Source organism: Vigna unguiculata, chromosome 3 (assembly GCF_004118075.2).
Source record: "Vigna unguiculata cultivar IT97K-499-35 chromosome 3, ASM411807v1, whole genome shotgun sequence".
NCBI lineage: Eukaryota > Viridiplantae > Streptophyta > Magnoliopsida > Fabales > Fabaceae > Vigna > Vigna unguiculata.
The window spans coordinates 28,255,630-28,327,718 of NC_040281.1; the positions used below are offsets into that span (position 1 = coordinate 28,255,630).

General features: G+C 34.4%; 2 protein-coding genes across 2 annotated transcripts; both read right to left on the reverse strand.

The window, feature by feature from the left end:
• Positions 1-2,210: 2,210 nt before the first annotated feature.
• On the reverse strand, positions 2,211-11,628 carry LOC114175263 (glucan endo-1,3-beta-glucosidase-like). Its single transcript, XM_028060045.1, has 5 exons — positions 10,581-11,628; positions 9,709-10,065; positions 9,492-9,584; positions 8,207-8,354; positions 2,211-2,439 (listed from the first exon to the last, which is right to left on the reverse strand). The coding sequence occupies exons 1-5, from the start codon at positions 11,626-11,628 to the stop codon at positions 2,211-2,213; spliced, it is 1,875 nt and encodes a 624-aa protein (XP_027915846.1).
• A 14,124-nt stretch (positions 11,629-25,752) lies between these two features.
• Positions 25,753-27,168, reverse strand: LOC114175264 (glucan endo-1,3-beta-glucosidase-like). Its single transcript, XM_028060046.1, has 2 exons — positions 26,110-27,168; positions 25,753-25,860 (listed from the first exon to the last, which is right to left on the reverse strand). The coding sequence occupies exons 1-2, from the start codon at positions 27,166-27,168 to the stop codon at positions 25,753-25,755; spliced, it is 1,167 nt and encodes a 388-aa protein (XP_027915847.1).
• Positions 27,169-72,089: the final 44,921 nt, after the last annotated feature.

A 72,089-nucleotide genomic window follows, 5' to 3' on the forward strand; every position in this document is an offset into this window, starting at 1 on the left:
TCTTCGCATGAGCCACTATCATATAGCATGTAGCTCCAGCCTCAATCTCCCTCACTGCCTGGTTAGACGAGATAAGTTCCAACCCTGTTATATCTGGGAACACTACCCTGCGCCATCCACAATCGATGACAACATGGTTACTCGTCAGCCAGTCCATGCCCAAAATCACGTCCAAACCCTCCATCGGCAGGAAAATAAGATTCAGCTTGAACCTACGGTCTGCCACCTCCATGGGGCACCCCACACATACAGAAGTGGTGGATACCTCTCCAGATGTTGGAGTCGCGACTATCAATTCGCACTCCAACTCTCGCATCGCAAGTCCGAGCCTCCTCACGCATTCATTAGACACGAATGAATGAGTGGCTCCCGAGTCAAACAACATCATCACCTCGTGGTCACACAACAAACACAAAAACTGTAAGAGGTTACCTGACTGTTTTGCCTCTGTGGTCATCAAGGCGAACACACGCCCCGGTGCTCTGGGTCGGTCTCCCGCAGGTCTCTTGGCTGGTGCACCCCCAACTGGTTTTCTGTTAGGACACTAACGTGCAAAGTGTCCCGTCTGCTCACATATGTAGCACTTACCAATGTTACTGCCTCCTCCTGTACTGCTGGCAGGTCTAGTACAGTCTCTCCTCAGATGCTCCCCGCCACAGTTATAGCACTGTAGCCTCCTGGAAGTAGTTGGTGGCCTGCTATATGGTTTCTTCTACTGACGTGTGTCTGTCATAGCCTTCTGTGATCGTGCTGCTCGGCTGGGCCCATCTCCAACAGCTCAACTGTTTTGGCCTGCTCGACCAAAACTGGGAACTCTCTGATCCTGAGAGGTACCAAGAATCTGCGCAACTCATGTTTTAGTCCACCCTCGAACTTCCTGCACTTCCACTCCTTAGTGACCACTAGAGTGTATAAACGTGCAAGGTACTCGAACCTCTCGATGTAAGCCTCCACAGTCATAGTTCCCTGCTGCAATGTGAGGAACTCTGCTTCCCGCTCGTGCCTCGCACTGTTCGGAAAATATTTCTCCAGGAATCTCGTCCTGAAGGTGATAAAGGATTGATCCCTACCAAGGATGATGGCCCATGGCACATGCTTAGAAGAAAGGGAATTCCTTGATCCCTTCCTTTGCTTTTATTTGCTTTAGTTTAAAAGTCCATTAAGTTGGGTTGGTTGACTATTTTTAAGTTGACTTGTTGACCTTGACTTTGGGTTGACTTGTTGACTCAAAAGATTAGCTTAACCTTAAACCAACATGCTAATAAATTCCTTAATTTGCTTTTTGTAGGAATAAGAAAGGAGGAGGACTACATGGGAGACACTTGGCATCCTAAGGAAGAGAGAGAAGGAACAAGACTTTCTAGAAGCATCTAGAAAGGGGAGGCCCACATGTCATGGACACCAAGTCTTCTAGAATGTTCTAGAGCCCTCCTTTGGGAGCCTTGACCATGAAGACTTACCACCTAGGAGGCTTGGACGAAATTTCTCCCATGTGCACCCTATGTTGACCTACTTTCTAGAACATGGTAGGTTTCTTTTGTAACCTTCTACTTTGTTGTTTTGCTAAGGGGCCCCTAGACTTGTCTATTTAAGGGGACCTCTAACACTTGTAGAGGGGTTGAACATTTTAGAGAATTTATATACTTTGCATTTCAACCTTTTGTGAGAGTATTCCTCCTTAGGGAGTGGAGTTCTTTCAAGCCTTATCTTGCCTTGGCAAGTGGCGGCATACACCACTCATCTTCAAGGTTGCCATGGCTTCTTCTAGCCTAGCCTTGCAGTGGCGTGAATCCTCCATTCCTCCCCTTTCCCTTGCTTTTCATTTTATGTTTCTTTACTCATCTTGGTTTATATTTTTTCTATTATATGTTTTTCCTTTTGGTTTCTTACTCTCTATCAATCCATCCTCCTCCTCTCTAGAACCTTGGAAAGGAACCTTCACATCTAGATAACTTGCTATCTTAATGTCCAGTGGGGATTTTCTTGGTTTTCTTAATCTATCATCACCATATTCATTAATCTTCTAAAAGGAACAAGATAATCCTACATCAGAAGGTATCCCAAGTCACCTCCTCCCCACGGGTCTGCATCAGCCGTTGCATCCCCTGCCACCAATACTCTGCATCTGCCACTAGAAGAAAGGTGATAAACAGTAACCTTTGAGCATCTGTGCATTCCAGCACCCCGCAGATCTTCTCGCACTCCCTCATCTAGGCATCTGCCTCATCAGGAGATGCCTTGCTAGAGAACTTGGTCGGCCTATGCTTCATGAAATCCTCCATAGTTACCGGCCTGGTAGGTGCCACTATAGCTCTGGGTGGCGCTGATATGGGCTGCATCGCGTCCACCATGAGATGTATCGCCTGAGCTATGTCATCAGCTCCAACGGTGTTCCTTCTCCTTCTGTTACCCATAGCTTGCGCGCGCCACATATTACAGCTGTTCACACACACAACTTAAATTAGGATTTCATATCCAAAATAAAATAACAACACAAGCAATTAGTCACGCAAGCGTAACACGGTAAGCTCACTCCCTATACACCCCAAAAATCACTTTTGGAAACCATTGCTCTGATACCAAATGTAACATCCCGTCAGGATATTATGAGTTTATAATAAAATAAAGAAAATAAATAAATAACAAAGCATTTAATAATACCTCCCTTTTCCAAACGCGGGAAAAGTGAAACTTTCATATAGATATATAATAGAAACTGAACTTTAACATGTGCCAAATGTCATAATCCATAATAAAAATCTCAAATGAGTTTACATTTCGTTTACAAAAATAGAAAATACAAGTATATAAAATGCCCCGGATATCTCCTCTCCGTAGCTAAGCTTCACCTGAGCCACCTGCATCCACAACATCTGCTCCCGTGTACCGCGTACACGATCATCGCCAAACACACGCAAATAGGGTGAGCTTAACAGATAAAACATATACATAAAGCTTACAGATATATAAGCATATAACCACATGTAACTATACATAACTTTAACATCTCACATTGTTCCATTTTTTAATTCCTACCATCTGACCCCCAATCAGATTATTCGTGTTCTATATCGTCTAATGAATTACTTCAAGGTGACTTGCTGCCATACCTATCGGCCACAACCGATAGAGCACGTGCGGAAAACATGCTACGGATCATACACCGTAACGGCAGATAGAGTGCCCATATACGAACATAGTCCGTATCGTCCCAAGACTACCAAACTTGCCAGTCAACAACTGAGGAGGGCAATCTAACTGGACCCATCCGTACTGGCCACAACCAGCACACTCACACCAGCAACACTCGCCAACCCGAGCCACAACTCAAGGGTTCCTCGTGTTCATCCGCCATCCCGAGCCACAACTCAAGAGATGCTATTCCGAGCCACAACTCAAGGAATACCACGTGCTTAACCCCTATCCCGAGGCACAACTCAAGGGATACGTTCCGAGCCACAACTCAAGGAACACCAGCAATCCCACCTTTAAAGCACCACTAGTCACGTTGTAGATCACAAGTACAAAACTGCAATTCCAAGCTGTAGCAGTACAAATCGCCTAGCGTGGAACACGTGCCGCTGGGTGCTGCCAGCTCCCAGACCGCTAGGCACACAGCGCCTCAAAAATTCTCCTCACTGCAGGTACCGCCTGGCAGTATTACTCTCATCGCCAGGTGCCTACGTAGTAGTGGCTAACTATTGCACCTATATCGCCTGGCGCCACAGACCGACCGCCAGGCGCTGCGCTATCAAGTTCTCTCTGGTTTCCCCCTCTATCGCCTGGCGGAGTCGTTCTCTCTCGCTAGGCGCTATACCAAAACAGCTTGTTTCTGGTTTAACATATTTTTAGTACCTCTAATGATCCTTCATTCCCTTTCACGGACCTCTCCATCCCTTACTCCACCCCTAAGTTTAATACTAAGGTAAATATTACCTATCATCATCATAGTTAACCCACTCCTACCCACACAAAACAGAAAATTTATACCTAATAAATATACCATTGGTCCTATTGACATGTGATTAACCATCTCAATCAATTATCCTATACTCGGACTGGCTCAGGTTCATACCCATCCAACTTTAGTTGTGCCTTATACTTCATTACTATTTAAAGCCTATTTTCCAACCTCACGACCCACTCAGGATTCTCCATTCTTTATCCTTCATGACTTGTTATCCCACTCAAAATATATCCAAGAGAAACATTTTTATTGAATTACCCTTTATTATTTCATGACCAGATTATCATCGCATCTAACCCGAATCAAACGCACTCCAAACTTTCCCACAAGCCTTTGATTTCCTCGCTGTCGCCTGGCGGTATCCTTTAGTCCGCCAGACGGTACACCAGACCTGGAAAAATCCAGGTTCTGTCACGGCCTATCACATTCTCCATTCTCTTGCTGTGTTTCCTGTTAAATCTTCTCTTAATTCACACTCCCACTCACTCGCATATAAACCCATGTGTAATCCTCCCCTCAATTTATACCACTTTCTCCCTTACGATTTCAACATCAACTGGTTTAATAGCAAGGTCTCCTTTACCTCCAACCCTAACACTGTTCCATTACTTATACAGATCATTCAAGCCAAAAATCAAACAAAACACCACCTCAATTATCTTATAACTACCAATCCCCACATTTGTCCCCGATTAGAATTCTCCCAGAAAGCACAGAACTAGAAAAATTGAGTCGACAGACTCGCGTCGCCTGGCGGAAATTCATCACCGCTAGGCAGATCATAAAAATAAGCCCAGAATCTAATCATCCAATTATGCCGCCTGGCGATACAGGGTTCCACCGCCAGGCGCTACCCCCAGAAACACCCCAAACACACACAATTGGCATGAACTGCCTGGCAGCTATGAATAGCCCGCCAGGCGGTTTCTGGAAAATTTCCAGAAATCAGAATTTCAGAATCAGAACAAGAATCATGCATTCATATCATCATATAGTTCATGGAATTTAATAAAACAATAAAGTAAACGGAGTCCAACTCCCCCAACCTGATCTCCTTTGCTACACTTGAAATCCTCAAGCTCTTTTCTTTGGTCACCAATGGCCACTCTTGAATTTCCTCAACCTAGCCTCAAAATTCACTCACGCCAGTCCCCTCACAGTCACTTTTCGTCTCTGTTTTCTAGGTCTATGTTCAGCCTTGCAAAACCTTGCCTAAACCCTCACTCTTGCCTTTTAAACTAGTGTTTTAGGCTAACCTAAGAATCAAAAACGAAAATGCACCTTATTATCTTTTAATGACCATTCATTTCTCATTATGAATGGTGATTACAACCACCCTTGTTCCAGTAGGTTTCTTTTACCCCTTCCAATTCCTTCCAAAGTTAACATTAGCAAAAGAAAAATAAAGTTTAATTTGAGTTTCCTAAGACTTGAACCCATACCCATGCAATTGCCAAACCAATATCAAACCATCATGCCAATTCATATTTCATGCTAACACTCATAATTCAATTATCATATCATTCCATAGCATGACTTCACAGATTTAAATAATAAAACAATAACAAAAGTTAACATACATAGGACTTGATCCCAAGTCCTCCCACACAATTAAAGTACTCTCAACCATATAAGCTAGCACTCTTCCACGTCATACCAACCATAATTTAATGTCATAATTATTTCCCCACCCGTAATTTATTAATTAATTATTTTTTTAATTAATTAAATCCTACGGGTCTTACAGAGCACAGGTTGATGGCTAAAAGAACGTAATGTGAAGAAAGAGGAACCAATTGCTCCTTTTTGAAAACACAAACTATTTTGTATTATCAACAATAATTTGACATATATAGTTAGAAGGAGTAGTATGAATAGTATAATCAAATGAATTTGTCTAACCTGTGTAATTGTATAATCAAAAAATTAGTCTTTTCACCCACTTGATTCAAGACTAAGGATTTGTTCGACATAAGATCAATCCAACCTATATAGTTGGGTATATTTCAATATGTCTCAAACTAACTTAGTATGATATGAAATTGAAAACGATCTTCCTATAGTAATGTTCATAATATGCAAAATTATTTTTATTAAATTAGTATGTGAAATTCACTTATTTCTTCTTTGAATATTTTTTTACATAATTGATTTTCTTATTGTAGTGTTATGGCTCAACTCCAATCCTATTCACCTAATTAGTCTTTATTAATTAATGTTAATATGATCAGTCTATACCTGATCAATACTTTATTCATGTGACACTGATATACATTTAATGACCATATTATGATATCGACATTAAATCATTTAAATTACTCTTAATGATACTAAAATAATATTTTTAATAATAAATACAATGAATATAGATAATTAAGAGAAAATATTCATTAAATAAGGGTGACAAAAAAAAAGAAAATGGAGAACACACTTAATGTTTAAAGGTTTCTATATTTCTTGGCTAGAACATTTTGATACACACCATGGGGCACATAAAATTATTCTTGTGCCACACTTATTTTTTATATTTTTATGTATTTTTTTTATTGGAAGGTATTATCTTAAGGAATGAAAGCAACTAGAAGTTTGCAATCACAAGAAGAAGGAGATGAAGCAAATTTGATGATTCAACAAGTTATCAAAAAGATGGACAAGTTCTTATTTAGTACTTGGAGTTTTGGGAATCAAGACTTATCGATTATAGTTGCTTGATGAAAGATCCATCCCAAGAACCTTTAATATGGAATATTATTAATTTTCATTTTTAGTATAGTTTATTAAATTGTGTTTTTATCCATGTGTGTATTCTTTTCCTTACAAAATTTTGGAGAAAGGTTTTTAGTGAGGAATTTAAGTTACATATTTGATGTATTCCCAAAGTTTTCTAAGAGGCGATCCTAATCTTTCGATCACAATCTTCATTGTTGATCAAAGTAGAAGAAATCCACAAGAGGCGATTAATATCGTCCGATCACGATCTCAATCATTGATTGAAATCGACATTGGTGATTAATATCGTCAAATCTTGATGTTTATCATTGGTCAAAATAGACACGTGGCAATTAATATCATTCAATCATGGTCTCTATTGTTGATCAAACTTGAAACAAGAATATCAATATTGTCTGATCACGATGTTTATTGTTGATCAAAATCGACCCAAAACGATCAATATCATCCAGTCATGATCTATTTCAACACAAGTCAATCAATATTGTCCGGTCATGATCTTTATCATTGATCGAAATCGATATGAGATGATCATACTAATCCAACTAGTCCAATCAATCTTAACACACTTGAAGCAGAAGCAATTGACAAGAAATAATCATAACAAGTAAGCACCTATTACTGTTTGATTTTGGCTAATATACTTATTTTTCCAAGGGATCATTGAAAGTCCATCTTAAACCTTAAACTTATATTACCATAGAGTAAAAAGGTTGGAAACAAATTTTATGTCTAGCCTTTGGACTCAAGAGTTTGAGGTTGGGGGGCTACGTTATATTAGGGCTCAAATCGTATCCTATCACTTTATCAATTTACATCTGATCAATTTTCATTTGGTTGGTCTATACCTAATTTTTAATTTATTCATGTGATAATAATATGCAAGTTTGAATGCTATTTTGGTCTCTATTTTGGTTCAGTTTGTTCAATTTGGTCCTTTTTTTACATGTTCAATTTGGTCCTTATTTTGCTAAATTATTTTAATTTAGTCATTTTCCTTGACATCGTTTAAATTGATAAGGGACATTGTACAAGGTGGCATTGTTTGTGTTACATGGATCGTTTTTATTATGTGGCCATGTAATGCGTTGCAATGTTTATTGTATTTTGAAATGAAATTGGGGATAAAAGAGGAAATAGGGTATAGGAGATAAAATGGTATGGGTTTTGTAATGGCATTATTTAAATGAAGTAGTTGGCTACTGTCATGGACCTTTAGAGGTGGAGATAATAGTCATGTTGGTTGTGTTCTAGAAGTTGACAAAAAGGGTGATAAGGGCGACAAAGTAGAGGTTCAAGGGGTGACGAAGTGGAGGTTCAAGGGGTGACAAAGTGGATCAGGGGTGATGAGGAATAAATTGAACATTACTTAAATAAAATGGGAACTAAATTGAATAAAACATAAAAACTCATATTTTCATTTAATCATTCCTTGGTACACATTATAAACTATACTTCAACCAACCACCCTACATAACGCAACCTTAACACATCAACGTAGACACATACAAATCATTACAATGTTCATTGCACCAACAATTTAAACCACTCCTACTAACAATTGGATCCTTTTTTTTGTAAACTCTCAGTGATTTCTCCACATCATAAATCTTTCTCCTTTGCTTAGCAATGATGGCATCCTTCTCATCATCATTTTCTTCACACAACCATTTGAAATAGTTACAGCAACACATCAGACGAACCAATCTATTATTCAAGACCATAATAACATAGACAATGTCTATTACCTATAAATCTTTCTATTACAATAAAATACATGTGCTATATTAATCTAACATTGTATTCAGAACAACTCCAAAATTGCCTACCAACATTCTTTTAGCACTGGTATCTCCAACAATTGCAAACAGGGATTAATCTCATTCCCTTTGAACCACCACCATGTGAGGAACGACAAATTCTTTGCCCCAACTATAACAACATTAGGAAGAAGATTGACAACCAGACATACCAGACGAACATTCAAGCAACAAACATAATCACTTTTCATGCCATGATAAAACCCATACTAGTTTATCTCCCAAATCCTATTTCCCCTTTTATCCCTGATTTCATTTAAACATATAATAAACATGGCAATGATTACATTCATTACATGGCCACATAATGAAAAATGATTCACGTAACACAAATAATGTCATCATGTACAATGTCCCATTATCAATTTAAACGACGTCAAGGAAAAAGACCAAATTGAACACAATTTAGCAAAATAGAGACCAAATTAAACATGAAAAAAAAAGACCGAATTGCACAAAGCGGACGAAAACAAAGACCAAAATAGTATTTAAACCTAATATATTTTTAAACTCAAAGATGAGGAAGGAAAATATGGATCAAGATGATTATAAATACTTTATTTTGTACAAATAAATCTTTAAAAAATCAACTTTTACTCTCTTTAACTATCCTTTGCATGTTTTAGACTTCTTTTAACTTATTTTTCAGCATTCCAATAATTAACAAATAAAAATTATAATAATTAGATCATACTAAATTACGTTTTTCTCTGTCATAAATAAATATTAAAAGAGAATAGAAAATAAACACTAGGCTTGAAGTATTCTACCCACTTTATTCTTCAATTTATTTCTTAGTATCACAGTAATCAAGGAACAAAGAATAGTATGCAAAATTCATGGTAATGTAACTAATGTGTGTGCAACTAAAACCTAAACAAAGAAAAGATACACACATTAATAACATGGACATAGACAATAACATTAGAAAAAAGTGAAACAAATTAGAATTGAAATACTAATAAAGAAGAGACTATTGTGAAAGGCTCGTGTTAGTGAGCCAGCTGTGTCGGGTTTTGTGGCCTTCAACCAAGTAGCGGCATCTGGATACGTACAATCCTGGGAACCTGCCACCCACAGACAACATTTTTTCTCATTCCAACAAAACAAAGGACTATAGTAAAACACACACATAACAATTGAACACAACACTATGAATGTCCAAGTCCAATGTTGAATAACAAAACTTACTAGGGTCGGTGTAAGTGATGCGTCCAGTGTTGCCAAAATCGCAGTCCAAATCATTACCACCAGATGCTTGGTAATATGCGTTCATGGCGTATGTCGCGTGAGACCTAATTGTGTTGGGTTCGAAGCATTGCCCACCATCATTAATGGGCCCACACTCTATTCCACTGCTTTTACAAACAAAGTCAATGTTAGCCTGCAAATCTGTTTCACTCGCATCCTCTTTTGGCACGCACCATTTCTTTTTCAAAGACGATGAAGAAGAAGAGGGTGCCTCTAATGGTGTTAATGTTGTGGGACCATATGCGAGTCGAGATGTCGGTCCAAATGTGGGTGCAAATGTGGGACTAGATCTAGATGCACGTTCAGATATGGGACTGGGTCCAGATACGAGTGCATATGTGGGACTAGGTCCAAATTTACGTCCATATATGACACTAGGTCCAGAGGCAGGTGCATATGTGGGACTGGGTCTAGATATAGGTTCAAATATAGGACTAGGTCCTGATGTACGTCCAGATGTAGGTGCAGATATGGGATTAGATCCAGATGTAGGTCGAGATGTGGGTCCGGATGTAGGATTATATGTGGGACTAGATCCGGATGTGGGCACAAATTCCTGCATTAGATCAATCATAAGTTTCTTCAATATGCATTTTCCCTAACTATTAGTATCTCTTCCATCAATTCATTATTTCCATCATTAACAAGAAAAATGAACTAAAAAATGTTTACTTTTATACTACAAACATGTTAAAAATGCATTAAAATTGTACTACAAAATGTCATTTTTGTACATAATAGAAAAGTTGTATGCATTGAATGAAAAGTTGACACTTTTTTGTAAAAGTGAAAAAAATGTACCTCGTTGGCAATGAAAACGCCGACGTCATAAACGGGGGTAAGATCAGGATAAAACAAGCCATAATTACGCTCAGAAACTGTGGGCTTCAGATTCTCATTGAACAGAGAGAAGATGAAAGTCTCAAAAGTCCGACCAGGCATAAGAGGGGTCCCTTTGCCAGAGTTAACGTGCTTGATGAGATTCCCGTTATACGATGCCGCATTGTCAAAACTCACACCCCCTTCGTTCAACTCACCAACAGAGGGCCAACCCGTTTCGGCCACCACTAATTCCACATCATCATAGCCTAGTTTCTTCATTGCCGTGAAAACCGCATCCATTTGCGCGTCGAACATGTTCGTATAGTTCACCGATGTGCCCTCATCCCAAACTCCGCTGTTTGGTCTAAAGAGCGCGTAGTTCACAGTCTCGGGTACAGTTGGGGCAATACCAAAGAAAGGATAGGGGTTCACCATGAAGGGGGACTTGGTTCGTCGAAGGAAGTCCAACATTGGTGCAAAGATGGCTTTGTCGTGGCTAGGAAGGAACGAGGCAGCGCTGGGAGGCTCCGACGATGCTAGAATCCCAAGCGAGTGAGGAGTGGAGACTTGGACAGTGGTGTGGTTGGCAAGTGAGAGAGCCTCGTGGAGGGATTTCATAGCTGGAAGAATGTTGATGATTAATGTTTTGTCGTTGCTTTCCACGACCTCGTTCCCGACGGAGATACGCGTCACGGCAGTGTCCGGAAGGAATGGTAAGATGTTTTGGGAGAGCCAAGCTTGCGCACCAGGAAGCGTTGAGAGAGAGGGGATGGCGGCATTCGCTACCGTGACGGTTACGGAGATTCCGGTGCCTGCAAAGGCGTGGAGGATGTCAGTGTTGGCATCAAAGATTTTGACGTGATCGATGGTGGTTTTAGATTTGAGGAAGGTGGCCACCGTTGAGGGCGGTGGGAGGTTGTCTGCCACCGTGCCATAGTTGATTCCGATTTTAGTGTTGGATGCGTAAAGTTGTTGGAAAAGGGTGCATGCTAAGAGAAGCAGAAAGGAGTGACGTGAAGATGGTTGAGTTTCAGCCATGAAAGGGAGAGTTCGTGGGAACGATGTGTGTGTATGCGTTGTTTCAGTCGATTAATTGTGGAATTGTAACATTGGGTGGGTCCCATTTCTAGGTTCCAACAAAACATCGTTCTAAGATTTGACTTTCACAACATTCAACACGTGCCTTCTATTGGTTGAATTTTGTAGATTAAATGTTTTTTTATTAATCTTAATCATAATTAGACCTTGTCCTTTTAATGACATTTTATATAAGAGATTTTGTGTTTTTCTTACTATGTTGAAGAACTTTTATATTTTAATTAAGCACCGTGTTTGGATTTGACATTTGTAGTAGATATATTTTGAATTGAGAAATTCAATTATTTTTTAAAAATAACAATAAATTTTAAATAAATTTTGAAATAACTTTTAGTAATATGAATTTTAAACAAATTTTAAACTTTATGAATTGTGAAAATATTCTCCTTATCTAAACTTTCATAATTTTAAACTTCACTTAAAGTATAAAGTTTGAAATATTATATATATATATATATATATATATATATATATTTATCTCACATTTATATTTTTTTTCTGTATTTTTTTCTTTATTTGATTACTGTGGATAAAGTTTCGGTCTATCTTAACTTATTGGCCGACTTTATTGGACATCGTTGAAGTATTGTCCACTTATTTATTTTTTTAGTATTGTTGACAAATTCTTTTGGATTAAATTAATTGTAATTATTTTCTATCAAATTATTTGTGTTATTTTAATAACCATTATTTCATATCGATTAAATATATTGCTACAAATATTTTTGTTTTTGTTAATTTATTTTAACCATTATAAGTGTTTTATATTAACTATAATCTTTTTATAATATCACAGTTGTTTAGTTCACTCCATCTTTTTCACTTTCTAGTTCTCACTCTTCTCTTATTTCTAGTTCTCACTATAAATGTGATTTTTACTCTCACTTTCAGTATCATTCTTATTCTTAATCTCATTGTCATTCACATTATTACTATCTCACTCAAAGGAAGGCTTTCTTCTGGATTTTATCTAGGTTCCAAATCGTTGAAGGTAAATCGTTTAAGGTAGTGGTGATGAACCTGGATCTTGGTCAATCTCTTATCTCAATCTTCAGCAATGAGATGTCCAAGTGGAAATCACTATAGCATTGATTTCTTTCAACAACGACCACCGCCTTCTAGTCGAGGAATTCATTGTTATGGTGTTAGGTTAGACAAATTTGGTGGAGTTGCAAAATTTTAATTAAGGATGCACTGATGCAAAAAGGGTTTATAATGTCACTAGTTTCACGTCGCATATATAACAAAATTCATCGTTAAAAATACGTGGTGACATTTTTGTAAACATTTTGTCAAAATTTATGTTGGACACCCCATACTAGACGTCAAAATTTGTCAAAAAGTCTTTTTTGTGTTGGTGATGAGTCACCATAAGAGGGTTGTTGGTGGTGACACAATTGGTAGGGATTAACATCTTATTTATGATAAACAAACATTCTAGTGTAGCACTGCAATATGGAATTGATAAAGACTTCTTGAACGAGTATTCAGGTGCATTCTAGATCTTACATAAATTGTTTATCATACTTCACTTTTATGGTGATCGTCAATTTTACTTGTGGAAATGAACTCTCTATTTATGGCACAGGTTGCATACATTTTAACCTTCTCCACACTCCTTAATGGTGGAGTCTTTGTGCACATACCTTCTTTTATATATTCAATTGCTACTTTATTTTTTAATTTAGTTTTAGAATTGGCATGACATTTGTGCTTACCTATATATGTTTTATCTAGTAATTCTAAAGTGATTTAATTGCTTTATTCAGTCCTCTGGCAATATATTTTATCTAGTAATTCTAAAGTGATTTAGTTCCTTATTCAGCCATCTGGCAATGCAAGTTTAAAGTATTGGATTTATTTTTTTAATCAATAGGCTAGTAGGATATCTCTTATATACCCTTCCCTATCCTTTGATTTTTATGTATTTCTCTTAAATAGATAAGAAAAAAAAATGATTGGCTTATGGACTTGGTAAGATACTTGTACCAGTTATTTAGGAAGCACAAAGATATAGATGGATGTGAGGTTATGTCCTAGTTTTGTGTCATACTTGATGGAGAAAACAAAGGTCTTAATAAAGGGAATATGTTGAAACTGATGGATATAAGAATTTGTTTGGTTTAATGAAATAGAGGTTTACGCGTTTTCAAGAAATAGAATGTAAGCGTTAGATTGTACATTTTTTCATGTTCACAAAAAAATGTCTATTGTTGGTAAAGTATCTTATAAGCTACATTTCTTGTAGACAGTAAAGAGTTGGAGCATTTTCAAGCTCTTGCTGAAGCTCAATATCGAAAGGTGATAACAAATGTCTGAATTGTTCATTTTAGCTTAATTTATTAGGTATGTTGGTCTTAACTAATACATCCAAATACAGTTTATGGTAATTGTTTGTGCAAACACTAGAATATGCCCCTCGAGGTAATTATGGTAATTCCATCCTTGAGATGCCTTTATGATACGTAACATTGCCAATCTTGTACCTTTCGTAAAGGTAATAACATAATTGCTACCATTTTTTTCTTTCCTAATTAACTAATGGGAGCTTTAAACACATGTTACTTCCTATTTTTCTCTCATCATTTTTCTTTTATGTTTTCTTATGTTGCACAAAATGGACTATCAAAATGTATCAAAATTAGAGATGGCAAATAACTCGTTCCCGTGGGTATTGTCCAAACTCGTCCTCAGTTTAACAGGGAATCCCCGCATTGACTGGGTATGGGTTTGGGTATGGGGAATCCTCGACTTTTTTAATTGGGTATGGGGATGGGTATGGGGATGTATATATCCCCGCCATAATACTTGTCCCCGCCATATCTCCATCCCCATTTAAATTATTAAAATCTTCGTAATTAATTAAGTAACTATATATATATATATATATATATACTTTATATTTTTTATTTCTTCTAATTATTTGGTTTGTATGAAACTCATTCGTATCCAATACACTTTTCATCTTATCATAAATCTTTATGTAATTATGTTAAAATGATGTATGTAATTAAAATTTTTGGTTTAGTTATGCCTTTGGCCCCCATTTTGGAGTCAAAATCTCAAAATGGTACCCAAATTTTTAAAAGTCTCAAGTTGGTCCCTTTTTTTGTTAAAACATCTCACGTTTTCCCTTTCCGTTAAGTCAAGGTTGACGCCGTTAGAGGGAGTGCCACGTGTCAGTTCCTCGATTTTTTAAATTTTTTATTATTTCTTTTGAATTTTTTTTTTAAAAATCAAAAAATTGCCACTTGTCAAACTGTCATCATGCCACGTGGCAGTGACAGAGTGATGTGGCAGTGACAATGACATGTGTCAGTATTACGCCAGGTGTCATTTCCTTAGTCTCAATTTGGTCCCTTTATTTTAATTTGTCTCAATTTAGTCCCAATTTTTGTAAAAATTAGCAATTTTGTCGCTCTCCAACTTGAAATCAAATTTAATTTTTATATAAATGTACACAAATATTTCCATCAATTGATGGTTTTGTTTTTAGAGAAATTTATTAAATGAAGATTATGTAAGTGTGACCTAAGTTTAATTTGTATAAGAAATTTATACTACTTTTAACCAAATTTTTAAAGCATGGATTTACATTGAACTTTATTTAAAATGGTTTAAAAGTTGTTAATAGAAAATAATGTTAATAGAAAAAAAAATCATAAATTAACTAGTTCATGTAACAATAAAACACATAAATTTGAAATTTGAAAACAATTTGAAGTAAAGTTGAATGTGAAACATAATTTTAAATAAACTTAGCTATGTTAAAAATATATAATAAAAATATTAATTTGAATAAAAATATCAAATTTAATAAAAATATTTGTATAACATTTATATAAAATTAATTTTTGTTTCAATTTGAAGAGGGACAAAATTGCTAATTTTTGAGAAAATTGGGACTAAATTGAGACAAATTAAAATAAAGGGACCAAATTGAGACTAAGTAAATGACACCTGGCATAATACTGACATGTGTCACTGTCACTGCCACGTCACTCTGTCACTACCATGTGGCACAATGACAGCTTGACACGTGGCAATTTTTTTTATTATTTTAAAAATATTCAAAAAAAAATAAAAAATAAAAAAAATTCAAAAAAATAATAATAAAAAATTCAAAAAATCGAGGAACTGACACGTGACACTCCCTCTAACGGCGTCAACCTTGACTTAACGGAAAGGGCAAACGTGAGACGTTTTAACAAAAAATGGGACCAACTTGAGACTTTTAAAAATTTGGGTACCATTTTGAGATTTTGACTCCAAAATGGGGACCAAAGGCATAATTAAACCAAAATTTTTTGTCTCACATTTGAATATTTATATTATTTTTTAATATTTTTATTTATTGTATATTTTCCTTTCACATGAGAATGTTTAATACTCTCAATTTAAGTGTTTAATAGCATAAACCTTTCATTTACAAGGTAATATAAAAAAAATCTTTACTTATTATTAATAATTTTTGTTTCATTTAAACAATTTTTTTTGTTTCGCTAAAACAATTTTTTTTATTTATTGACCATTGAGTATATATGTTGATATTTGAAAGAAAAAAAAGTAGATCTCTAAGGTATTTTTCATCTTATCATATCCTTAATTATACATTTATTTTCCTTTGTGCGATTTCTTTCAGTAGACTCTCAAATTGTTTCTAAGACACACATTTGTTATTTTTTAATACTTGTATTGTTGTTTATTTTAATCATGTAGAATACTCTTTTGATATATTTATCTAATTATTTTTTATTTTCTAACTCATTATCAATCATACTGTAATATTTTCACTATAATTGTATAAATAACTTTTATTTACTACAATATAAAAATTTAATGTAATTGCCATGAATATTTTTTTATCACCATCCAACATATATTAGAGTTCAAAAGATCTTTTGCGGCATTTTGATCAAGTGATGTATTATAACTTTTAGGTTAAATTATTCCTTTGGTCCCTATTTTCGTAGTAAAATATCAATTTGATCCCTATTTTGGGAAATTCGATGCAATCAAGTTCTTTCCGTTAGTGGTGTAGTAACTGTGTCAGTTTCTGAATTTTTTGAATTTTTTATTAATTTTTTTTGAATTTTTTTTTATTTTTTTAAATTTTTTTAATAAAATTAAAAATTTGCCACGTGTCAAGCTGACATCGTGCCACATGGCAGTGATAGTAGTGTCACGTGTCACAATTATGCCAGGTGTCATTTCCCTATTCTCAATTTGGTCCCGGTATTTTAATTTTTGTTTTAGTTTATTCCCAATTTTTGTAAAAATGGTGTAATTTTGTTCCTCTCCAAATTTAAACCAAATTAAATTTGTATATAAATGTGCACAAATATTCCTATCAAAATTGATATTTCAAGTTAATACTTTTAACAAGATTAAGTTTATTTTAATTTATATTTTTACATTAAACTTTATTTAAAATTATTTTAAAGCTTTTAATAGAAAATAATGTTAATAACAAAAAAATCATAAATTATATTGATATTTTATTACATCATACTTTAATATTGTTTTTTATTTGAATTTATATTTTAAATAATTGCATATTTTAAAATGTGTAAAATTCAATAATTTCTATACAAATGTTTTAGCTGGTGTAGAAAGAATAATTATATAAATTTAAGAAAAATTAACTAGTTTATGTAACAATAAAAAATAAATAAATTTAAAATTTGAAAACAATTTTAAGTAAAATTGAATGTGAAACAAATTTTAATAAACTTAGTTTTGTTGAAAATATGTAATAAAAATATCAATTTGAATAAAAAAATCAAATTTAATAAAAATATTTGTATAACATTTATATAAAAGTTAATTTTTGTTTCAATTTGGAAGAGACAAAATTGCACAATTTTTACAAAAATTGAGACTAAATTGAGACAAAAATTAAAATATAGGGACCAAATTGAGAATGAGAAAATTACATCTAGCATAATTGTAACACGTGGCACTGTCACAGCCACGTGGCACTGTCACAGCCACGTGGCACTGTCACGACCACGTGGCATGATGTCAGCTTGACACGTGGTAAATTTTTAATTTTTAAAAAAATTTTAAAAAAATAATAAAAAAATTATAAAAATAATAAAATATTCAAATATTCAAAAAATCTAGAAACTGACACATGGCACCCCATTTAACACGTTACTACACCACTAACGGAAAGGACTTGATTGCATCAAATTTTCCAAAATAAGGACCAAATTATGATAAAAAAATATTGAGGGACCAAATTGATATTTTGCTACGAAAATTAGGACCAAAGGAATAATTTAACCTAACTTTTATTAGTGTATAAAAAAAATATTGATTAGAATTTAAGAAATTGAAGTAAACAGACATTTAAAATATATTTTAATTTGAATATTTGTTTTTCTTTTATATTTTTAAATTTTATCAACTAGGTTTCATTAATGTTTGCAAATTTAATAAATATTTTTGTTCTAATGAAATTTTATTTGGTATTCTAATCTAAAATGTAAATAATTATAATTTATTTAAAAGTAATTGATATTGAAGAAACAATCATCGTCCTAAATATTTATTATGTTTCTTTTACCGTAATTTTGTATTTTTTTATAAAAAAATAATTAAAATTAACATTGAAGTAGTAAAACAATGGGTATGGGTATGGGCACTAAATTATACCCATTACCCGGTGGGGATGAGGATGAGACAAAAATTTGATACCCGTTGAATTTGGATATGGGGATGGGGATGAATTTTTTTATAGGGATGAGTATGGGATAACGAAACCCGTCCCCGCCCCGCCCATTGCCATTCCTAATCAAAATATAACACTGCATTTTAGTTTGCGGTAACCACTCTTTAGGTATGTATTTATTTATAATAATATTATCTTTGTAATAATTAATATTAATATTATTATTATTATTATTATTATTATTTATTATTATTACTAACTATAATATACGAAAATCAATACTTAAATTAATAGTAAAATTATTAGTTATTACATTTATATTTTATTATTATTAAAATTATTAACATAATTAGTAGTAGTAAAATTATTGATATTATTAATATTATTATTATTAACAATATTAGTGTATAATATATTAATATTATTATTATTAAATTTATTAATATTATTAATAGTAAAATTGTTAATATTATTATTAAAGTTATTAGTAAAACTAATATATAATATATTAATATTATTATGGTTAATGTTATTATGTACTTTTATGGATTATTGTTAGAATTAATAGAAAGATGAGTAAAATTTACTGATATTATTATTGTTATTATTAAATTTATTAATATTATTAAAAGTTGTAAAATTATTATTATTAATATTAATATTATTATTATATTTTCCATTATTGTTATTATTAATTTCATAAAATTATTAGTATTAAAATTATTATATATATTATTATTGTTAGTATTATTTGTAATATTAATGTATAATATATTAATTAGATAATAATAATAATTATTAATTATAATATATGAAAATTAATATCTAGATTAATAGTGAAATTATTATTGTTACTATAAGTATTATTATTATTATATGTATTATTAATTTTATTAGTATTATTACTAGTATATATTACAATTATATAATGTATATTATTATTGTTAGTAGTAATACTAATATATAATATATTAGTTTTATTATGTTGTTATTATTATGTTTTTTAGTGATTAATGTTAAAATTATTAGTAAAATTTATTAGTATTATTATTATTATTATTAAATTCATTAATATCATTAGTAGTTATAAAATTATTATTAGTAGTAAAATTTAATATTATAATTATTAAATTTAGTAATATCATTAATCGTTGTAAAATTATTATTAGTAAAATTTAATATAATTATTATATATCATTATTATTAATATTATAAAATAAGTAGCTAGAAAAATTATTATTAGTTTTATTATAATTATTGTTATTATTAAATTTATTAGTATTATTAGTAGTAGTAAAATTATTAGTGATGATTGTAATATTAATTAATATATAATATATTAACATTATTATTATATATTATTATTATTATTATTATTAGAAAATAAGTAATAAAAAATAATTACTATTATTATGATTGTTATTCATTTATTTATGTATTATTATTATTATTAACTATAATATCCAAAACTCAATATTTAAATTAATAGCGAAACTATTGGTATTATTATTGTATTTTATTGTTATTAAAATTATCATTGTTATATTATTATATTAGTATAATTATCATTATTATATTATTATATTAGTATTACAACCGTTAGAATTATTATTGTAGTATTTATATATATATATATATATATATTACTTTTATTTATTATAGGAGATTATATTTTAATCACTTACATTTTAATTTATTTTGTTATTGTCTTTACATTTCAGGAATCATTGAATTGAAAAAAGTAGTTATTAAAACTAGTAAAATTATAAACTAAAAAGTAATTTTTTTATTATGAATAATCTTTTAAATTTAAAAAATAATAATTAGTATTAGTATTGATATTGATATTAATATAATGATAATTCCGAGAAATATTTCTTAAGAGTAGGGGAAGGAAAGTTCCTAGAATTCATGATAACCCAACGAGTAATAGAGGCCAACCCAAATAAATTTGAAGCAATATTCAACATGGGGAGCCCGACCAACCTTAATGAGGTGGAAAGACTAGTTTCATTGGCTTGTTTTCAACCATGTCTGGCTCAGAAGGAAAAGCCTCTCTTTAGGCTCTTGAAGGGATCCCAATCTTACAATTGGAATGAGGAGTGTGAAACCATGTTTCAACAACTCACAAAAGAGGTCGTAACTCTACCTATCTTTAGTAGTCCTCAACCCAATTCTCAACCTCAATAGTCTTAAATTTTTGCGATTGAACATAAGACTTGTACCTACCCAGCCCAATAGATGATGCTAAGTAATGGGGCCTAATAAGGCCCAATTAGCCTCATCTCTAAAAAGACTACAAAATATTTTAAGATACATCTATTGGGAAAAATACTCCTTATTAATGGTAATTATGACAAATCTCGGTAGTTTGATTATGTCTTGATATTCCTTATTACCAAATATTTTAAAGGCTTAAATACCTTTTTGGTCCTCATTTTCGTAGTGTTTGTTGCGGATGGTCCTCATTTTGACAGAATGTTTAAAATGGTCCTCATTTTTACCAAATGTTTAAAATGGTCCTCATTTTCGCAATTCGTATTTTATTTGGTCATTTTCCGTAACGCCATTTAAATCATTAACGGACCATTATACAAGTGGCACAGTTTGTATTAGGGTGTGTTACATGTACTGTACAGGTGTGATAATTATATATTTGGGGATAAATAAGTGAGCTAGGGTTTTGGTAAGGAATGTTTGGGCAGATAGTGAGTTTTGACAATCTTGTTCCTCCATTCCCAATTGGTGTTGCTGCAATCTTCTTCTTCCTGCAATCCCATTATATAAGATTTGACAATTAAGGAAACTACTTGATGTTCATTCTTGTAGCATGGGGAGTCAAGCAACACCATTACCAACATCAGAAGAACCATCTTAGCAGTTTATGATGAAATTACAAATTAGGAGGAGACCATGATAGCAGCTACAAACGTCTTAGTTATTTTTTGGAATTTCTGATGTAGAATTCATTATTGATGTACTGCATTTTGACTTTCCTTAAACTTCGTTCAATTTCAGGCATGTCTGGATCATTAGGCCTGTCTGGGTCATTGGGCCCGTTCGGGTCGTCGGTCCCGTCCGGATCGTCGGGTTCGTCCCGCTCGTCGGGCTCGTTTGGATCATTGGGCCCGTCTGGGTGTCGGGCCTGTCCGGGTAGTCGGACTCGTCTGGGTCGTCGGGCTCATCCGGGTCGTCGGGTCGTCGGGCTCGTCCTGGTTGTCGGGTCCATCTGGGTCGTCGGACCCGTACGTGTCTTCGGGCCCGTTCGGGTTGTCGGGCCCGTCTGGGTCGTAGGGCCCGTTTGGGTCGTATGGCCCGTTTAGGTCTTCGGGCCCATCCGTGTCGTCGGGCCTGTTCATATCGTTAGTCTCGTCAGGGTTGTTGGGCATGTCCTGGTTGTCGGGCCTGTCCCGGTTGTCGGGCTCATCTAGATTGTATGGCCTGTCTTGGGCGTTAGGCCCATCTGACTTGTTGGCCCCATCTGGCTCGTCGGGCCCATCTGGGTTGTCGGGCATGTTTGTGTCATCGGTCCCATCTGGGTCGTCAGGCCCGTTTGGGTTGTAGGACCCGTCCGGGTCGTCGGGTCCATAGGGGTCGTCGGGCCCGTTCGGGCTTGTTTGGGTCATAGGGCCTGTTAGGTTCGTCGGTCCTGTCCGGGTCATTGGGCCCGTCCAGGTCATCGAGCCTGTCCGGGTCGTCGGGCCCTTCCATGTCGTTGGGCCCGTCCGTGTTGTCGGGTTTGTCCTATATTCGGGCCCGTCTTGGTCGTCGGGCCCGTTCAGGTTGTTGGGCCTGTTTGGATCATCAGGCCCGTTCGAGTCGTCTTTCTTGTCGAGGTCGTCGGGCAGGTCCGAGTCGTTAGACCTATTCGGGTCGTCGTGCTTGTCCGGTTCGTTGGGCCTGTCCCACAGATATTAATATATTTTAAAAAATAATATATTTTTCGTGTGGAAGATGAAAGCCCATGGGTTGGCCTTGGCCCACAGGGTTTTTGTAGGGTTTTTGGCCCTCTAGGCTTCTTTGTTGGGGGCTTTTTTTCAATGTGGGCTTTTTTGGCCCTAGCCCACATGGGCCAGGGCCAAACCCCGTGGGCTAGGCCAAATTGACACCTCTACTTGTGTCTCAACCCTTGGAAACATCTCATCAAGGTCTGTCAAAGCCATCCAAATCTTGCCACTTGTCCGAAGGCTCACCTCAAGATCTAGTAAGAACAAGACTAAAAAATAGAACAACTTGCATTTTCAAGAGTAGAAAATTAATATAAGAAGAAAATTATCACTTGAATTTAATAAAAGTGGTTAAATATGTTTTTGGTCCCTTAACTCTAGTAAAAATCAGAATTAGTCCCTTATGAATTCATATTTTTGCCCTCATTTAAAAATGGTTAAATATTTTTGTCATATAGCTTACGAATAAAGTACAACATGTAAACTACATAATCTTCACTTCATTTTCAGATTTAACACAACAGTAGCTTGACTATCAAATGAATATTCATCAATCTTCATCAACCTCATGTAATCTCATGCACTTGCTTTATGTTTCATCAAATTCATACACCAATGTCACTTGTGTTAACATTAAGATTGTATGGGCGAAAGCCAGAGTTAATGTCAGGCCCAAACTCCACCATAGAAGGGGGTCATTTAGCTAAACATCGGATAATGAACGGTGTAGGGGTAGAATTCCATGTCATATATATATATATATATATATATATATATATATATATATATATATATATATATATATATATATATATATATATATATATATATATATATATATATATATATATATATAGATAGATAGGTTTAAGAAATAACTTCCACAATGTCCTATTTTCACGCCTCCTAGGGATTCACCGCATTAAGCAGGACAATTTCCACTCAAAGGGACCATGTACTCACGTGCTGAAGTGGGAAAATGTGGGAAACTGGACTGATGGCAAGGAACATGTATTTAAGGACATCAAACACACAAAAGTAGACATATTTGACAAATTAATTAGACAGGAGAAACACTAAATGTTCTTTACCTAAATTTACTCAAAGGTTTAGGCAGAATACTAACGCCATTTTCTTAGAATCCATAAAAAGGTTGTTTTTTTCCTTCACCTCTCATCTTTTTTCCTACACCCCATCAAAGCCATAAATCTTAGATTATTCTTCATTAAAATTATAATAAAATGATTTGAGTGGGAGGAGGGTGGTGAAGATAAAGGTGAAGGGTGAAGGAAGAAAGTGTGGATTAAGAAGTCACATACATATACATATGATTCTAAACATGACAACTTATCAAGTACTCACCGAAATTGCCTTGCTTTATTTGAAGTATTGTGTAGGTTGGGAACTAAAAGCTTTATTTTTCGGAACACAATAAATAATTCTGAATTATTCTTTTTCTTTTTCTGGAGAGCAAAAATTCTCTTTTTTTACTAAAAACATTTTTCAGAAAGATTTTAATGAGGTGGGAGAAAAATTTTGATGGGTGCAGGAAGTAATTGCTTTATCTTCATCTTCTATATCACAATATTATATTTTGGAAAAAACTAAAAATAAATGAAAGTACATTAGTAGAATTTGTTGGTGTAAATAACACATGTTGGATAAATATCTAGTTTGTATAACATTTGTATTAGTTTACCCTCACAACTTGGTTCGTAAAGTCCAACAATCATTTTTATATTTTAACGTATTTTATCTTCAGGCAATTACTTCTTGGAGCATATCTTGCACTATCATCTTCAGAATTTATCTTTTGGAACACAATAAATAATTTTGAATTTTGTTTTCTGGATAGTAAAGATTCTTTCCTTCTGTGGAAAACATTTTAAGGAAACATTTTGATAAGGTGGGGGAAGAAGTTTGATGGGGTGCAGAAAATTCCCTTATCTTCATCTTCTATATGACTATATTACATTTTGCCACCCATGGTTTATTCCTCCATCCAATGGAATGTTAAAAAGGTTTAAGATGCTTTAGATTGTGAATGATTATGAAATTTAAAATGTATTTTTAGATATGAAAATATGTTCTAGATTTTATAATTTATAAGTCAATTTCGAATTATAAAATGTAGAATGTTAGATTATGAAAATATAAAAGAACAATAAACCTACAATGAATTAAGCAGTTCCCAATACCCAAAGGATTTAATGCGGAAGCATATTTGGATTGGCAATTGGGAATAGTAGATGAGATTTGGTATTTGGTCTTCCAACAATAGAGCACCTGAAGTTTTTTTCTTGAATTTCTCTTCTAATGGGTTGAAAGAGAAAGGAACATACATTTTTGTGCATGTCCTCATATAAGAACCATAACCCCTTGATGTAACCTTTATTATTTACTTTTTTTAAAAGTCAATATCCCTAATTTGACCCCTTAAACAAATTAGAATATTACGAATATCTATAAAATTATTATTTTTACGACATTTATATACTCTTAGTCATAGATATAATTAATTAGATTACTTTAACAAATTGATTAATAAAATATAATGGTTCTAACATATTTAATTATTTATCATATACATAGATTTCCATATTATGTAATCTAGTAATCATTTTTAGTTTACATAATTCAAAATATATTATAAATTGCATAAAATAAAAATGTAATCTAAATTACATAACTTAAATTGTATTTCCAAATTCTGCAATCTGAAAAAGTATTGAGAATTTACATCTTAATGTATTTTTAAATTATTCAATTTGAAAATATATTTTTGATCTAGAACGCATTTTTGAATTATTTAGTTATATAATTCAAAACACATTTTAAATTATATAATCTAGAAAACATTGTCAAATTCAAAAATATATAATGCATTGTACAATCTATAATTAGTAATATATTTTTAAATTGTAGAATCTATTGCATAATATAAATATATTTCTAAATTATATAATCTAAATATTTTGAGGATAATTCAGACTTTTCAATAGACATGTAAAAGGATGGTAAGGAGGTGCTAAAAGAAATACCCACCCCTCTGTTCTTATTGAACCTTTTTGTTTGATTTTTCATATCGCTTCTCATCTATTTGACAAAAACTAGTATTTAATAATGCATATAATACAATAGAAAAGACCCATTTGTATAGACTTGCTATTTTTATTTATATAAAAAAGGAGACAAGAAAAAAGAAGAAATAAAAAAGGAGCGAAAACAGCATGTTCCAAAAATAACCTATGAGTGTACTTTTATGAACTCTAAATGTTTGTTTATATGAATTATTTTTTGTTATATCTCTCCTTTTAAATAATTCTTTAAATGTTTTTACAAATTTAAGTCCTAAAAATATCTCTTCACTTGGTGGTGTAAAAAGCAATTACATTAGGACAACAGTTAGAAGTATTCACCATTACATAAAGCATCACATGATTAAGGGAAGTTTCCTTGAGGTGCTGGTCCAGATATGGGACTAGGTTCGGATGTAGGTCCGGATGTGGGTCCGGATATAGGTCCAAATCCAGATCTAGGAACAGATGCCTGCATTAGACCAATAGTAAGCTTCTTCAATATGAATTTTCCCTAACTATTAATATCTCTCTTCCATCCGATCATTATTTCCATCATTAACAAGATAAATGAACTAAAAGATGTTTACTTTTATACTGCAAACATGTTAAAAATGTATTAAAATTATGCTAAAAAAATGTCATTTTTGTACATAACACTGTACTTCATACGCATTGAATGAAAAGTTGTGATTTTTGTAAAAGTGAAAAAAAAATGTACCTCTTCGGCAATGAAAACACCAACATCGTAAACGGGAGTAAGATCAGGATAAAACAAGCCATAATTACGCTCAGAAACTGTGGGCTTCAGATTCTCATTGAACAGAGAGAAGATGAAAGTCTCGAAAGTTCGACCAGGCATAAGAGGGGTCCCTTTGCCAGAGTTAATGTGCTTGATGAGATTCCCATTATACGACGCCGCATTCTCAAAACTCACACCCTCTTCGTGCGGCTCACCAATAGAGGGCCAACCCGTTTCGGCCACCACCAGTTCCACGTCACCATACCCCAATTTCTTCATCGCAGAGAAAATCGCGTCCATTTGCGTGTCAAACATGTTCGTATAGTGCAACCACGTGGCCTCATCTCGAATTCCGTTGTTTGGTTTAAAGAGCGCGTAGTTCACGGTCTCAGGTTCGGTTGGGGTGATGCCAGCGAACGGATATGGGTTCACCATGAAGGGGGACTTGGTTCGTCGATGGAAATCCAGCATAGGCGCAATGATGGCTTTGTCATGGCCACGACGAAACACAGTGGCACTAGGAGTATCTGATGAGTCCAAGATCCCGAGTGAGTGAGGAGTGGAGACTTGGATAGTTGTTTGGTTGGCGAGGGAGAGAGCCTCGTGGAGGGATTTCATAGCTGGAAGAATGTTGGTGATTAGTGTTTTGTTGTTGCTTTCCACAACCTCGTTCCCGACACAAATACGCGTCACAACGGTTTTCGGGAGGAAGGGTAAGATATTTTGGGAAAGCCAAGCCTGCGCGCCAGGAAGTGATGAGAGAGAGGTGATGGCATCATTCGGCACCGTGACAGTTACAGAGATTCCAGTGCCTGCAAAGCCACGGAGGATGTCGGGGTTGGCATCGAAGATTTTGATGCGATCGATGGTGGTTTTAGATTTGAGGAAGGTGGCCACCATTGAGGGTGGTGGGAGGTTGTCTGCCATCGTGCCATAGTTGACACCAATTTTAGTGTTGGATGCATAAAGTTGTTGGAAAAGGGTGCACGCTAAGAGAAGCAGAAGGGAGTGACATGAAGATAGTTGAGTTTCAGCCATGAAAGGGAGAGTTTGTGGGAACAATGTGTGTGCACGCGTTGTTTCAGTCGATTAATTGTGGAATTGTAACATTTGATGGGTCCCATTTCTAGGTTTCAATATAACATCATTCCAAGATTTAGCTTTCACAACATTTAATGGGATTTTGTATATGAAATGTTATTTTACTAAGCTTAGTCCTAATGGGACTTTTTTTTAATGCTATCTTATATACAAGAATTTGTTATTTTCTTTCTAATTTTAAAGAACTTTTATATTTTAATTACACACCATGCTTGGATTTGAAATTTGTAGTAGATATATTTTGAATTGAGAAATTCAATTATCTTTTTAAAAAAATAATAATTTTTAAATAACTTTTAGTGAAATGAATTTTAAAAGAATTTTAAACTTTATGAATTTTGAAAATTGTCTCCTTATTTAAAATTTTATAATTTTAAACTCCCCTCAAAATATAAAATTGAAATATTATATATTTTTTTGTCTCAAATTATTATTTTTTTCATATTTTTTCTTGATTTGATTGTAGTGGACAAAGTTACTGGAAATTATATTTTGACACAATTTTATTTGACAAATTTTAATAAACAATCATTTTTAGTAAAAAAAATATTAAAATTGTATTACTTAATTTTTATAAATTTTATAAAAAATAAAAATCACTCTATTTAAATAATTTTGTCAACAAATATTTGTAAAAAAAATGTTTTTCTAAACTTATCGGTTGACCGTGTTGAATACTGTCGAAATGTTGTCTAGTGTAAGTTTTCTTAGTATTGTTGTTGACAAATTCTTTTAGATTAAAATTAAGTGTGATTATTTTGTGTCAAATTATTAATGTTATTTTTTATTAATGTATGTTGATGTTATTTAATGTCAGTCGATGTTTCTTGGTTAGTATCAATAAAGTTATTTTATGATATCAAACATAACTCTTTTCATTAAGATCATCTAAGAGTTATGTTTGATCTTTATCAATTTTAAATTGCTGGTCTCACTTTATAAAATGAGTTAGTTTTAATTTTGGTTCCAATAAACATTTTTTTTTTGTTTCATATCTCTCTAAAATTGAAATTTATCACTTTTGATCACAAATATTATATAGTATTACTTAAGTATTTATGTAGTGGAAAGAAAAAAAAGTTAAACGATCCTTCCGAGTAATGCATACCGCTACGATAATAATGTCAGCGTGTGTTATCTTATAAAAACACTACTTAGTTTATCTTAAAATGAATATTAGAAACGTAAAAGAGGTGAAAATCATTTTATTGGAATAAAATAAAGCTTCAGTCATTTTATAAAAATTTAAAAGAGTAATTTTAAATTTTATAGAAGATTAAAACAAACAAAAAATTATTAGAGCCAAAATTAAAAATCATTAATTATGTAAAAATGAAAGTCATATAGTCTAGTAAAAGAGTGACATTTTTTTTTAATTAAAACATTCAATATTAGTATTTTTCTTTCATAACATAATTTAAATTTACTCGCACCATGATTGATTATGAATCAACAAAAATAGAAACCAAATCAGATAAAAATAATACAAACAAAGGCACATGAGGAAACAAAACATATGAGATGAAAATTTGACAATAAAAACTCTTAAAATCTTGCCACTGAATATAAGACTAGAAAATAGAAGAACTTGCATTTTCAAGAGAAAAGAATAAATATAAGAAGAAAAATTATCACTTGAATTTAATAAAAACTTAAGATAAGATTTTAGAAATATTACTATTCTTATTTTCATTATCATTAAGTTAAAACAACAGTTATTAATATTTTCAATTTGATACTTTATTTTTAAATAATTAACATTTATTTAATGAATATTTTTAAAATTAAATTATAAATTTTCTTATAGAATGAGATTTTAAAGTAAGATCACCATTGTATTTTATATTCACCATTATATAAAAGATAAACAAATAATTACCCCTTCTTCTGACAAAAGAGATAAAAAAAAAAGGTAAAAATAAACTCTTTAACTAAACATTTAAAAACATCTTCGAACCATAGGTTCGTCTTACACTAGGTTGATGGTTTAACCTGGTTTTGAACATATTTGAGGATTCAAATTTTAGTATACTATAAATGTATTTAGTTAAAGTAACTATTTCGACATTTATTCCTGAACTAAAAAGTTATCCTCCTCCTTATTTTCTTTTTACGTTAATCAATTTATCTCATTTTTTTTTCGAAGAATATATATATATATATATATATATATATATATATATATATATATATATATATATATATATATATATATATTTGTACATGTACTTGCTATTTTACTATTTTACTTATTAATTATATATATTTTTATGAAAAAACTAAAAGTCATATAAAAAATATAAGATTAATAAAAACTCAATGTTAAAAATATATGTTCTAAATATTTACATGATTTAAAATTTGAGAGACATAGATCTTTATGAATTAAAACATAAATAACAAAAAAATATTAGAAAGGAACATAATTAGTGAAATGCGCGTATTAAAAATTATTTGATTTAATGAAGTTGGACTTTGTGTTTCTTGAAATACAATATATTATTTGAATAAAATTATACAAAAAGAAAAAAAAATGTAATTATTGTACCACACCCCTGACCTAGCCGCCGTCCTGGACGGTCAGGCGAAGATGCAACAAGAACTTGCAAATCTGAAGAAACGCAGCGCTGATGAGATGGAGGTGCTGCGGCAAGAGAACTCTCGCCTTAGGCGAAAGATCGAAGTTGATCCCACTCTGAAGGGAAAGACCAAGGAGGCGTCTGAGACTGCAAGGTCCCCGACCTTCCAGCCCACAGAAGAGGAAAGCGAATACAACCCCACCCCTCACACCTTCACCACCACCCAACAAACACTCATTCCCTCCACCCATCCCACTCACTTCCCATCCACTCAACCAGGACATACTGCAGCCCTAACCCCTGCTGCTACCATCCCCACCACCCAGATCCCCTACAACGTACCCACCACCCTACATACTACACATGTTCCACCCTACAACCCATAATACCTTCCAACATCCCACATCCCCCTCACAACTTTACCTCCACCTTCCCCGTTATGATCAACCATCCCATCCCGCCTCATCTGCTCCCACCTCACCAGCCCAGACGTCGTCATCCCTTCACCGACTTTATCGCCAACACCCCCTTTCCTGCCCAATGGGAACCCTTCACACTAGACCGCTATACCGTTGAAACTGACCTTGATGAACACCTTAAAGTTTACATCACCCATGTCGCCCTGTACACGTCTCAAGACACAGTCTTCTGCAAAGCTTTCCCCACCACCCTCTAGAATGGTTCACAACCCTTCCACCCTACTCCATTTACAGCTTCGACGCTCTCTCCCATATGTTCTCCACCCATTTTGTTGGCAGCCGCCCACATTAAACTACCACAATCTCCCTCCTAGGCATTAGATAAGAACAAGGCGAACCTCTCCGAGCGTTCATAGATCGCTTCAGTAAGGCAGCTCTTCGCACCCCACACCTCAACCAAGAAATGATACTCCAATGCATGGCACTCACCTTACAACCCGGTCCCTTCGTCAACAACGTCTACCTCCACCCACCTGCCTCCATGCACGAACTCAAATTGCGTGCGACTGACTATGTCCGCATGGAGGAAATGCAAACCATCCACACCAAATTCTGCAACGACTATGCAGCCACCACCGCCAACCCTACCCCACAACCTCCCCGCCCCGATGCCCGCCCATGCGAGCCCCGCCAACCCCGCTTCACTAAATATGCCCCTCTTACTGTGGCCCGATCCCGCATCCAAATGACGACCCTTACGTATATGCCGGAAACAACCTAAGTACACGACTTGGGCCGGCATAGACTTAAGCTCATAACTGAACGAAGCCTAAACTAACAACAGAACGACCAACCTAGAACAGTGCACGAGCAAAGACGACATCCATCAATTGGAGAAGTAACCGGATCAGACCGCTCCTAAATACTTAGCAAAATGAAAGCCCCATGCCATCCAATAAGCCCATGATAGTCAAACTTAGGGCCTGGGCCAAGGCCCAGGCCCACCTCCAGCCTAAACTAGGGTCCAGCCCATATCGTAATCAGACATAATTAATACTCTATAAATACGCGTGGACCCTAGTAATTAAAGGTACGCATTCATTACTCCATTAATCACCTGATTTGACCTTTTGAGAGCTTTAACTTACTTGAGCTTCGGAGTCCCTTCTGCAGGTAACCCCTCCTGGGTCCAAGCCGACATGTACCGACCGGGAAGAGGCCAATTGAGGAGATATCGGACTACATGGGTAAGGTGACGCTTGTGCCTAACTTATCTTGTTTGTTCTCTACAGGAACAAGAACATTTACTATCTCCATATTATCTAGTGGGTTCTCTCATTCTGCTCGTCCTCAAGTAGGTACTGTTCCTTAAATACTAGTTGGTCTACTTATCCCATGTTGCCTCACTTGGATACGTGACCCACTCCCTGGCTGTCTTGACACGTGACCTCTACACATAACATTGTCCATAAATCGACTTTGGCTAAATGAACATCTTATATCCGAGATCAATCCTAAGTTGTTCACATGGACCTAGGCCCTTAACTGATTTATGCCTTTTCACTCGCAGTTTACTAATAGGATAACATCAACATAAATCCTTGGATCAAGACCTTGACGATTAACGGATTTATACATCGCCCTCCAAGAGACATATGAATCACTAGCCGCTGAGGCCTAAGCTTGCACTTATACCAAGCATAAGGCCTAGTGGTAAGATGATCTCATCGTACATCCTTAGATTAAGACCTCAACTACTAACGAATATATACATCGCCCTTCAAGAGACATATGAATAAGATATGATGGACTAGTTCCCTATGTCTAAACATATTAACAATATGTTTTTCGTCCCCAACTATTTATTAAAATTCTTTGCTTCACGATATGTACCAATTTTGTCCCTCAACTTTATAAAAGAATATAAAATGTCATCGATAACAAATGACAACTAATGAAATTAAATACTTCTTGTCCTCCCTACAACTCTTTCTCTCTCTCCTCAGTACAACTTGCTTCCTAGTGGTGGCAAGGTTATCTTAGAAATGGTTACAAAGCTTGTTGGGATTAAGGAGATGGTGTATGATGAAGGATTATCTTGTTCCTTTTTAAGATTATTGAATATGGTGTGAGTTGATTAAGAAAGCTAAGTGAAATCCCCACTGGACACTAAGATAGCAAGCTATCTAGATGTGAAGGTTCCTTTCACAAAGATCAAGAGAAGGAGATGATGGATTGATTCAAAACAAAAAGGAAATGGAAAGCACATAAACCACAGAAAACCAAGAACAATTAAAGGAAGAAGAAACATAAAATGGAAAGGAAAGAAATGGTAAAAATGTGAGAAGCACGCCACTACAAGGCTAGGCTAGAAGCCATGGCAACCTTGAAGATGAGTGGATGTGTGCCGCCACTTGTTATGCAAGATAAGGCTTAAAAGTATTCACTCCCAAGGGAGGAAACTCTCTCTCACAAATTGATGAGGCTCCTTCGTCGCGGTATCGCCGAAAAAACTCTCCCAATCGGCGTTCCACCGATTGAATCTCGCAGAGAGCGAGGGAAAACGCAGCGGAATGAAGATTTATGATGTTTAAGCTCGGTTCGCTCTGATTTCTCGCTGATTTGGTAAACCCTAAGAGGCCAAAACCTAATCTAGGGTTTGGGTGAGCTGATGAACGGTGGGAGTGATCTCTACCGGAATTCTCATTCATCAAAGCTAACTGTTTACAAACAATGGTCTGCCCTTTTATAGAATCAAAGGCAACCGTAACAACTAAACCCAATCCCTAACAGAAGAAAAAGGAAAGATGCAAACATTAACGGGAAATGGGAAGGAGAACGAAGGTCGTCTAACAGAATCTCCTAACGGCAAGTGAGATTAAATCCTAACAGCTATGATAGAACGCGTGAAGGAGGTGCAATGCTCGCGTGAAACAGGAGCGATGCTCGCGTGAAGGCAGGGCTTGTGAAAGAAACCCTCGAGAAAGGGGTGGCCCTCTTTTACTAACCCTAGCAGACATACTTTAGGAAGCGTGACTCTTGTGTGCGGGAAGTGTGATTCTTTAGAGAAAAATGGGCTGTACGTGGAGAACACTTGTCGTGATGTAAGCCCGGGAAGCAATTTGGCTGATTCACTTTGCATGCCCAACATATGAGGTGCGTTGTTGCAGTTTGAATTGTGTTCTAGAATCAAATGTTGGGCTGCCTTTAGCAAATGGAGGCCCGAGTTGAAGGAGCGCTGTAGCAAAAATTGTGGTGGTGTCGGAAGCAGTTGTGCAACGTGGAAAGGATGACTTAGGCTGCAGCTAGATAATTTGTTGGCCCAATTTCATTATACACGCTGAAGACTAAATCAGATGGTGCAAAAACAAATGGCGTGATCAGCTAGACGCTTGAAAGAATTGGGCTGCTACATGCAGGCCCAATTAACGCTGGTCTTGAAGAAAGTGCCCATTGCCACTTTGCAGATGTATGAGGTTTGCTGCTTGTGTTGGGCTGATTGGTGTGTTGAATTGGGCTATAGGCCCAATATCAATGGGAGCTTAGAAATAAAAGGATGCATTTACCAAACAAACCCAATTAGAACAAGTTTTTATTTAATTAAAAATAAAAGAAATTAAAATGAATAGGCCTAGGCGTTGGCCCAATGCTATAAGCCTTATTGGGATCACATCATCCCCTCCCCCTTGAAGAGGATCTGTCCCCAGATCTAGAGGGTTATTAAAGGCTCACAGCAACCAAAATAATAGTACCACCAGGATCAAAAACTAATCTGCAATAGTCATCAAATAAAATAGAATTAAAATCATAAAGACCATGCAGTAAAATTGGATGGAAAATTTGTGAAAATGGGCCTTTGAAGATTGCAAAAGATGTTATTAAGCCCATTTCACAAAAGGAATGTTTTACACTTTGACTAAGATAATTTTTGAAAAGAATTTTAATGTCAAAGTGTGTTTTGGCAAAACAAATTGAGGAGGATGAAATAAGGAAACGAGATGAAGAACAAAAATTTTGAAAAGAAAAGAAAACAAAAGATTTAATGAAAAAGTGAGTAGAGTTTAAAGATGGGAAAACTCCCTTTTGAAAATGGAGTCTTCATGTAAGGAATTGGTGAAGAATTGATCACCAAATCCCTAACATAGAGTTCTTTTTGCTCTTTCGAAATGCACTTTAACTCTACCACTTGTGATTGTATTTCAAGATTACTCTCTTGTTTTATTTTCTCTCTTTCCTCTAGTTCTTTTCTCTCATCTTCTTTTGCTTTTCTTAGACTCTCCTCTTTAGCCTTTTCTTCTTCCTCTCTTTTTTTCTTCTCATTTATCTCTTTTTCCTCTAGTGCTCGTTGAGCACAAAACATCTCAAACTCTTCTTTTCAAGCTTTTGATGTTTAGCTTGCTCTCTCTTGTATTTTTCTCTCTTTCTTTGTTCACTCAAGAGCAAGTCTAAATTATGCTTAAAATATTTTTCTAGTCTAGAAAACTTAGCAATGTTTTGGATGAATGCATCCCCAATGTCAATAAAGTCTTCTATCCTAGCTTGTTGTGCTTTAGTGATCCTAAATGAAGGAGGTATGAAATGTTTCCACATGCATGTTTTTAATTCATAAAATGTATTGATGCATGATGTTCTCCCCTTTTTCACTAGATATTGCCTCTCTTGCCACCAATCTAATGCACGTCCTACAAATATAGATGTAACATGCCTAAGAATGTCTATATGACTATATTTACTAAACAAAGGTTGCACTAATTTTTCAGTATCCCACATCCAATCTTTAAATGATATTGGTCCTATATCGTCCCCAAAGAAAGGAATGTCACTATGAATGGTGTGATGCAACTCATGACTACCATTATGCCTACCTAAATGCACACTATTATGCCTATCTACATGCATACAACTAGAAGAAGAAAAACTCATTTTGAAACAATTGTAGCAAAACAATTTTTCACAAAGTTGATGAATTTCTAAAGAGAAAATAGTGGAAAAGAGTTCTAGAGATACTCCCAGGAAAAAGGAGGTGAGTCACATGGACAAGCTTAGGAACCAAGCCTTTCCTAGCCAGAGATCTCTAAAATGCTTTCACAAAATTTCTCAATAAAAATACAAATGAAACAGATGGGTGAAAAACAAATTGACAAAGTGTGTGAAAAGAGTGAAAACTTAAAGACCAAAAGAAGGTCAACTAGGTGTAAAACAAATGGTACCTAGATATCACGGGACCTAAAACAGAAATACAACCAAAGCATACAAAACAGAACCTAGACATTGAAACACAGGGCATAAAAGCTGAAAACATAAAGACTGAAATTGGAAAAACTGAAAACATAAACTAGACGAAAAACCTAAGTGAAGATACAAGTGGCCTTTGGAACCCCTTGTACCTCACACTAAACACGCTTAAACTATTACAAACCGAGCTAGGTTGGGATTGCTCTAAAGCATTTTCCCACCTAAGCCAAATGAAACAAAAACTGAAATCTGAAAGAAAAAATTTACAACCCAAAAGTCCATGATATCAAAACAGAAATAAGACAAAAAGAACTATGCTTCTTGTTGCAGTGTGCTAGCTATTGTTCCTCTCAGTCTAGTGTCGGACTTTATCCCAGCTCACTCCTATGTCTCTCTCGTGATGCACTCCTTTGAAGTCCCAACTCACTCCTTTTTCCTCTCGGTGGCCACTCAAACTGTTTGTCCTCACCACAGTTACACTTTGTAGAAAAGGTATCACCTACAAGGCTACCAAAAACAGTGAGTGCAAGCCAAATGAACCAAGAACAAATGAGTAGTCAGCCACGTTTGAGAGTAAAAGCAGAAAACAATAAAAGTTCAAATTTGAGATAAGGACAACATCAAGTGATGGATATAATAGACAAACTCAAGGATAGCCAATAAAGACAAGCAAGAAAACAAGCTAACCAATAAAGAAGGCACACAAAAGGAACCTAAGAAATGTATCTAGAACAAGATGAACAAAACGAAAATCAAACAAAGACTCAAAACAAGTTGAATCAAGAGCACATGCAAATTGAAATTGAAAATGATAGTAGTATCTGTGTGAGTTGTGCTACACTCTTTGCACACTAAGGAAGTAAACAAATTCCAAAGTCTTGCAACACTTATTATTATTATTATTATTATTATTTTCAGATTGTTTCTTTTTTAGCATAATCTTTTCACTGATTTTCTTCCTTTTCGTGCAACTCTCAAAAACTTTTAAGAACAGTTTACAACACTTGTACTACTTCCATTTCAATGACCAAATGCATATGGCAGATGGCAAATGATCCAACTTAAAAACAATGATGAAAAGCACACAAGACAAGAAATCGCAGACAGTGCAATGCAGAAAAGGCAAGTGTTGAATGGAAACTGTCAAACAACAATAAACAGATACCAACTCAAACTGATTCAAGACAATGAATATGACCAAAAACAACACTGCACTAAGAAGCAACATTCAACATAAAAAAAAATTGCAGCACAAATATGAGTAATCTGCCATGTAAAGCTTCGGACAAGGCATCATAAGATCACACTATTGTCATGGAATCAAAACAGAATCTGACAAAAGATAACTCAGTTTGATATAGAGAGTGTAGTAAGTTCAATAACACAAACTAAATCACTAAATCAAGATACTGAATGGAAATCAAAGCAAATGAAAATCCAGCACCATCAAGGCAGATATAGGGAACTGCAGATATATGATAAGAGACACTGTCTATGCTAATCACAGATCAACAAATAGTGATTAAGCAGACACACAATGAAAAGAAATGCAGTTGCCATTATCAACAAGGATCAACATGATTTGACTTCAAATAGTTGGGATATGAACATAGTTAGAACACGCAAACACCAATCACAAGAAACTAGATTGACGAGCAAGGCTATGCTAAGCACAAACAAACTGCTGCACTCAACAATAATGGCCAAAATATGATGTAGCAAAAGTAATGTGCTATAGCAAATACAAAATCCAGAGCAGAAAAGAATGAATGGGCCAAATAGCAATTGGAAACAACGAGCATATACTCTAAAAATATTTTTGAAACTGCATCAAAGGCAACTAACTGGCCAAGCACTGAGTCAAGAAACCAGAATGCACCAACACAAGGTGGTGATAATGCCTATGCTTCACATGACCAAAACCTCATAACAATCTGAACAAAGCCAGATAGATTGTAAGAGCTGAATATGGAATTGGTCAGCAACAATCATTGGCCAACAATCGCAATTTCCAGAGCAAGAACAGAATCAAACAGCACATGGAAATCAACATTAAGACAACAATAGCATGAAGAAAACATGAATCAGTGGCAATATTCACTGCAGATAGTTGCTAATGATCTATTAGCCAACTCTCGATCAAACAAAGCACACACAATACAAAAACAAATGATTCTATCATAATACAGGAACTGAATGAGACGCAAAATAGTGACAAAACACATTGTAGGGACAACAACTATGGAATCAGTGACATAAAAGAACTAAACAATTTCTAAGACAAAACACAGATTCTAAAATTGAAAGCTAGGTAATCAAAATTGAAATTAAAAGCTAACAGACATGCATTAAGCGACGGATTGAGAGAGCTAAACATTTCAACAACACAATTATTGATTAAGGCAAATCTGAACAATGATTTTGAATCAACTTCAGCACGAAATTTTTTTAGCACATATTAACAACAGAGACGCAAAACTCAATAAAGCCAGAACAAGACGGAATCGAACAAAAAAATTGAAGAAATAACAGCAAAGAGAAGATGAAGAACACTTATCTCAGCGCGGTCCAAGCACAACCAGGCTCTAATACCACTTGATGAGGCCTCTCCGTCGCGGTATCACCGGAAAAACTCTCCCAATCGGCGTTCCACTGATTGAATCTCACAGAGAGCGAGGGAAAACGCAGCGGAATGAAGATTTATGATGTTTAAGCTCGGTTCGCTCTGATTTCTCGCTGATTTGGTAAACCCTAAGAGGCCAAAACCTAATCTAGGGTTTGGGTGAGCTGATGAACGGTGGGAGTGATCTCTACCGGAATTCTCATTCATCAAAGCTAACTGTTTACAAACAATGGTCTGCCCTTTTATAGAATCAAAGGCAACCGTAACAACTAAACCCAATCCCTAACAGAAGAAAAAGGAAAGATGCAAACATTAACGGGAAATGGGAAGGAGAACGAAGGTCGTCTAACAGAATCTCCTAACGGCAAGTGAGATTAAATCCTAATAGCTATGATAGAACGCGTGAAGGAGGTGCAATGCTCGCGTGAAACAGGAGCGATGCTCGCGTGAAGGCAGGGCTTGTGAAAGAAACCCTCGAGAAAGGGGTGGCCCTATTTTACTAACCCTAGCAGACATACTTTAGGAAGCGTGACTCTTGTGTGTGGGAAGCGTGATTCTTTAGAGAAAAATGGGCTTTACGTGAAGAACACTTGTCGTGATGTAAGCCCGGGAAGCAATTTGGCTGATTCACTTTGCATGCCCAACATATGAGGTGCGTTGTTACAGTTTGAATTGTGTTCTGGAATCAAATGTTAGGCTGCCTTTAGCAAATGGAGGCCCGAGTTGAAGGAGCGCTGTAGCAAAAATTGTGGTGGTGTCGGAAGCAGTTGTGCAACGTGGAAAGGATGACTTGGGCTGTAGCTAGATAATTTGTTGGCCCAATTTCATTATACACGCTGAAGACTAAATCAGATGGTGCAAAAACAAATGGCGTGATTAGCTAGACGCTTGAAAGAATTGGGCTGCTACGTGCAGGCCCAATTAACGCTGGTCTTGAAGAAAGTGCCCATTGCCACTTTGCAGATGTATGAGGTTTGCTGCTTGTGTTGGGCTGATTGGTGTGTTGAATTGGGCTGTAGGCCCAATATCAATGGGAGCTTAGAAATACAAGGCTGCATTTACAAAACAAACCCAATTAGAACAAGTTTTTATTTAATTAAAAATAAAAGAAATTAAAATGAATAGGCCTAGGCATTGGCCCAATGCTATAAGCCTTATTGGGATCACATCACAAATGGTTGAGACACAAGAGTGTTTTTACTTCAAAATGTTCAACCCTTTTACATGTCTAGGAGCACCCCTTATATAGAAGAGTTTAGGGGCCTCTAAGCAAATAAAAGATACCTAAGGATGTCTCTACAAAAACCTAACCCTAGCTTCTAGAAACTAGGTCAAATAAGGTTACAAAAAATGAGAGACAAAAGAGCTAACTATGGTGTGTGCAAGGCTAATTTCGTTCTAGCACAAAAGGAGACAAAAAATGTGTCTCATATGTCTCCAAAAAGTGGCCAAAGTGTGCTAAAAACAAAGGAGACCAAAGGTACATAGGTACACTTGCTTCATGCCTTTTACTTTATGCTTTATGCCTTTGCTTTACTCTCTCTTCCATATCATTTATGCTCCTCAATCACCATGCGCCACCTAGCATTGCTTTCTTACTCCTAATTAACCTACAAAGCAAATAAACATAGATTAGCATGTTGGCTTAAGTCAAGTCAACTATAGTCAACAAGTCAAACCTAGTCAAAGGTCAACAAGTCAACTAAAGTTGATTCAACTAAGTCAACTTCGGGAATCAAAAATAACAAACACAAATAAAAGGGATGAAGGATTAGTGAACTTCCTTTCTAAACATGCTTAGATTAAGCATGTGCCTCCATCCTTGGTTGGGGTCAATCCTTCATCATCGTCCTCTCCTTGGAGAGAATTTGACCACAAATTCTTTAAGCCTTTGTAGATGGAGCTTGACTTGATTTGGGGTAGGATTTGCGCCTCCCTTTTATGAGCTCGTGTTCCATTCTTTCTAAGGGTATTACCCCTAGCCTTGGTTAGGTCATTTTTGTTTTCTAGACTACTCTTCCTCTCTTGCTTGTGCTTTGGGCCTTCCTTTTTGGCTTCGGAAGGGAAGGAAGGGTGATGCACATCTTGCTTTGGAAGAATTTTTTTGTAGACAAGTAACACCTTAGTGAAAGCTTGCCCCTTTTCTTGTTCTTCTTTATCTTTTCTTATTATATTTATATCCTTATTAACTTCTTGAGGTGATAGAGGTTGTAAAGTGGTCTTTTTCCCATTTATGAAGAAAATGTATTGGTTGGTATGACCATCATGTAAAGTTTGTTTATCAAATTGCCATGGCCTACCTAGTAAGATATGTGTGACTTCCATGGGAACAACATCACATAGCACCTCATCTTTGTAGCTTCCTATAGAGAAGTTAATTAGGACTTGTTTATTGACATTTATTTCTCCCTCTTTACTTATCCAAGCAAGCTTGTAGGACTTAGCATGAGGAATGGTCTCTAAGCTAAGCTTTTCCACCAATCTTGTGCTAGCTACATTGGTACTACTTCCTCCATCAATAATTAGAGAGCAAACCCATTTGTTAATTTGGCATCTAGATTAAAAAATGTTTTCTCTTTGAGTTGGCTCAAGCTCACTTTGATCTTGACCTATCATGCGCCTTAATAACATTGGGTTTTTCTCAAAAATTTTAGTTTTACTAGAGGAAGAAGATTCTTTTGAAAGAGAATAGGGAGATGAGTGTTCACTTTCAACATCATTACTCTTCTTTAAGATCATGGTCCTCTTGGTTGGGCAATTTAAAACAATGTGATTATAACCCAAACATTTAAAACATTTAATGGAACTTGAACTTGAAGAAGTGGAATGGTGAATGTGATCACTTGGTGACTTACTTTTACTTGGTGGTTCTTGATGAGAGTTAGAAGGAAACTTATCATGTTTCTTTTTATCCTTTCCCTTCCATGAGTGACTAAAGTAGTGGTTGGGTGAGTAACTCTTCTTTGCCCTTCTTTTTCTTTTCAATTGAATTTCAATCTCAATGGCAAGTGTGAAAACATTTTCAAGAGTGGAGTACTCATACAACTCTACTTGGTCTTGTATGTCTCTCCTAAGACCACTCACAAATCTTTTAATTTTCTCTTTGTTAGTTTCTTTTATTTCAACCCTACGCATTTGAGACTCTAATTCTTTAAAGTACTCAATCACACTCATAGAACCTTGGTGAAGCCTTTGCAGCTTCAAAAGAAATTCCTTCCTATAGGAGGGAGGAACAAATCTAGCGCGTATAAGATTTTTAATGTCCATCCAAGAAGTCGCGGGTGGCCCTTGGTCATAATTCTTACAAACTTTATGCCACCAAGTATTGGCATACTCCAAAAATCCTAAAACTACTAGATCAACTTGTGCTTGATCCTTTACATGATTTTCATTGAAAATTTGATCAACATTAGCTTCCCAATCAAGGAATATTTTGGGATCACTTCCTCCATAGAACTTAGGAATCTTTGGAGTTTGCTTCTCTTGCGATGGGTTGCGCCTAGAATGCCCTCTTTTCCTAGCCTCTCTTTCTTGCTCTTTAGCTTCAAGCCTTTGAATGTGCTCTTGGATTCTTAGGTCACTTTGCTCATTTTCTTTTCTCAATTGTTCAAAGGACTCCTTTCTAGACAACTCTAAATCCCGAAGCAATCTCATCAATGTATTGTTTTTGTTTGGAATAGGTGCATTTGATGAACTTGCCATGATTCCTACAACAAAAAACTCAAATCCAAGACAAAATAAATGAATTAGAGGTTAGACAACATGAAAATCGGACCAATTCCAACCCAAAATGCAACCCAAGTGTTTAGATCACACTCCCAAAGTAACAAGGCAAGGCTAGCGCTCAAAATTCACCAAAGGATTGAAGAAAACACTTTTAAAAACTTGTGCAAAACCTTTCAAATGCAAGACAAGTGATTCGGCCACAACACCCCAAGAGTTTCAAAAAAATAAAACTAGTAAGACAAAACAAAGAACACCTAGTGACAAGCAAGAAAAGCACAAAAAGAAGGAAAGCTAAACTCTAAAGAAGAAAAGTTTGAGACAAAACTTTTAACAAGACTAAAACAAGAAAAGCACATTTTAAAGACTTTATGGAAAGTACTTGACAAACATCTTCAAGTCTTAAATCATGCATACACCAAGAAAGATCATAACCAAGTTAAAACATGAAACTAATTAGCCAATATCACCTAATTCTCAAGTATGAAAACTAGTAGCATAACACCTAGTGAAAAACACACTTTAGTTCACCAAGAAGCAAGGTTGCTCTTCTTTCACAACTAGTTTCATAAAATGGTGAGAAAGTGTTTTAGGTGGCTTGGACACTTAGTTCCTCAAGTTTTAGGCCAAAATCAATTTCATGGAACTTACAGCAGCAAGACATAAAGTGAAAGCAAGATTCAAATACTTGGAAAAACAAGAATAAGAAAACTTCAAGTTAACATATGCCATATGACTCAAGCAAAAGTTAGGCATATTTAAAGACTCAACATGACATACACAAACACAAACATGTAGCTATCATGCATTTAAACTCATGGATTTCATGCTCAAAGACTAAGCATCTAAAGACATGTTATCCAACCACATTTAGGAGCTTAAAGAGGTGCAAAAACCGTAGCCAAACTGCCACAACAAAACCTGAAAACGCTGATTCACGTATTCTTGGCAGATCTGACCTTTGCTCACTAATTTGATCATACCTTTCTCCATAGAACTCCAAATTCGTTGGTTCATTTTTTTTCTGGAAACTAGACTCATAGAGCTTTCTTTTGACACCAAAAATGTAATTTTTGAACCGCTAAACTGGTGCAGTTTAATGTTTTAAAATCGTCACGTTTTTCTGCCAGCACTGTTTTTGTGTGTCTTGGAAGTGGATTTGAACCATACCAAGATAGCTACAACAAGACAAGGTTAGAACATGAAAACCACCATATTCAAGATAACCTAGGCTCTATATACCAAGTGATGAAGGATTATGTTGTTACTTTTTAAGATTATTGAATATGGTGTGAATTGATTAAGAAAGCTAAGTGAAATCCCTACTGGACATTAAGATAGCAAGCTATATAGATGTGAAGGATCCTTTCACAAAGCTCAAGAGAAGAAGATGATGGATTGATTCAAAACAAAAAAGGACATGGAAAACACATAAACCATAGAAAACCAAGAACAATTAAACGAAGAAGAAAACATAAAATGGAAAGGAAAGAAATGGTAAAAATGTGAGAAGCACGCCACTACAAGGCTAGGCTAGAAGCCATGGCAACCTTGAAGATGAGTGGATGTGTGCCGCCACTTGCTATGCAAGATAAGGCTTAAAAGTATTCACTCCCAAGGAAGGAAACTTTCACAAATGGTTGAGACACAAGAGTGTTTTTACTTCAAAATGTTCAACCATTTTACATGTCTAGGAGCACCCCTTATATAGAAGATTTAGGGGCCTCTAAGCAAATAAAAGATACCTAAGGATGTCTCTACAAAAACCTAACCCTAGCTTCTAGAAACTAGGTCAAATAAGATTACAAAAATTGAGAGACAAAAGAGCTAACTATGGTGTGTGCAAGGCTAATTTCGTTCTAGCACAAAAGGAGACAAAGAATGTGTCTTATATGTCTCCAAAAAGTGGCCAAAGTGTGCTAAAAACAAAGGAGACCAAAGGTACATATGTACACTTGCTTCATGCCTTTTACTTTATGCTTTATGCCTTTGTTTTGCTCTCTCCTCCACATCATTTATGCTCCCCAATCACCATGCGCCACCTAGCATTGCTTTCTTACTCCTAATTAACCTATAAAGAAAATAAACATAGATTAGCATGTTGGCTTAAGTCAAGTCAACTGTAGTCAACAAGTCAAACCTAGTCAAAGGTCAACAAGTCAACTAAAGTTGATTCAACTAAGTCAACTTAGGGAATCAAAAATAACAAACACAAATGAAAGGGATGAAGGATTAATGAACTTCCTTTCTAAACATGCTTAGTCTTTTTAAGCATGTGCCTCCATCCTTTGTTGGGGTGAATCCTTCAAATTCTCTTTAAAATGAAGTAGCTAATAATAATAATAATAATAATAATAATAATAATAATAATAATAGTAATAATAATAAATGTTATCTTAAGGGTAGTTTGGTCATTTTACAATATCATCTATTAAAATAATTTTTTATCATTCACTAATTTTCACAAACTTTCCTCTCATTTTCCTACATTTCACGCTATTGTTAAAACGAAAAAGGGTTTTCCATAACCAATAAGCAATGAATTGGTTGTTTTAAGGAACACCTAATTCTTAAACACAAAAATTGATTTTTAAAATTCCTTAATAATTGTTGATTAGCAAGTTCTAAATATAATGTTTAATAGCCACAATTTAACTACAAAGATACTAAAAGAAGGGACAAAGAAACAACACATACATAATTTTAGACTAGTTCGATTCCTTAAGAATTTACATCCAATTTTATAACTACAAGCTTAACTAGATTTTCACTAAAATTTGATTAAAGTCAATTTAATGGATCCACCTATGCAAACTAGACCAAGAACATACAAAACAATCTTGAAAAACTCTTCAGGATACAACAGAAAATACAAGGTAATACAAACCATAATTACCTATGAAACTCAGCAAACAATTGGTACAAAATTCAAACTCAAGATAATATAGAAGAAACAAATAACACCATTACTTGGATTGTGATGGATGTTACAATGCAAGACCTATATGCATAATCACCTCCTTAAAGAACTTTGAGCAATCTTTCTTTCAAAACAAATGAAATATGTAAAAGTACTCTCAGAAATATTTATAAATCACAATAGAGCTCTATAGATTTGAAATATATGAAAAATGTGATATTGAAAGGGTGAGAGCTTTCCTTTTAAAGAAGTTTGAAGTAATTGATTGATATAATCAATTATTTGAGAATTGAGATCATTTAAATATAATCAATTATTGTTTGAAATAATTGAATATTTGTGAAAGTTGTGAAAATCATATTTTGACCAGGATAATCGATATTTTTTTAATATAATCAATTATACTTTTGAAAAGTAGCATAACATTAGTTTTTTAAGGCAAATGTACTCAAGATTACCTCAAAATTGATTTATGCTTTACATTTTGATCAAACTAAAATAATGAGCCATGGAGAGACAAACCAATAACAAGAGGTGTAGGTATCATCAAATCAACACTTCATGCTTTTCCAACAACTAACTTTTCCTTAAGCCAAAAGTCTCACTTTCACCTCTATTTCCTTTCAAATCCAACATTTTTCACTCCCTCATGTTCATCCTCCACCCAAACAAAGCCTAAGATTTCTCAACTCATCTCTTTTAGAATTTGATCACGTCTTACAATAGCTAAGGGGCCATAAAACATTTCTACCAAATTATATTTTCAAGCATAGTAAGTTCTCATTTATTCTAAATATTTTTTTTATTCTCTCCTTTTTCTTATTATTCTGTTATCGATCTTGGTTGGGTCAATTGAGGAAAGTGGTCCTCTCAATTTGTTTTATTACATGGTAAAGTTTTGTCATGTTTTCATATTTTTGTTCTAGATCCCTAGATTTTGGAAGTTATTTTGAAGATAAACATTTCAAGTAAAGAGACTATTTGTGTTTTTCTTATAGAACCTTATGATAGATGATCTAGATATGAAGGTGATATAGTTATAATATCTTGAATTTGATGCAGGAATTGTGATTCGTTGAGAATTTGTTTTAACATTTGAATTTGAATGTTATTGAGTTTTATTTGATGAATTGAATAATTTTATTGATAAGTTGATCTAGTAACTAGATTATGCATGTGAAATTTAGAGTCTCTTTTAACCGAGTTTTAATTATGGTTTATATAAGTATAGTAAATTATTATATCTTTCCTTGTGATAGTTTAGAAATTTTATGTAATTGTATACATGCATACTTTGAGTTAATGATGTAAGATAATCTTGTTCCTTTTAGAAGATTAATGAATATGGTGATGATTGATTAAGAAAACCAAGGAAATCCCCACTGAACATTAAGATAGCAAGCTCTCTAGATGTGAAGGTTCTTTTTCAATGTTCTAGAGAGGCAAAGAATGGATTGATGGAGAGTAAGAAAGCAAAAGGAAAAACATATAATAAAAACAATATAAACCAAGAAGAGTAAAGAAACATAAAATGAAAAGCAAGGGAAAGGAGAGGAATGGAGGATTCACGCCACTACAAGGCTAGGTTAGAAGAAGCCATGAAAACCTTGAAGATGAGTGGTGTATGCCGCCACTTGCCAAGGCAAGATAAGGCTTGAAAGAACTCCACTCCCTAAGGAGAAATGCTCTCACAAAAGGTTGAAATACAAAGTATATAATTTCTCCAAAATGTTTAACCCTTGTATAAGTGTTAGAGGTCCCCTTAAATAGACAAGTCTAGGGGCCCCTTAGCAAAACAACAAAGTAGAAGGTTAAAAAAGAAACCTATCATGTTCTAGAAAGTAGGTCAACATAGGGTGCACATGGGTGTGATTTCGTCCAAGCCTTCTAGGTGGCAAGTCTTCATGGCCAAGGCTCCCAAAGGAGGGTTCTAGAACATTCTAGAAGACTTGGTGTCCAAGGCATGTGGGCCTCCCCTTTCTAGATGCTTCTAGAAAGTCTTGTTCCTTCTCTCTCTTCCTTAGAACACCAAGTGTCTCCCATGTGGTCCTTCTTCTTTCTTATTCCTACAAAAAGTAAATTAAGGAATTTATTAGCATGTTGGTTTAAGGTTAAGCTAATCTTGGGTCAACAAGTCCACCCTTAAGTCAAGGTCAACAAGTCAACTCAAAATAGTCAACCACAACCAACTTCAAGAAATTAAACTAAAGAAATGCAAAATAAAGATAGTGAGGATAATGTCTTCCCTTTTGTCATGCTCCTAGTGATCCTCCTAAGGTTGGCCTGTTAGAATTAATTGACGAATTAATTCTATTAGTGACTCATTTGAAATATTATGATGGGCCCAATTGTGATTTAATAAAATATAAAGACTTATTGGTTATTATTATGGGAAGTGATAATAAAATAAAATAAAGATAAAGATAAAATAAAAACCAACTTGATGGACGTTGGTATAAGAAAAGAATAGGGGTTTTGTCTCTGGCCATAAGGTTCTTTTCATTGTAACCCATCAAGAACGTGTGAGAAGAGAAAGAAAGGCAAAGAGATAGATTGGGAAACGGTGGTTGAAGAGCACACAATATTATAAATTGAAGAACGCATATTCACAGGATCTCTTATGGATCAAGGTTAGTGCTCTATTATGTTTTATCGAGTGAGAATTATAAATCTTAAAGATCCTTAATTAGTTTTACATCTGATATCAGAGCAAGATTGTAGGATTTATGATTCTCCTATTATGTGATGTTTCTCCCTTATTATGTTTTTCCCTAATGTTATAAGCCCTAATTTAATTTTATGAATGATGATGATGCCATGGATCAAGTGCATCCGCTGCTGCCATTAAAATGCCATTAATTAGAATTTATGCATGCGCGTGCTTTACTGTAATGGAGTTTTGTCTTTAATTGGAATAAAGGAATGAATGAAAGTTAAGAACTGTTACTTGTGCAAGTAATATGGCATTGATTGAAAATAAAAAACCGTTACTGTTTGAAATGAAGCAAAGTGAATGACATATTGTTAATGTGTGAACGTGTGCTGCCATTGTGTGAACGTGTACAATTGGAAGTTTCAGTTTTCCAATTTTGGTTTTTCTCCTGACGCACGAACACGAACGTGAATGGGTTGTAGTTTATTAAGATTAAAGTCTAATGTTTTTATTGGATTATGTTATCAATAAAATTAATATTAATTATTTTTGTTTATATAAATAATTAATAATTTTATTTTAATTTGTTATTGTTAAATTAAAATTAATGAAGATGCTATATAAAGTTTATAGCAATTAAATATTTATTTATTTATTTGAAATCAAGTATGATAAATTTTGTTAGTCACCAAAGTGGCCAAAATTTTAAAGTTTATATGATTTCAAATTATTAATGTTTTTTATTTTAATTACCCATAGTATGGATGCTAAATTATGAATAATTAAATTTATGGGTTAATTAAAATTCATTAATTATAAGACATTTAAGGATCGCCCAAAGGTTGATTAATTGTTCTCATAATTAATGAACATGATTGTAGATAATTTTGTATGCGTCACTAGTTTTATTTATATACCCAAAGGTAGTAGGTGATTCTAGTTGATGCATATTTTAATTATCAATAATGTTATAATGTGATTAGCATCATTATGTTTATGTTTGTGTATTAGTGGATCTCCCAAAGGAGAACATTAGTATGCATAGAATGATTGTTTATATCTGAATCTAATTTTTTTTACGTTTAGTTTTATGACTCAAAGCATTAATGTTAGGCATGTGTTAATTGCAGTCTCTGTTCTGGTATCTTTACACGCGCATGCTTCGTCTGTTCCAGTCTTTAATGGGTTAAATTTCCCTGACTAGAGTGAGCAAGTCCAATTTCACTTAGGTGTGTTGGATCTTGATCTAGCTCTTCTAGTTGAAAAGCCGACTGTTATCACGGATGCTAGTAGCAATGAAGAGAAAGCCCATTACAAAGCTTGGGTAAGATCAAACAGACTTAGCTTAATGTTTATGAGAATGAGCATAGCAAGTAGAGATGACAAATAAACCCGTCCCCGTGGGTATTGCCCGAACCCGTCCCCGTTTTGACGGGAATCCCCGCATTGACTGGGTATGGGTATGGGTATGGGGAATCCCCGACTTTTTCAGTTGGGTATGGGGATGGGTATGGGGATGTACATATACCCGCCATAATACCCGTCCCCGCCATATCTCCATTCTCGTTTAAATTATTAAAATATTCACAATTAATCAAGTAACTCCTATATATATATATATTTTTTTTTTTTTCTATTTTTTTTTCTTTTAATTATTTCATTTGTCATGAAACTCATTCTCATCTCCAATATATTTTTTATCTTATCATAACCTTTATGTAATTATGTTAAAATGATGTATGCTAATAAAAAAAATATATTATGCCTCACATTTGAATATTTATATTATTTTTTAATATTTTTATTTATTATAAATTTTCCTTTCACATGAGAATGTTTATACTCTCAATTTAAGGTAATATAAAAAAAATTCTTTACTTATTATTATTATTATTAATTTTTATTTAATTTGAAGAACTCTTTTGTTTCATTAAAATAATTTTCGTTATTTTTCAACCATTAAGTATATATGTTGATATTTGAAAAGTTTTCTTAGTTCTCTAAGATATTTTTCGTCTTATCATACCTTAGTTATACATTTGATTTCCTTTGTGTGATTTTATTCGATGGTCTCTCAAATTATTTCTAAAACACACATTTGTTAGTTTTTTAATATTTTTATTTATTGTTTTTATTTTTATCATGTAGAATAATATTTCGATATATTCTATCTAATTATTTTTTATTTTATAACTCATTATTAATCATAATGTAATTTTTTCACTTTAAATTCTATTTGAAGTGGTTAAAATTATATATATATATATATATATATATATATATATATATATATATATATATATATATATATATATATATATATATATATATATATATATATATATATATATATATATATATATATATATATATAATGATATTTAAGAATAGTATATGATAATTCACTACAAGAAAAACATGAAATGGTGACTGATTTAGTTAGTAACCCATATCAGTCATTATTTTTCGTCATTGGTGGTAGTAGTTGATTTATTGTCTAAATCAATGACTAAATTAGTGACTGATTCAATGATCGAATCGATACTTGATTTAGTGACCAATTTAATTACTAATTTATTTGTAATTTAATGACAAATTTTTTGGTCACTAATGATATTCCTATTTAATTTTAACCACTTCAAACGTAATTTAATAATTAGTTCTCTAAGGTATTTTTTATTTTATGATACCTTAATTATACATTTGATTTCCTTTGTGCGATTTTTTTCGATAGTCTCTCAAATTATTTCTAAAACACACATTTGTTAATTTTTTAATATTTTTATTTGTTGTTTATTTTCATCATGTAGAATAATATTTCGATATATTCTATCTAATTATTTGTTATTTTATAACTCACTATTAATCATACTGTAATTTTTTTCACTTTAATTGTATAAATAACTTTTATTTACTACAATATAAAAATTTAATGTAATTGCTATGAATATTTTTTCGTCACTATCCAACATATATTGAAATTCAAAAGATACAAAATCTATGTCAAAATTTTATTATTATGTTTATTATTTGTTCTTTGTGTCATTTTGATCAAGTGATGTATTATAACTTTTATTAATGTATAAAAAAGAGATTTATTATAATTTAAAAAAATTGAAGTAAACAAACATTTAAAATATATTTTAATTTGAATATTTGTTTTTCTTTTATTATTATGTTTATTATTTGTTCTTTGTGTCATTTTGATCAAGTGATATATTATAACTTTTATTAGTGTATAAACAAGAGATTCATTAGAATTTAAAAAAATTGAAGTAAACAAACATTTAAAATATATTTTAATTTGAATATTTGTTTTCCTTTTATATTTTTTTTGAAATATTTTTTAATTTTATCAACTAAGTTCATCAATGTTGTAGTTTGCAAATTTAATAAATGTTTTGGTTCACATGAAATTTTATTTGGTATTCTAATATAAAATGTAAACAATTATAATTTATTTTAAGGTATTTGGCATCGAAGAAAATCCTCCTAATATTGAATATTTCATAATATTATGTTTTCTTTACCGTAATTTTTTTTCTTTTATAAAAATTAATATTGAAGTAGTTAGAACACGGGTACGGGTATGGGTACGAGATTATACCCGTTACTCGGTGGGGATGGGGATGGGAAAAAAGTTTGATACCCGTTGGGTTTGGGTATGGGGATGGGGATGAATTTTTTATGCGGGGATGGGTATGGGATAGCGAAACCCGTCCCCGCCCTGCCCCGTTGCCATCCCTAATAGCAAGTAATATAAAGTCAGCTCTTCCCAAAACTGATGACGCAAAAGAATTTATGAAATTTGTGGAAGAGCGCTCCCAAACTGCTGATAATCTCTCGCTGGGACACTGATGAGTACGTTGACCACTATGAAGTTTGACGGTTCGCGTACTATGCATGAGCATGTGATCGAGATGACAAATATCGCAGCAAGACTTAAGTCTTTAGGAATGGCAGTGGATGAAGGTTTTCTCGTGCAGTTCATTCTGAACTCATTACCGTCTGAGTATGGTCTGTTCCAGATGAACTACAACACCATGAAAGACAAGTGGAATGTGCATGAATTGCACAGTATGCTAGTTCAGGAGGATACCCGACTGAAGAACTTAGGAAGCCACTCTATTCAGTATGTGAAGAATCAAGGAGCTGTTGAAAAGAAAGTTGCTAAGAAACATGGAAAGGGTAAAGGACCACTGAAGATTGACGAGTCCTCAACCAAAATCCAGAAGAAAAATGACAAATGTCATTTCTGCGGGAAGTCTGGACATTTCCAGAAGGACTGCATAAAGCGTAGAGCTTGGTTCGAAAAGAAAGGTGAGCATAATGCTTACGTATGTTTTGAATCAAACTTAACTGAAGTTCCCCATAATACGTGGTGGATTGATTCTGGATGTACGACTCATGTTTCTAATGTGATGCAGGGATTTCTTACAACCCGAACCATAAACCCAAATGAGAAGTTTGTCTTCATGGGTAATAAAGAGAAAGTTCCAGTGGAAGCGGTCGGGACTTATCGTCTAATCCTCGACACTGGATATCACTTAGACCTTATGGATACTTTTTATGTACCTAGTATCACTAGGAATTTAATTTCTTTGTCTAAGCTTGATATTGCTGGATATTCTTTTAAGTTTGGGAATGGTTGTTTCAGTTTGTTTAAGCGTACTTTTATGATTGGATCTGGTACACTTTATGATGGTTTATATAAATTGAATTTGGATAATTTATATGTTGAAACTCTTATGACTTTGCATCACAATGTTGGCACTAAACGTAGTTTAGTGGATGACGATCTGCTTTCTTGTGGCATAAACGTTTGGGACATATTTCCAAAGAAAGAATGCAAAGATTAGTAAAGAATGAAATCCTTCCGGATTTAGATTTTACTGATCTGAATGTGTGTGTGGATTGTATTAAAGGCAAACAAACTAAACACACAAAGAAAGGAGCCACGAGAAGCACTCAGCTTCTTGAAACCATACACACCGATATATGTGGTCCATTTGATGTAAATTCTTTCAATAAAGAGAAGTACTTCATCACCTTTCTTGATGATTTTTCGCGTTATGGACATGTCTATCTACTGCATGAGAAATCTCAGTCAGTAAATGCCTTGGAAGTTTATATAAATGAAGTGGAAAGGCAATTAGACAGAAAGGTGAAAATCGTAAGGTCTGATAGAGGTGGTGAGTATTATGGAAGATATGATGAAAGTGGACAACACCCTGGTCCGTTCGCTAAGTTCCTTGAGAAACGTGGTATTTGTGCTCAATACACAATGCCAGGCACACCACAACAAAATGGTGTATCAGAAAGGCGTAATCGAACCTTAATGGATATGGTTAGGAGTATGTTAAGTAATTCATGTTTTTACCTGTATCATTGTGGATGTATGCTTTAAAGACTGCCATGTATTTGTTGAACAGGATTCCTAGTAAAGCTGTTCAAAAGACTCCTTTTGAGTTATGGACGAATAGGAAACCCAGTTTGAGACACCTGCATGTTTGGGGTTGTCAGGCAGAAGTAAGAATATACAATCCGCAAGAAAAGAAACTGGATGAAAGAACAATCAGTGGATTTTTCATTGGTTATCCAGAAAAATCAAAGGGGTATATGTTTTACTGTCCTACCCATAGTACGAGAATCGTTGAAACTGGAAATGCTCGGTTCATTGAAAATGGCGAAACCAGTGAGAGTGAAGCTTCACAAAATGTGGAGATTAAGGAAGTTAGAGTACAAGTTCCTATAACTAGTACTTCTTTATCAAGAGTTGTTGTTCCATATGTTGTAGAAACTCACAACAATCAAGAAGAACAACAAATTAATGATCCCGAGGTTAACAATGAACCGATAGTAGAACAACCACAAGAAATAGTATTAAGAAGATCTCACAGAGATAGAAAGTCTGCTATTTTGAATGACTATGTGGTTTATCTACAAGAGTCAGAAAATGACTTAAGTATTGATAATGATCCAATTTCTTTTTCAGAAGCCATTAATGGTGATAATTCTGATAAGTGGTTAGATGCCATGAAAGATGAGCTTAAATCAATGGCACATAATGACGTATGGGACCTTGTGGAATTGCCAGAAGGATGCAAGAGAGTTGGGTGTAAATGGGTCTTTAAGACTAAGCGTGACTCTCAAGGCAATATTGAACGTTACAAGGCCCGTCTTGTTGCCAAAGGTTTTACTCAGAAAGATGGCATTGACTATAAGGAAACATTTTCGCCTGTTTCTAAGAAAGATTCTTTTAGAATTATCATGGCATTAGTAGCTCATTATGATCTTGAGTTACATCAAATGGATGTTAAAACTGCTTTTCTGAATGGGGATTTAGAAGAGGATGTCTATATGGACCAATCGGTGGGGTTCGCTGAAGAAGGAAAGGAGCACATGGTGTGTAAACTTAAGAGATCGATATATGGACTTAAACAAGCTTCTCGGCAATGGTATCTTAAGTTCAATGATACTATTGTGTCCTTTGGATTTAAGGAAAACACCGTTGATCGGTGTATATATCTGAAGGTCAGTGGGAGTAAGTTTATATTTTTGATTCTGTATGTTGATGATATCTTGCTTGCGACTAATGATCTTGGTCTATTAAGTGAGACTAAGAGGTTTCTCTCTAATAACTTTGAAATGAAAGATATGGGTGAGGCATACTATGTGATTGGAATAGAAATATTCCGTGATAGATCACAAGGACTGTTAGGTTTGTCTCAGAATGCATATATTAATAAAGTTTTAGAGAGATTCAGAATGGATAAATGTTCAGCATCTCCTGTTCCAATACAGAAAGGAGACAAGTTTAGTCTCATGCAATGTCCAAAGAATGATTTGGAACGGAAACAGATGGAAAATATCCCTTATGCATCTGTTGTTGGGAGTTTGATGTATGCTCAAACCTGTACGAGACCAGATATTAGCTTTGCAGTTGGTATGCTTGGTAGATACCAAAGTAATCCAGGTCTGGAGCATTGGAAAGCTGCAAAGAAAGTTTTAAGATACCTACAAGGAACAAAGAATCACATGCTTACTTATAGAAAATCTTATCACCTTGAGGTGATAGGTTATACAGATTCAGACTTTGCCGGCTGTGTGGATACAAGAAAGTCTACATTTGGTTATGTGTATCTTTTAGCCGGAGGAGCGATTTCATGGAAAAGTGCGAAGCAGTCTGTCATTGTTGCATCCACCATGGAAGCTGAATTTGTGGCATGCTTTGAGGCCACAGTTCAGGCTAATTGGTTGTGAAACTTTATTTCAGGACTTGGAGTAGTCGACAGTATTTCCAAGCCGCTGAAAATTTATTGTGATAATTCTGCAGCAGTCTTCTTTTCTAAAAACGACAAGTATTCTAAAGGTGCTAAACATATGGAGTTGAAATACTTTGCCGTTAAAGAAGAAGTTCAGAAACGTAAAGTGTCAATAGAACATATTAGCACAGATCTTATGATTGCTGACCCTTTAACAAAAGGGTTACTGCCCAAATTGTATGCTGGTCATGTAAAGAATATGGGCATTATGTCTACTAGTGAATGTTAAATGTTGAATGTTAATGTTTTTAATGTTTATGTGACACTTTGAGCTCCCTAATGTATAAATTTCTGAAATCTGTGTTTTCTTCTTTATGTTTATGCATGCAAATTATGATGAAGAAAACAAATTATGTTATGTTATTACTTTGTAAAATGACATTATGTTTGAACCCATTATGGACTTCTCGCTTTTAAGGTCATATTAAGGAGAAATGGATGATATAGTAGTACATGGAAGGGATCATGTCGATCAAATGATGTGTGACCGCCATGACTCTTATTATTTCTATATCTTTAATTATGAATAATGATGGAACCAATTTATGCAAGGTCTTTTATTGCGCATTATGTTTATGTATTAAATCACATAATGTTATGACATCATATGAGTCAAGTGGGAGAATGTTAGAATTAATTGACGAATTAATTCTATTAGTGACTCATTTGAAATATTATGATGGGCCCAATTGTGATTTAATAAAATATAAAGACTTATTGGTTATTATTATGGGAAGTGATAATAAAATAAAATAAAGATAAAGATAAAATAAAAACCAACTTGATGGACTTTGGTATAAGAAAGGAATAGGGGTTCTGTCTCTGGCCATAAGGTTCTTTTCACTGTAACCCATCAAGAACGTGTGAGAAGAGAAATAAAGGCAAAGAGATAGATTGGGAAACGGTGGTTGAAGAGCACACAATATTATAAATTGAAGAACGCATATTCACAGGATCTCTTATGGATCAAGGTTAGTGCTCTATTATGTTTTATCGAGTGAGAATTATAAATTTTAAAGATCCTTAATTAGTTTTACATGGCCTCCATGGAACTTGATGAGGTGGTCACATCTTCATCATCCTCCCCCTCTTGGAGACAAATCGACCACAAATTCTTAAGCCTTATATCAAAAGGAGAGAGGTCATTTACATTGAAAGAGTTGCTTACATTGTAACTTGAAGGCAAATGCAACTCATAGGCATTATTGTTGATCCTCTTGAGGATTTGGAAAGGTCCATCCCCTCTTGGAAGAAGTTTTGGACTTTCTTTAGGTAGGAAATCTTTCCTTCCTCAAATGAAGCCATACCCAATCCCCTTCCTTGAAAAGGAATTCCTTCCTCCCCTTGTTGCCTAATTCTTGATACTTCATCACTTTCCTTTCAATGGCTTCCTTGACTTGTGTGTGCAAGTCTTGGATCATTTTAGCCTTTGCCTCCCCATCTTGGAAAGTCCATGCCTCTTGAGTGGGAAGTGGAAGAAGATCAAAAGGAGTTAAAGGGTTAAAACCATACACTATTTCAAAGGGAGAGTGGGAAGTGGTAGAGTGCACAACCTTATTGTATGTAAACTCTACTTGGGGAAGAAGCGCCTCCCATTCCCTAGTGTTGTGGACTATCATGCACTTTAATAGTTGACCCAAAATCCTATTGACCATCTCGGTTTGAACATCACTTTGAGGGTGACAAGTGGTGGAAAAGAGGAGTTTGGTTCCAAGTTTTCCCCACAAGGTCCTCCAAAAATGGCTCAAGAACTTTGTGTCTCTATCACTTACAATGGTCCTAGGTAGGTCATGAAGTCTCACTACTTCCTTGAAGAAGAGATTGGCAATATGTGTTACATCATTAACTTTGTGGCATGGAATAAAATGAGCCATTTTAGAAAATCTATCCACTACCACAAAGATGGAATCCCTACCCTTTCTATTCCTTGGGAGCCCTAGAACAAAATCCATTGAAATGTCTACCCAAGGCTTGGAAGGGATGGTAAGGGAATGTAGAGACCATGAGGTTGAACCTTGGATTTGGCTCTTAGACATGCTAGACAATAATTGCAATGGCTATCAACATGCTTGAGCATGTGAAGCCAATAGAAGTGTTCTTTGAGGACTTCAAGAGTTTTGTTAGTCCCAAAGTGACCCATTAAGCCTCCCTCATGTGCTTCTCTTATGAGTGATGCTCTTAGAGATCCTTGGGAAATGCAAAGCCTTTTACCCTTAAAGAGATATTGGTTGGAAAGATAAAATTCTTTGCTTCCCCCTTGGTGGAATTCATCATAGATAGAAGCGAAATCATCATCCTTTTCATACAACTCCTTAATATGATCAAAGCTAAGAAATTTGGTTTCAAGCATGGAAAGGAGAGTATGCCTTCTTGAAAGGGCATCTGCCACAATATTGGCCTTTCCTTGATTGTGTTTGATCATATATGGAAATTGCTCTAGGAATTCTACCCAGCTTGCATGTCTTTTGTTGAGTTTGCCTTGGCTTTTCAAAAACTTAAAAGCTTCATGATCACTATGGATCACGAATTCTTTAGATAGAAGATAATGTTGCCAAGTTTGCAAGGTCCTCATAAGAGCATAAAGCTCTTTATCATAGGTAGAGTAGTTTAGATGACTTCCTTTGAGTTTTTCACTAAAGTAGGCTATGGGGTGGCCCTCTTGGAGGAGCACGACCCCAATGACCACATTGGAGGCATCACACTCTATTTCAAAGGTCTTGGAAAAGTTAGGGAGGACTAGTGATGGAGCTCCAATGTGTGGTGGCTGGTAGGAACTCCATAGGCAACGAAAAATGGCATGGAAAGAAGTGTTTAAGGCTCTTGTAGCAATGGAATTTGGAGTGATGAAAGGAAAACTAGACTAGAAACTAGACTAGTGGAAGGTGGCTAGAGGAAATGTTGTAAACCTCTAGCTTAGGTGCTTTCAAAATAATGGAAGAGTGGAGTGATCTCAACACAAACATTCTATTAGAAATTTCAAGAGTAAAATGTACAAATGGTCTACTTTTGGCTTTTATATATGAGCCTAAAAGCTAGGCTAATTCTTGGCCCTTAGATCAAGCTTGGAGGAGAAGCTTTAATCATCACCCTTGGATGGTGGCTTGGAGAAGGAGACATCTTCCTAGCCTTTGGATGAAGACTTGGAAAAGAAGACACTCTTTTAGCCCTTGGATGAAGGAGGCACATGGTTGGAGTGTGGACTTGGCTCCATGGGATGCATGATCCATGAGGAAGTCATGGCCTAAGGGAGACTCTTAGTGGGTCGAGCCCATTTGTACATGTAACACCTATTTTTATGTCTTACACCATTATTAAAAGCAAAGCCCAAATATTGGCCCAATTTAAAATCTATTCTACTGGGCTTTGATGCACTTCTTCAAGTCTTGTTGATTTCTTTGGCCCATGAAAATAATGTGACAAGCCCATTAGATTTGTGTCCTTCTATTGGGAGACCCATTTGAATCTTCTTCATCATACTTCTTATTATTGGGCCTTTTAATGGGCTTGGGCTTGGGCTTGGACTTGAAGGTGCAATTGGGCTTTGTGGAGTCACATCAACTAGGAGTGGTGCTTTGATCAATTTCTATTTTAATGTTTCAAAGGCCTTTGTTTGATCAATACCTCACTTGAAGTCAACTCCCTTCTTTACCAACTCATTCAAGGGTGCGACTATGGTGCTAAAATTAGGCACAAATCTCCTATAAAAGCTAGCCAACCCATGAAAGGACCTTAGTTCACTAACATTCCTAGGTATGGGCCAATTTTTGATGGCCATGACTTTCTCTTAATCCACATGGACCCCATGTTTGCTAATTTTGAACCCAAGGAAGATCACGTGATCCATGCCAAAAACGCATTTCTCCATGTTGGCAAATAAAGATTGTTTCCTTAGGGTACTTAGCACATCCCTTAACTGTTGAAGATAGTCTTCTCTAAACATACTATAGATGAGTATTTCATCAAAATAGACCACAACAATTTTTCCCAAGTATGGTCTAAGCACATGATGCATCAGCCTCATGAAAGTGCTTGGTGCATTAGTCAACCCAAAGGGCATGACTAGCCATTCATACAATCCAAACTTGGTTTTGAAGGAGGTTTTCCACTCATCTCCTTCCTTGATTCTTATTTGGTTGTATCCACTCTTCAAATCTATCTTTGAAAAGATGGTTGCACCATGAAGCTCATCAAGCAAGTCATCTAACCTAGGGATTGGATGCCTATATTTGATGGTGATATTATTAATGGCCCTACAATCTATACACATTCTCCATGTTCTATCCTTCTTTGGAACTAGGATCATGGGCATAGCAGAAGGACTCATACTATGTTGCACCCATCCCTTTTCTAACAAATCATTGACTTGGCTTTGAATTCGTTTGGCCTCCTCGGGATTGGTCCTATAGCCTGGCCTATTGGGCAAAGATGATCCTTGGATGAAGTCAATTTGATGTTCTATACCTCTTAGAGGTGGAAGTCCCTTTGGGGGATCTTGGAACACATCCTTAAATTCATCTAAGACTATAGACAAGTCTTGAGGACACTTAGGAGAAGGGTTTTGAAAGGAATGAGAAGGCTCACTTGGATAAGCAGGAAAAACTTGTTTTTGAGAAAGTATTATCCTTTTAGCTCCTTTGAAGGAGATCAAGCTCTTCCTTGCTTCTTTGGTGTGCGCCATTAGTTGCGTCTTCTCTTCCTTTCTTTTCTCAAACATTTGTTTTTGGTCACCACTTACTTCTTTGGGGGATAAAGGTAGTAATGTGATCCTTTTGCCTTGGAAGTTAAAAGAAAATTTATTGGAAAGGCCATCATGGAAATCTTTTTTGTCAAATTGCCACGGCCTTCCAAGAAGTATGTGAGTTGCTTCCATGGGCATTAAGTCACACAAAACATCATCCTTGTAATTCCTAATGGAGAAAGTGATGAGAACTTGTTTATCCACATTTATTTCACCATTTTCACTTAACCAATATAGTTTATAGGGCTTGGCATGAGGGATGGTGTTCAAGCCAAGCTTGTCCACTACTCTTGTGCTAGCCACATTGACACAACTTCCACCATCAATAATGAGGGAGAAAGTCTTTTTGTTGATGAGGCATCTTGTATGAAAAATATTTTTCCTTTGAGATTCAAATTCCTTTGGGACTTGGCCCAACATGTGCCTCACAAGTAAAAGACCTCCTTCATGAGGTTTGATCTCATCTTCACTTGACGGGGAAGAAGTGTGTGATGAACTACTCTTGGGGGAAGAGTGTAACATCCCGGTAGAATATTACTTAAAATAAAATAAAATAAAATAAACAAGCAGAAATAAATACATCATTTATTAAATAAAGCATTTCCCAAAAACACGGGAAAATTCAAAACCTTTAAATTTAATTTCCAACATAAGTAAATAAAGTATTAATAAAATACTCAAATCCTCCTATTACAAATTTGAAATCCAAAACCATAATGAAATTACAAAAAATTATTTAAAAAGGCTTTATAAACAATCCCATGATCTTTGTTCCCACTCTCCGCTCCTAGGCGTCTCTTGGCCCACCTGAAACATCATCTGCTCTCGGATAATAAGTTACCTGATCATCGCCACACACACAGATAGGGTGAGCTATGCACATAGACATAAATAAATATGAAATAACCCCCAGCCCCTTCATAATTATTTATAAAAAAAAATACGCATTTTCCCACACTCATAACCAACATGAGTTCATGCATGTACTCTAAATCTTGGATTTCATGTGCTTCCACGACCCTCCTCGCTCGTGGTCCAACCTACAAGCCTATCCCGCTTTTAGTCCTGCTTCACGGACTCTTACGCCCGTTTAGCTGAACTCCTCGCTCGGACCCGGACACGCATACCCACCTTTCCTACTATGAACTCTCTCGCTCGTAGCATTCCCAAGTTGAGCATGAAATGAACTCCCTCGCTCATTCATCCCAACAAGGGTACCTCCAGTGAACTAATTGTTCACGTTCCGCATGCAGTCCACCCATCACGAACTCCTCGTTCGCGACTCATTCCAAGCACATCCCAAAATCCTATGGACTTAGTCCTTCAAGCCCAAACATCACCACAAACGCATTCATATACTTTCTATAAGTTAGGAAATACCAAGCAAACAGTCCAAACAGTGCATAAGAACCTGGCTCCTTGCCATTCTCGCTTAAGCCATGCTTGTTCACCCAAGCGAGTGCATTTGTCTCGCCCAAGCTGAATCACCTCGCCTGAGCGAGTATGAAACAGTGGCCTCACCACAATATCTCACTTAGGCGAGGTCTGTTCGCCTAGGCGAGGTCATCTCTCGCCCAAACTCACAATTCTTTCTCGCCTGAGCTACCATGCAAGCACACAACAATATTTATCACGATATCTCGCTTAGGCGAGACCTTTTCGCCGTCTCGCCTGAGCGAGACCCTGGTTCGCTCAAACCCACACAACTCCTCACCTGGACGAGGTTTCGCGCTTAAAACACACAGGTCACGTCGCGACCTCGTTTAGGCGAGTGTCTATCGCTTGAGCGAGAGACAAGTCACTCAACCCTGACCCCAGGTCGCCTAGGCGAGAAATGCGAACCAACACCCAAACACAAGATTCTACAACTCTTGCTTAGGAGAGATGGGCTCGCTTGGGCGAAAATTGCAGAGGTTCTCCTTTGTCTACACACGAAAACAACCAAACCATGCCCACTCACAGCATAAAACAATACCAAACAATTATATTCACAAGCACATCATATGAACATGGTATCACTACATTTGAATTACCCAAAACTAAAGGTTTGGCCATAATTAATCAATACATTACAAAAACCCTCCTCATGTTTATATAAGACTTTAAAAAGCTTTGTGCACACCATCAAACCAACCAATTCTCCCACACAATGCACATTTTACCAAAATCCATACAATACAGAATTCAACTAAAAATACAATGCCACAGAATCATACATAAATCATCAAATTTACACACACAAGGAACAACTCCCCTAACCTGTAATTCTGGAATGAGATTGAGAAAAAGGAGAAAGTTCCTGGTTCACCAATACTTTGCTTCAACCCTTTGCACACCCAATTCAGCCTCTCACTCTCCAATTTTCGCTCTCCTCTCAAGCCAAAACAAAACAATTGTAGAAACCCTTCTTTCCACCTAAAATTTGCCTTTTATATGTGTCTTAAGGTTGGGTTAAAGAGCCGAAACGAAATTGGGCTTTATGGTATGTTTAATTCTCATTTAAAGATCATTATAGGATGTTTTCCAGCCCCTCTTGGTTGCCCCTTCTAGGTTTACATTTGCCCTTTCACATTCCCTCCAAAACTACACTTATCAAACAAATAAAGTCTATTTTATATCTAACAAGGTTTGAACCCGTGACCTCCACCCACCCATAAGGCCAAGCGCAACCATTATTTCAATTTATATTTATTGATAACTATTATAATTCTATAATTATAATATCACTCGCTATTCACAAATATATTATAAAAAATACTAATAAATCAAATAACACACAAGAGGCATACATAGGACTCGAACTCAAGTCCTCTCACACATTTATTAATTATTTAATTATTTAATTATTTAATTTTAACGAGTCTTACAAAGAGGGAGGGGAATGTTCACTTTCAACTTCTCCTTTAGAGTTCAAGAACATGTTCCTCTTTGAAGGACAATTGGAGGCTATGTGTCCAAAGCCTAAGCATTTAAAACATTTGATATAACTAGTTCTTGGCTCTTGAGAAGAAGTTGGTTTATCATGCATAGTCCTAGTCGAATTGGGTTTAGGTGTGGGGTCTTGGGAGGGTTTGGAAGGTGTTTTAAAATCCTTTTTCTCCTTACCTTTCCAAGGTTTAGAATAGTAGTCATTGTATGAAGAACTCTTCTTGGCCTCTTGTTTTCTTTTCAATTGGTTTTCAACTTTCAAGGTCAAATGCAAAACTTTGCTAAGAGTGGAGTACTCATACAAGTCAACTACATCTTGAATTTCCCTCCTTAGACCACTCACAAACCTAGTGACTTTCTCTTCTTCATGCTCATCATGGAGTCCTACCTTTAAGAGCATGGACTCCATCAATTTGAAATATTCTTCAACACATAGATCCTTGTTGAAGCCTTTGGAGCTTCAAAAGAGTCTCCCTCCTATGATAGGAAGGTATAAAATGTTCATGCATTTTAACTTTAATGTTCATCCAAGAAGCCGCAGGTGGCTCTTGGGTATAATTGTCCATACAAATTTGATGCCACCAAGTCATGGCATACTCTTCAAACTCTAAAACTACCAAGTCTACAGCTCTTGATCACTAACTTTATGAATGCTAAAAATTTGATCTACTTTTTTTCCCACACCATGTAAGCATTGGGTTCATGTTCTCCTTTAAACTTTGGGATTTTGATGGGGGGAGGTTGTCTTTGATGTTGCACTTGGTGCCTTCTTTCTCCGCCCCCTTCGGGCCTTCTTCTTCTTTCCTCACTTCCATAGGAGTCCACCGGAAAGAGATCGCCTTTTTGCCCTTCTTTCCTCTCTTGGTTGGATTTGTTGATGTTGTTGCACTTGTTGAATTTGTTGTTGCACTTGTTGTATTTGTTGCATTTGTTGTTGCATGTACATTTGAAAGGCTCTCTCTTGTTGTTCCCTATCTTCTTGCCTTTTAAGTTTCATTTGTTGGAGGAGACTAGTGACATCAATGATGGTCCCTTGATGTGCCACAAGAGTCACCATTTGAGGTGAGTATGGAGAAGTCGAACCTTCTCCCTCTCTTGCATCCTCCAAAACCGGACTCAAATCCATGCTTTCCTACAAAACAACTCCAAAAATTCGAGACAAGTAAAGAAGTTGGTTAGCAAATGATAAGAAACTTGTGACCAAGTGTGGTCAAAATAAACAACCCAAGTGTTTTGGTCACACTCCCACCCCCACACGGCAAGGTAGCACTCAAATTCCACTAAAAAGGAGTGAAATACTTTCAAAGTTTTTGGAAACCTTTTCAAGACAAGTTCAAGTGGCTCGGCCACTACACTCAAAGGAAAGTAAAGGAAGAAAACTACTAAGACAAAACAAAGAACCTAAAGACAAGCAATAAAAGTACTTAAAGCAAAGAAAGCTAAACTCTAAGGAAAGGATATCAAGGTGACAAAACTTTAAATCAAAACAAGCAAGAAAAAACACATGAAAAGACTCTATTGGAAAAATACTTGAACTATGCATCACCATTTCTCACTCAATCATATACCAAGAAAGAAAATAACCTTTAAAACAAATTTGGACTAATAAGCCAATTTCACCCACATTCAAATCAAGAAACTAGTAGCATAACCCTTTAAAGAAAACTGCACTATGCTTCACCAAATAGAAAGTTCGGTCTCGGCTTTAGGAAGCCAAATGTTCAAATTAATTTTGTTTTCTTTCTTCTTCAAACTAGTTCCCAAAGGTTTTAAGGCAAGAGATTGTGGTGTCTTGAACACTTAGTCCTTTCTTTGTAGGTCAAAATCCATTTCAAGGTACATACACCAAGTAAGATATATGGTTCATGCAAAAGTTTAAGCACTTTGAATACAACAAGAGAAAACTTCAACTAGCATATGACATATGACTCAAGGAAATGTTAGGCACATTTAAAGACTCAACTTGACATACACAAAGATACAAACATGTAGCTATGATGCATTTAAACTCATGGATTTGAAGTTCAATGACTAAGCATCCAAAGACATGTTATCCAACCACATTTAGGAGCAAAAAGAGTCACAAAACCGAAGACAAAATTGTCACAACATAACCTGAAAACTTTGTTTTCGTATTCTTGGCAGCTCTGACCTTTGCTCACTCATTTGATCATAACTCTCTCCCCACTCCAAATGCGTTCATTCTTTTTTTGTTGGAAATTAGACTCATAGATCTTTCTTTTAATATAAAAAACATTACTTTTGGACCACTGAGCTAGCTGTAGTATTTTTTTCAAAAACGCACACGTTGCTGCCAACACTGTTTTTATGTGGACCATTCAAAGATAGCTACAAAACACAAGGTTACAACATGAAAACACCATATTCAAGGACAACCAAAGCTCTATACACCAAATGATGTAGGATTATCTTGTTCCTTTTAGAAGATTAATGAATATGGTGATGATTGATTAAGAAAACCAAGGAAATCCCCACTATACAATAAGATAGCAAGCTATCTAGATGTGAAGGTTCCTTTCCAAGATTCTAGAGAGGAGAAGAATGGATTGATGGTGAGTAAGAAACCAAAAGGAAAAACATATAATAGAAACAATATAAACCAAGAAGAGTAAAGAAACATAAAATGAAAATCAAGGGAAAGGGGAGGAATGGAGGATTCACGCCACTACAAGGCTAGGCTAGAAGAAGCCATGACAACCTTGAAGATAAGTGGTGTATGCCGCCTCTTGCCAAGGCAAGAAAAGGCTTGAAAGAACTCCACTCCCTAAGGAGGAATGCTCTCACAAAAGGTTGAAACACAAAGTGTATAATTTCTCCAAAATGTTCAACCCTTGTATAAGTGTTAGAGGTCCCCTTAAATAGACAAGTCTAGGGGTCCCTTAGCAAAACAACAAAGTAGAAGGTTACAAAAGAAACCTAGCATGTTCGAGAAAGTAGGTCAACATAGGGTGCACATGGGTGAAATTTCATCCAAGCCTCCTAGGTGGCAAGTCTTCATGGCCAAGGCTCCCAAAGGAGGGTTCTAGAACATTCTAGAAGACTTGGTGTCCAAGGCATGTGGGCCTCCCCTTTCTAGATGCTTCTAGAAAGTCTTATTCCTTCTCTCTCTTCCTTATGACGCCAAGTGTCTCCCATGTGGTCCTCCTCCTTTCTTATTCCTACAAAAAGCAAATTAAGGAATTTATTAGCATGTTGGTTTAAGGTTAAGCTAATCTTGGTCAACAAGTCCACCCTTAAGTCAAGGTCAACAAGTCAACTCAAAATAGTCAACCACAACCAACTTCAAGAAATTGAAACTAAAGAAATGCAAAATAAAGATAGAGAGGATAATGCCTTCCCTTTTGTCATGCTCCTAGTGATCCTCCTAAGGTTGGCCTCTTTGGAACTTGATGAGGTGGTCACATCTTCATCATCCTCCCCCTCTTGGAGAGAATTTGACCACAAATTCTTAAGCCCTATATCAAAAGGAGAGAGGTCACTTACATTGAAAGAGTTGCTTACATTGTAACTTGAAGGCAAATCCAACTCATAGGCATTATTGTTGATCCTCTTGAGGATTTGGAAAGGTCCATCCCCTCTTGGAAGAAGTTTTGGACTTTCTTTGGGTAGGAAATCTTTCCTTCCTCAAATGAACCCATACCCAATCCCCTTCCTTGAAAAGGAATTCCTTCCTTCCCTTGTTGCCTAATTATTGATACTTCTTCACTTTCCTTTCAATCGCTTTCTTGACTTGTGTGTGTTGGTACTAGGGGCCCTGTTTGTAATACTCTAAGTCTGGAGTGGTTAATAGATGTCGTTCTGTTTTCTGAAGCAGGCGGCCTAGGTCGCTAGGTGCTTTCGCTTGATCGGTTATTCACTTGATAATTTCATTTGTTGGGTTATGTGTAGGCGGGCTTGGTCGTCGGTTTTATTAGTTCACCTAAGTGTAGTACAAAAATGCTTTTGGAATTGTCTTTCAAATCTAGTTTCGTTTGAGGTTGATTTTCTGATATCTTCACTTAAGCATAGGATTTTCGCATGAGAAACAAATATAAAAGAGATCTAAACCTTGCTTTCAATCCTATTTTTTCTCAAAACAAAAAATTTTTCGCTCAAACAAAAATATAGTTGAAAACAACCATACTTATGCCGTAATTTTGCTTAAGTAATAGATTTTTTTCTTTCCTTTTATTTTCTTGATTATTTAATTGATTATATTTGAATATTTATTATAAATTTAAAATTAATATTATTTTATATATTTATTGATTTCTAATTTTGTTTAAGCGATTTTTGTTGAATCGAAATGAGTCTTAAGAATGATGAAACTTATATCAATTTGTGATCACATATATGACATAGTATGTGAAAATTGTTGTTTAGTTTGTATATTAATACCCATGTTGTAACAGATATCTTATTGTTTCACTAATGATTTAAATCACAAACTAAGACATTAGGTGGCGAAAAGTTGAAGGAAAAGTTTTTACACAATGCAACATCGGTATATGTGTGACATAGGTCGCAATGAACTTACTTTGATTATTTATTTATGGATTCACTTATAAATGCAAGTTTTGAATTGAATCAAATATTAGTCTATTTTAAGATGATGGTGTTTGTGGGTGGTAATGGAGGTGTTAAGAATAGTGGTGACGAAGAGATTGAAGATGAAATAAGATAAAGATGTTGTAAGATGGAGATGGATGGAATCGTGTGTTGAAACGAAGGAAGAAACAAATGGAGATGGTGAGTGACGTGTAACTAAAAGCTTTGTTATGACAAGAAGCCAGTACCAGTAATGTGGCTATCTAAACAGTGCAAAGGTTATCTCCTGAAAGACAATTTTTCCTAAAACTTGGTTTCCAAGTAGTACATTTTGAATTGAAAATTTTAATATTATGTACTGAACTAAAACATGTAATACCCTGGAAAGCACCTTTTAAAAGTGTAAAAAAGGTTAATATTTTGCAAAGTGCCTTTTAAAAGGAATTAGAAATTTCACATTTTAAATAGTACTTTCCAAAAGTGTTAAAAAAATTAATATTTTATAAAGTAATTTTCGCCATTTTGTTTTGAAAATTTAAATTTTTTGAATGTATTTTCCTGGAAAGGGGGATTCTGAAAAAAAAAATGAAAGTATAGTAGTGAAATTAGTAGGTGTAAATAACACCTGTATCATAAATCGGTAGTTTGTAAAATATTTGTGTTGGAAATCTCACACCAATTAGAAATAAGACAATTTTATAGTATATAAGTAAGATGTAAACTTCACCTAACTGATTTTATGGGTTGAGATAGGTTTAAAGCTTATTTCTAACAATTTGTGTTAGTTTACATTCACAATTTGGACCCATAAAGTCCAACAATCATTTTGATATTTGTATGTATTTTTTCTTTATCTTGTATATGACAATATTACCCTTACTCTTTGCGACCATGGTTTCTTCCTGCATCTCATGGGATGTTAGTCCTTTAAATTTTTAGATTGTGAAATTTGAAAACATGATTATAGAATTTAAGATGTATTTTTAAATATACAAATATGTTCTAGATGGTATAATTCATAAGTATATATCGAATTACGTAACGAAGAATATATAGATTTCCATCTTGTATAATTTGGTACGCATTTACATAATTTAAAAATACATTTTGAATTGTATAATCTAAATTACATAATTCGACTTGTATTTTCAAATTTTGTAATATAAAAATGTATTTTGAGTTTAAATCCTAATGTATTTCTAAATTATATAATATAAACATATATTTTATATTGAATAATCTAAAATGTATTTTTAAAATTATGTAACTTTATAATTCAAAATAAATTTTAAATTGTATAATTTAGAATACATTTTTTAATTAAAAATATATAATACATTGTAAATAATTTATAGTTTATAATATATTTTTAAATTACACAATCTATAATATATTTCTAAATTATGGAACTCAATAATTTTCATATTATGCCATCCGAAATACCCTTTTGAGTTCCATATTGCATAATATAAAATATATTTCTAAATTATATAATCTACAATATTTCGAGCATAATTTTAGACTTTTCCATAGAGATGTAAGAAGATGGCGGGGAGGTGCTAAAAGAAATACGCATCTGTATTCTTATTGAGCATTTTTGTTTGATTTTTCATTTTACGTCAGAAAAAACAACAAAAACGTATTTTTGTAATACGATTATATCTGCATCTTATATCTCTCCTTTTAAGTAATTCTTTAAATGTTTTTTCAGAATTTATGTCCTAAAAATATCTCTTTCACTTGGTGGTGTAAAAAGTAATTCATTTAGGGCTTCCCGTTAGAAGTATTGACCATTACATGATGCATGGACCTCTATATCTATAAACATCGAGGCAAAAAGATAATATATATATATATATTATTCAATGTTATCTTTATTTATGAAATCATGCTTAAGAAAATTAAAAGGGCTTTGAGAAGTCAATATGATCCCTAGTCAAGTTAGGCCAAGAAAGAAAGAAAAACATTAAAAATTAAGAATCGTCACCAACATACGGTAGCAGCAAATAATACAATTATTAATTAATTAGTTATCCGATCACAGTGCTTAATTAAATTAAAAATAAAAGCATCAATTTAGTCGGCATTTTATATGACATTGGATTAGATGGATATAGAAATGATTAATTATTTGTAACGTTCATGTTTCACCTAACAATGGATTTAATCCAATGCCATCTTCATTCCTTGTATCTGAAGTTAGATTCAACGTGTTATAGATGAAAACCACGTTTATATAATCACAAATTGCGAGAGGGTTAGGAATATGGAAGAAAAACAGCTTTATTTATATAATATACCTAAAAGTCTCCTATCATTTATTTTCTAACCAAAGAAGTTGAATATCTTAAAAGCCACAAAACTTCAAACTATTTTTTTTCCTTTTAGTAGTAAGCTTAAGGTTATTTATATATAAAAGTATAAAAACAATACATAACATTTTTTTTCAATTTTTTATACTCATCGGATCTTGTTGAACAAGGTAAGGTAAATTAATGTTTTCTACCTTAAGTTGGCATCATGCAGATAAAATTTTATTATTATAGTACTTATTATGACTAATAGGCATTCATAAGTATTAAAAAGTATTAAGAATATAAGTGTGTTTTAAGTCTCATATTAAATAAAAATAAGAAAAAAATTAAAATTTTTATAGAATAAAAATAAAAACTCTTAAATCTATTATTTTAGAGTTTTAGATTATGATATCAAATTTTTATTGGTGGTATATTTCTCCGATAAATCCTCTTAGAAAAAACTCACTTTATGTATCTCAATTATTCCTTCAAAAGACTAATCATTAAAAACAAGATCTTAATTTATAAATTTAAATTTGAAACTACTTAAAGATGGTTTTAAAAAAATTGACGTGGAATTTAAAACCAACAATCAACCTCTAGTACAGTTATTGAGCTGAGGAGTGAGGATAAAATGAGACATTTTGATCCCAATATATGTCTTGGTCTTATTGGAAATGTTTGTGTGGTCATTGTTTTCCCGAAATGAGTGGTCCATTAACAACGTAATTATGACATTTGTCTTTGGTTTAATGAGGATGGACCATAACTTATCACATGAAAGGTGAATTCTTGGAGCAAAGTTGACTCACACAAATTAACAACGACCATAATAATATTATTATAAAATATTCAAACTCTTTTTTTTTTTTTCAGTGTTCAATATTCCTGCTTTGATTTTAATCTGATTTGTCATCAGTTATTGTCTCTATAAATTAGCTATTCGAATGTTGATCCTCTTCGGACACTTTGATAAAAATAAATATCAATATTATTTAAATTGGAACATATTAAAGAGTACAGATTTAAAATTGAATAGGGAATTATAAAAATAAATCATGAAAATGATTAAATAAAACAATATTTCTGAAAGGAATAAAAATTACAAATTAAGAGAAACAAATGTTTATAATCTTTGAACGGTTAATTCTCACTTTCATATTAAGGTAATGTTATATGCATTATAAAATAGCAAGCACAATCTTAATAGTTGCATCCTCCACTCAATTATAAATCTTTTCTTCTTCTTTTTTTATCTCTATTGTGTAATTACTTGGACAACTGAAAATTAATTCATTTTACACTATGATCCTTTGCCCCTTTAGAAAATAAAATGTCTCTCATGTGAAACATGCGCCAATATGCATATGTCATATGTTTCACTTTACACAATATTAATATAATTATACATTATCAAAACCTTTTCATTAATCTAAAAAGTTAAGATTAAAACAACGAAAAAAAAAAAACAAAGGTTTCAAAAGTAGTTACTCAATCTTAATAGCTCAAACTTAATAAACTTAACGTTATTTACAAACTTTGCTGAAAAAAAAAATGTATAAAAACTTTATTTTGAAATTCTGTGAATCAATTACTTTAATTAGGACTTTCATCATAGATAGGGTGCAAAAATTGATTTCTTATTTTTAGGAAGAGAGCTTATTCTGAAAATTTTCATTGCTTCTATGTGTGTATGTAGTTTCCTTTTCATAAGGAAACTACATATATATACATTTCAATGAAAAACTAAACAAAAACAAATAAGCTCTTTTCATATCTCTTATTATATCTTTGTTGAGATTTTTTTTCTTGAAATTTTATATTCTCATGTGTAACACATGATCATCAGAGTTGAAAGCGACACACAATATCACACAAAACAAGGTAAGTTAGTGTAATCTCGTATTCATGCATATATAAAAATCACATACACTTTCACAATTTATATAATTCATTTATGCATTATTATAGACACATATTCAATTTATTTACTAAACATATATCAAATCAAGTATCAAACGATCAATTTCCCAATCACATCTCATATCATCATACTAATATTAACATTACAAAACTTAATTATGCTTATGAATGACCAAGATTTGAATTAAATTGAGAGATTTGCACTTGTCACACTACATTCATGAATTTGTCTAACAATTATGCTATGTAATTGGAATGAACCCCCTTATGTGAGAGGGTGAATCCATATTACCTATTCGATACAATTTTTTTTCGCATTGCATGCTAGGCTATGAAATATTCTTTGACTCTCATCACTTAATACTTTTCTTTATGTGAGTTACTAAAGTTGGACATCTCTTCTAGAATCCTAAATTCAATGCATACAAATTTCAACATCATATTCCTTCGTAGGAAATGATTATGTCTACAAAACATCACATGCCATATCATAATATAATCATCATATATTCTTTGTCATATGCATTTTAACTCTATTTATATTTTGATTCCATATTATACATAATTTACATCACGCATTTAAGATTCTACATCTCATCATGTGCTTCATCAATTACAAAATAACTCATACATTTCACATATAAAATGTATCATTTAAAACTAAACATTCCAACATAAAAATAAACACTAAAAACATTTAAATTCACCATTAACTATAATAATACTAACAATTTTAGTATTTAGAAACATTTAAAAACATGTTATTTAAAGTATAGAAAATACTATCTTTGCTCAACCAACAATTATGCTTGCACGAGGACTTTTTTTCACTTAAAGAACAAAACTTTCATGTTTTCACTGAAATGAATTTAATCTAACAATCAAATCTCTTGCGTTTTTGAATATATGAATTTTGCTTAGTGAAAGAATGGTCACCAAACAACTAT

Coding starts and splice junctions, on each gene's coding strand:
- LOC114175263 (XM_028060045.1), bottom strand. CDS start 11,628: ATGGCTGAAACTCAACCATCTTCACGTCACTCCTTTCTGCTTCTCTTA. Junction 10,066..10,580: donor TTATGACGTCGGCGTTTTCA/TTGCCAACGAGG, acceptor TATCTGAACGTG/CATCTAGATCTAGTCCCACA. Junction 2,440..8,206: donor AATGAACATTGTAATGATTT/GTATGTGTCTAC, acceptor GTGTGTGAACAG/CTGTAATATGTGGCGCGCGC.
- LOC114175264 (XM_028060046.1), bottom strand. CDS start 27,168: ATGGCTGAAACTCAACTATCTTCATGTCACTCCCTTCTGCTTCTCTTA. Junction 25,861..26,109: donor GTGTTTTCATTGCCGAAGAG/GTACATTTTTTT, acceptor GGTCTAATGCAG/GCATCTGTTCCTAGATCTGG.